General features: G+C 32.8%; 3 protein-coding genes across 3 annotated transcripts; 2 read left to right on the top strand and 1 right to left on the bottom strand.

The window, feature by feature from the left end:
- Positions 1-27,983: 27,983 nt before the first annotated feature.
- LOC123674997 (general transcription factor 3C polypeptide 1) lies at positions 27,984-59,809 on the bottom strand. Its single transcript, XM_045610214.1, has 12 exons — positions 59,043-59,809; positions 56,494-56,684; positions 55,041-55,177; positions 54,117-54,609; positions 52,833-53,004; positions 52,113-52,329; positions 38,571-42,947; positions 36,011-36,161; positions 34,828-35,063; positions 34,380-34,569; positions 28,986-29,073; positions 27,984-28,168 (listed from the first exon to the last, which is right to left on the bottom strand). The coding sequence occupies exons 1-12, from the start codon at positions 59,521-59,523 to the stop codon at positions 28,059-28,061; spliced, it is 6,843 nt and encodes a 2,280-aa protein (XP_045466170.1). The 5' UTR covers positions 59,524-59,809; the 3' UTR covers positions 27,984-28,058.
- A 4,947-nt stretch (positions 59,810-64,756) lies between these two features.
- Positions 64,757-65,751, top strand: LOC123685336. The gene is made up of 2 exons (XM_045624997.1): positions 64,757-65,216; positions 65,279-65,751. The coding sequence occupies exons 1-2, from the start codon at positions 65,079-65,081 to the stop codon at positions 65,456-65,458; spliced, it is 318 nt and encodes a 105-aa protein (XP_045480953.1). The 5' UTR covers positions 64,757-65,078; the 3' UTR covers positions 65,459-65,751.
- Positions 65,519-68,104, top strand: LOC123685331 (malonate--CoA ligase ACSF3, mitochondrial). Its single transcript, XM_045624990.1, has 4 exons — positions 65,519-65,660; positions 65,723-66,065; positions 66,373-66,657; positions 66,857-68,104. Exons 2-4 carry the CDS (start codon positions 65,735-65,737, stop codon positions 67,981-67,983), a joined length of 1,743 nt encoding a protein of 580 aa, XP_045480946.1. The 5' UTR covers positions 65,519-65,660; positions 65,723-65,734; the 3' UTR covers positions 67,984-68,104.
- The last annotated feature ends 1,548 nt before the right edge of the window (positions 68,105-69,652 follow it).

The following is a 69,652-nucleotide window of genomic DNA, read 5'->3' as shown; positions in this document are numbered from 1 at the left end:
AGGTACAAATCTACCAAAAATTTTCGGGTAGCTCCATCTAGCGGAATTGCAGTTTCAGCGCAAAGTAGTCTACAACCTTAAGGTTGAAAGGGAATTCACTTAAGAGCGGTTTATAATGACTTGAATTGAATTAGAGCATAAATAAAAGGGCTGTCTTTGATTTGTACATATATTTCAACATAAGATTCTTGAGATCTAAAGGAACACTTTTTTCCTTTATCATTTTTTCCGATTCGGCCTAGATGAAAAAGGTATAGCCATTTTAAATTTTAATAATGAGCTATGCCACCCCTAGATTGCAGCCTCCATAAATAATCAAATATATCATTTTTGGAATCACAAAATCGGAGGTTTAGAAAAAGTCTTATTTCACAAGATCGAAATAGCTTCATTAAAATATGAAAATAAGGTTCATATCGAAAACTAAAAAGCAAGATATGGAAACTAAATTTACTTGTAGAATACAACGCAAGCATAAAAAATAGGGGTATGATTAGGAAAAAGGAATTGGGATTTGTGACAACTGTCGACACAAACCATTTATATTTTCAGAAAATTATTCAATTTTATCCTTCACATTCTGGCCAACTACTAATGATCGAACTTTGTTAGACTTCCTTCAATCATGCAAATTTTAAAATTCTTATTGTTGAAAAAAAAGGGAATGGTAATAGTAATAATTTTCTTATTTACCTATAAGATTAGTATTGAAATGTTCAATTTCAAAATATCATAATAGTACTGGTTTTACTTTATTTTATAAGAAATATCCTGGGATATGATTGAAAATTCAATTTCCTATTCTCCTTCTGCCTAAAAAATTAATCGATTTTTTATCAAATTGAACTTATCTGCATCCGTATTTACTATGCAAAGATTTCTTCAATGAAAATGAAAAATATTTACCGGCTCATAAATTCCCACAGGAAGGTAGTGAGAGAATTGGTAGAAATAGATAATACCAGCCTCCCATAAATAATTATTTTTCTTTCTTTAGAGGTAATATACTACTTCAGATGAGTCCAAAGTGTTTATTTCCATCAGAGTTAAATAGATAATATATTTGTGTTTATATTTGAAGCTTTTTGAGATAATTATAAATATATTATATAAATATATGTTGTTGACGTGATATTATTGATAATAGACTGTTTGGTGGGGGAATATTTGGAGCATCTCCATTATCTTATTTATAATTGTTAAATAATGAAAAGAGGCCAAATAATACTCCAACATATAGTTTTATATATTTTCAATTTTAAGATTTTTATTTTTATCCAATTGTCAATTGTTAATGTAGTGAATTGATTAAATAGTCTTACTTTATTTGTTGTTTTTTAGTACATATACTCAATATATTCTTATGTTGGCAGAGAAAGCTTGCATTATATTTTTCAAAATGTTGGCCAGCAGCAGAACTAGAATTTTACATTACAATATATTTATTTTTCGAGACGAGAAACACAACAATAATAAGTTGTGTATATATTATTATTACTATAAATTGTCTAATGTGCAGGCTTGATTATTGAAATATTTCAATAATCCATAACATTGTTTTCAGAATTATGAAGAATGACATAAGCAATAGAGGAAAAATAATCATTTGCATAGATATAGGTTAATTCAGAGTTCATGACTGGTATATTTGTGATTTTTGTTAAACAAAAAAAAATTACATGATTCGAGTGCATGAGGTACGATCTTCCAAAATATCCTCATTTATCTAGGTTACAGAAGTAGGAGAACGTAGCGCCGCTGAACACAGGGGAAAATTATAAAGTTTGGTCAAGTTTTTTTTTATTATATTGAGCGAAATCCACCGGATTTCAAGAGCAAAGAAAAAGGAATAAAGAGTCCAAAGTCCTGAAATAGCTAATACTGTTTATGGTTTATTGGAATTTTCACGAAGATGATCTTTTTTTCTTCCTGAGATCGTAGTTCTTGCAAAAATTTAATTTAAGTTTTAGGAAAAGAAATTTCTTCAAAAAAAACAAACAAAATTTTACATTTATACAAAGTTCGTTTATTAAAATATAATATTTATTTTTTATATACATATATATATATATATATATATATATATATATAAATAACATTGTATAGTCAATTCATCATATTCTCCCGAAATACAATACATGGCATTACTCATGAAACAACAGAAAAATATTACAATGTTCAGCATCCTTAAATCTAATCTGTACAAATTAACAACTATATCAATGAATTTTTACACTTCACACCGTATCACTCCTTCGATAAAATAATAAATAAGGAACTCTATCTCCTTGACGTTTAAGAACATCTTCTTCCGTAACTCTGTTTATTTTAGAGTCATCAAACCTCAACCATGTATTATACCCCGAATGGAAAGTATCAGCTATATAATGCCAATTGCTGGCCTCCTTTCCTACATGGTATACTACAGATATTAATTTATATCGTCTCTCCGCTGAAGTATTCGTCCTTCCAGATAATATTTTAGAATCAATCTGCAGATTGATGGGAAATTCTATAGTCTTCATTATTTTAGTGCAGCCATTCATTCTGTATTCGAAGCATTTCAAATGTAATACTAAAACTACAGGCAACTTCTCTATCATCACTTGCTGCCATGCTTCAACCGTTTCTTTCGTTTTCGATGATGTCAGACCCTCTAGTTTGTTCTTGGTTGTAAGGCCTTCTAATGCTTCAGCTATGTTATTTGCTTTCTTAATATTTAATGGCAATGTTAGGAATGGTTCAATATTTTCTGAAGTTTCGTCTCCGGTTTTATGGATTCTTGAACAGAGAAGTCCTCCGAATATATCACTAATAGGTGTCTTGTCCATTTGTATTTCTCTTGTTACATTCCCTTCATTTTTAGGACCCATAACTTTCCAATCATCCACATCTACTTTCACTTCTTTTTTAGCTGCTTGAATATTTTCGTCATGGCTAATCAATTTCATTATTCCCATCATTTCATCATTGAGTCCTTTCAACAGAAGGCCCAAGAATTCTTCGGCGTCTTCTTGTCGGCCTTCAACAAGGAAAGAATCGCTACGTATTCCGTTTAGCATCGTATAAAACGATGAGGCCTCAAACGAATTGCCATTATCTATATTGACGAAAGTTTGCTTCTTGTTCCTCTTTTTTGAACGTGACTTGCGTCTTACATTGGGCAGATTATCGAAGTTATTCATAAATTTACACCTGGAATAGTTGAATAATTAAAATACATATATAAAATTGTTATTCAATCAAAGTTGCAAATTATATTAATTTATACTTACATATTTTCACTCATTGTTATTGATTTCAGTGCATTATTGTGAGTGAAGTTCTCTGATAGCCGTTTGAGGAGATAACAAAGTGGTGGGCAAGCAAGTAAGGCTTGTAATATTGAGTTTATATAACAAAAGTTACTTCTGTTTCGTAAACCCCTGGGTTTAAAACTGGTTTGGGTCTCATCAATTTTATAGTTCTTGGGAAATTCTGAAAATTAAAAAATATTACTAACCATGATAGAAACTTGAATTTTCACTGATATTTGTGGGTGACAACCAAAGCATTCCACTTTTCATCAAGTAAAATGGGTTCAACTAAGTAAAATAATTATCTACTGTAGATGTAAGCAAATTGTTAGTTGAAAGTAAGATAAATATAAAAAAAGATATGGTTTTGAACTCACCTCCTAACATATGAGTGGCTGAATCTATTTTTTTGACTACTTTTGTATGTTTTAAAGATGTTACATGTGAATCATTAAGTTTATTGTCTATTTTTCCATTCGATATTGTTTTAACATCTTTATCAAATAGACTAGCCCATGATTTTTTATATACATTCACTGTGGGCTCCTCAATTTTAGATTCATTTTTATTCGAGATGCTACTTTCAATTTTTTCAATTGTCCCATTTGAATCATTTTTAATTATCTGTGTATTATCTCTTGCAATAATTTCAATTGTTTTTACAGCTGAACTAGGGGGAGTTGAAGGTTTCGAATGTTTTCCTGTCATCTCATTTTGGATAATAGGTTTTGTAATTGATAATCCATTGTAATTGATCACAGATTTTCTACACTGATTTTCTGAAAAAGTTGATATTAGTTGATTCATTATTATATTACATATTCATATTGACCATAAATAATTCTATTAAGATCTCTATACTCACTTGAAGAAAATTTTTGTTTAACTCTCCATGGTAATTTGAATTCACTAGAATTGGTAAATAATATGGTATTTATTCTACGGGCCTCTTCTTCTTCTAACGCAGTTAACTCTAAGAATTGTAGGTTCTGAAAAAAATTACAATATAATAGTGGAAATCATTTTGGAAATTATAATATTTCTGTATATAGTATATCCAAAGTCACTTGAATTAGTCTATAAAAACGCTTTTGCTGTTACATCCAAAATTAAACTATCTTATTCTACGGTGTTATAATTTGATTATTCTTTATTCTCGACCTGTAATATGCTATCAAGGAACGATATCAACGATGATGAACTGATCGTTGCATAAAATTATAAGAGCACGAAAATGTTTGAGATGAATTCGGAAATGTTCTGTCTGAAGATAAGACAAACTAGGGTAGAACAGGTGCATGATCTGAGATCCTTGAATGACATCCAATTTTCTATGTCAAATTAGCAGCTACGTTGCCGAATTGAATTTTATTTCTTCGTTATTGTAAGGCGACATTTATATGCCTCAGTGGAAGCAGAAGGCTAAATGATAATGATGTACAGGGTGATTCACCGCGATGGCCTATTGTTTATGGAAAACTAATAATAATTTTGTGCTGAAAATTCAAACAATTTCCTTTTATACCGGAACTAGATTACTACTTACTTATTTCAAACGGCACTCCCAGTATATTATTGCATTATCAGATAGCTCAGTTGATGATAATTTCAGCAATATGGCAATACTTGAGTATAAGCTCAACGGTTCATAAGTAAATTTTACGTAGATATAAAAAGAGAGGGGTCTCAAGCAAATCCTATACTTAAAGAGTTTTCGAGGAAAAACTTGAACTAAAGAAAACTGCAATTTCTCATTGAATGGAGTAGTCTATGACTTCCAGAAAACATGAAAAGAAACTAAAAAGTCGAAATTTCATGAATTGTAATAAATTTTTCGTTAAGATGGTTGAAAATCCATAAAAAGAGAGGGGTCTCAAGCAAATCCTATACTTAAAGAGTTTTCGAGGAAAAACTTGAACTAAAGAAAACTGCAATTTCTCATTGAATGGAGTAGTCTATGACTTCCAGAAAACATGAAAAGAAACTAAAATGTCGAAATTTCATGAATTGTAATAAATTTTTCGTTAGATCCATAAACCAATAAATTTTTCAATTACGAATAATTAATGACATTTCATGAAATGTCAAATTCAGTTATCCAAATTTCGATTTTAGTTTTCTGGAAGTCATAGACTACTCCACTTAGAAGTTCTAGTATTTCCTCAGTTCAAGTTTTTCCTCGATAAATTTTAAATTTTTCGTATTCAGAATCAAAATAAATATTCAAAGATATAATAATATAATGTTTATATGTAACCTAATATTAAAACTGTTCATCCAATAAAATCAATTAAATCGGGACATTCCTGTTTTCAAGACGATTAGCTAAATACCGGAGTTTATTTGAGAGTATTGATAGCAATATTTTCATAAATTCCGAAAAAATTTCTGAAAACTTGGAAAACCCCTGTATAATTGAAATATTCAGGCTTCCTCCAAGTGACTTTGGATATACTATACCAGTATTTATTATAGGATATAAAAACAAAAGTAAAGTATTTTAAAAATTTAGAACACTATGAAACTAACTACATAAAATATAATTGATATTTGAAAATATTCGAATAAATGAAAATAACCCTAAGCTAGAATTAAAAGAATTACCTCCATATTCGAACAATTTTCTATTTAAACATGAAACTTTCTACTAGAAATATCACTTCAACAACTGTTTATCAAGTAACTCTTGGAAGAATGTTCGCTAAACTGAGGTTACTTACAATTTGTCAACCCGGCATGGTTGACGAACATAGAATATTTTTCTTCTTCTTAACTATGTACAGGTCAAGCCATACACCTAATATTAGGGGCCAGTTGCACCATTTACCTAAACATTGATTAAAATTTAAACATTGATTAATTTCTGATTTCCCTTGAGAAATCATAGAGTAATCAACGTTTAAATTTTTAATTAATGTTTAGGCAAATGGTGCAACTGGCCCTTAGTCTATTGGGTAAAATATAGAAGTGCGCGTGCGCCGCATATTTTTTTGTTCATTCAGTCAATTTTACGTAGATATGAAAATAGAGGGGTCTCAAGCAAATTATATACTTAAGGAGTTTTCGAGGAAAAACTTCAACTAAGGAAAACTGCAATTTCTCATTGAATGGAGTAGTCTATGACTTCCAGAAAACATGAAAAGAAACTAAAAAGTCGAAATTTCATGAATTGTAATAAATTTTTCGTTATGATGGTTGCAAATCCATAAACCAATAAAAAAAACTAACTACATAAAATATAATTGATATTTGAAAATATTCGATTAAATGAAAATAACCCTAAGCTAGTATTAAAAAAATTACCTCCATATTCAAACAATTTTCTATTTAAACATGAAACTTTCCACTAAAAATATCACTTCAACAACTGTTTATCAAGTAACTCTTGGAAGAATGTTCGCTAAACTGAGGTTACTTACAATTTGTCAACCCGGCATGGTTGACGAACATAGAATATTTTTCTTCTTCTTAACTATGTACAGGTCAAGCCATACACCTAATATTAGGGGCCAGTTGCACCATTTACCTAAACATTGATTAAAATTTAAACATTGATTAATTTCTGATTTCCCTTGAGAAATCATAGAGTAATCAACGTTTAAATTTTTAATTAATGTTTAGGCAAATGGTGCAACTGGCCCTTAGTCTATTGGGTAAAATATAGAAGTGCGCGTGCGCCGCATATTTTTTTGTTCATTCAGTCAATTTTACGTAGATATAAAAAGAGAGGGGTCTCAAGCAAATTATATACTTAAGGAGTTTTCGAGGAAAAACTTCAACTAAGGAAAACTGCAATTTCTCATTGAATGGAGTAGTCTATGACTTCCAGAAAACATGAAAAGAAACTAAAAAGTCGAAATTTCATGAATTGTAATAAATTTTTCGTTATGATGGTTGCAAATCCATAAACCAATAAAAAAAAACTAACTACATAAAATATAATTGATATTTGAAAATATTCGAATAAATGAAAATAACCCTAAGCTAGTATTAAAAAATTACCTCCATATTCAAACAATTTTCTATTTAAACATGAAACTTTCCACTAAAAATATCACTTCAACAACTGTTTATCAAGTAACTCTTGGAAGAATGTTCGCTAAACTGAGGTTACTTACAATTTGTCAACCCGGCATGGTTGACGAACATAGAATATTTTTCTTCTTCTTCACTATGTACAGGTCAAGCCATACACCTAATATAAGGGGCCAGTTGCACCATTTACCTAAACATTGATTAAAATTTAAACATTGATTAATTTCTGATTTCCCTTGAGAAATCATAGAGTAATCAACGTTTAAATTTTTAATTAATGTTTAGGCAAATGGTGCAACTGGCCCTTAGTCTATTGGGTAAAATATAGAAGTGCGCGTGCGCCGCATATTTTTTTGTTCATTCAGTCAATTTTACGTAGATATGAAAATAGAGGGGTCTCAAGCAAATTATATACTTAAGGAGTTTTCGAGGAAAAACTTCAACTAAGGAAAACTGCAATTTCTCATTGAATGGAGTAGTCTATGACTTCCAGAAAACATGAAAAGAAACTAAAAAGTCGAAATTTCATGAATTGTAATAAATTTTTCGTTATGATGGTTGCAAATCCATAAACCAATAAAAAAAAACTAACTACATAAAATATAATTGATATTTGAAAATATTCGATTAAATGAAAATAACCCTAAGCTAGTATTAAAAAAATTACCTCCATATTCAAACAATTTTCTATTTAAACATGAAACTTTCCACTAAAAATATCACTTCAACAACTGTTTATCAAGTAACTCTTGTAAGAATGTTCGCTAAACTGAGGTTACTTACAATTTGTCAACCCGGCATGGTTGACGAACATAGAATATTTTTCTTCTTCTTAACTATGTACAGGTCGAGCCATATGCCTAATATTAGGGGCCAGTTGCACCATTTGCCTAAACATTGATTAAAATTTAAACATTGATTAATTTCTGATTTCTCTTGAGAAATCATAGAGTAATCAACGTTTAAATTTTTAATTAATGTTTAGGCAAATGGTGCAACTGGCCCTTAGTCTATTAGGTAGAATATAGAAGTGCGCGTGCGCCGCATATTAAATTTCAATAATAATATATATAATAATAATAATAATATATATCAAGCAACTAGGACTTAGTGAGTATATATGTAATATAATGCAAAAAGCTGTTCTTTTAGGTACTGCAAGGACGGTGAGAAAATTCCTAGGAAGCGAAGGACAGGTCCAAGGATCGCGTGTAAGAGGACCAGAAGTTCGACGAGAACCAGGGGGACCACAAGGACCGGACACGACCGAGCTCAGCCCTTCTGATATTTTAAATATCTGGGATTGAGTGAATGTTCCTCTTAGCGAGGAGTGAGAAGCCGACGGCGAGGAAAAATCCTACGCGTATAGGCAAAAGTCGATAATAATTTTTAAACAGATAGTTTCTAAATTGTGCTCGAAATAAAAAATTCCAATCCCACAAAATTATCTGTATTTCGTTTCTTCATTTCCAGCTTAATTTCATTGTAATCTATGGTCCACAGTTCGCATTGAAAAAGTGTATAGCGGACAGGATAAATAAAAGGCGCTAGTGTAGCTAGAGGGTATATTTGTATTTTGTGGTTTCTGTAATCTGCATTCCGTGGTTTCATTTTAAGCGTGGTTATATTCATAGATAAATACAAATGTACCCCTTATATATGGTTATAATTGATTCTGATAGATGTGGCAAGCTGAAACAAAATATTAAATTCTGTTGATAATTATAACATAGGTAATGAGAAAACCATTTTCTGTTGATATTTCGACATTTCGATCTTTAGCGGAATATAACAATTATGTTAAATTATTATATTTACTTTAATATTATTTTTGTGTCTCCCGACCAAAGTACAAATTTCCGAAATTATTTTTTGTTCCCGATAATAGGGACATTCGATCTGCCAACCCAAGAAAGCGAACATACTTTTGTTGGATAGCACATATGCCTACTTATGCGTTTCGTTCCTGGCACACACACACCGGACTCATCAGTGTGACTTTGGTATAATTGTGTGTGCCGTGGTCACAGACGCTTTGGGAACTTATTATTATCGGGAGCCACCGGGACTCGAACCCGGCACCTTGTCGCATCTCGGTGAGTGAGTCTACCTCTTAACGTCTAGGCTACCGAATGCTGTGTTTATTGTTGCTATGTGGAGCTTTATGAGAAGCCGCCACACTTTCATCCTTTTTGAAGTTTTCTATGAAATTTACCTTAGAACATAGAATATACTCTAAGAAATTAACCTTCTAGCTATTCAGTGAATAGTTTTCTATTCAGTGAGTAGTTGATATTTATGAATATTCATTGATGATGATTAGATAGTTGAGTAATTAATTATTTGTGACGTTACGAATGAAAGTTTGAATGATCACTTTTCAGGAATAATTGAAAAAAGATATTGAAATTGGAGATCACATATGTTGAAATTGATAGATACAATTGAATTGTTATTATTCATTTCATAGTAGAAACTGGTATTCATCCAAAGAAACATGAATAGAATTGGGATTTTATAAATAAAAAAATATAAAAATTGAATATAAGATTCTAACATATGAATTTAGCAATAAAGAGTTCTAATAATAACAATATAAGATTCTACATTCGAAATTTAATGCCGTCTTTTTAATCGATTGCACAGTTTATTCATTTGAAACCTTGCTTTCATATTTCATATGCATTGTCATTTCTAGACATTACTCTATTTCATTGGTCAATTATTGTTTGATTCTGAATTGCGAAACGACGAATTATTCTATTCTTTTAAATCTGAGGTCTAAAAATGTAAACACATCAACTGTGACTAGCATCACCCCCTAACAAAACTAAATCAGAAAACAAAGATTTTTGAAAATTCCATATAATTGAACACGAAGTGTATTCTTGAAGGATTTAATGTTCTCAGAGTCCGCTTAGTCATTCTTTTTGTACCTGCAGAACCGTAATGGGTCTATGTAGATTGTATTGTTCTAACGAAGGTTTTACTACGTCCATTTAAGGATCTATTGTATTTTGTACGTTGTCATGTAATAAAAATAATTCCTGCATTTACCAAACGACAATTTGATTATAAAAATATGACAATTTTTCAGTAAAACCAGAGTACTCCCTACTTTCCAAGAATAATGAACGTTCATTCAAATATCCAACAGTTTCTTGTACTTCATTTCATTAAGGAAAATCATTCGAAACCGTTCATGAAAATATATCCAATTTTGTCATTGTCCACTATATTCGAGATATCGGATGTTGTGAAAAATCGCTGACTTCATTGTCAAATTTAACTTATTGCATTGTATTCATCGTACCATCATTCTTTAGTTTGTTATGGACTTGACTTGTTTGGTTCCCGAAATATTTATTTAATAATCTTTCATTGAACTCTTTCCTAGTATATTTTCAATTAATTTCTAGTTTGATAAGAGTAATTAATGATTTTTCAATCCTTTCAAATGGTTTGTCAATGAGAAATGCTTGACTGTGTAGAAATGGAGTACAAAGTTCTATTGAAGAGTCATAAAAAAGTCGGTTATAGCTTTTGAGGCCCTTTTTTGAGCTACGAATTTCTTTTTCAATGGCACCCATAGCTTCAGCAAGCGTTCGATAGCTAGAAGTAGTGAAAGCCAACTAATTCTAGAAAAAGAAAGTGCATTGCTGTAAGTTGTTTCTGCATACTCATAAAAAACTTTCATCGTTCGACGCTTACAGAAAATATTGAAAAATATTTGAAAATTTTAAGACCAATAGACTGCACAGATATTGACACCATATCGGCGGAAGTGAAAGCAGTATTCTGAAGTATCTCTTCTAATTAAAGAAAAACTCGCCTTACTTACTTACTTCAAAGTAAGTATTTGTGTTATCCGCGCTGACAGCGAAAATATTTTATATGGAAATATTGAGATCCCGTTAGGATTTAATACAAAATGCGATTGTACATGTCTGTGTCTCTTTTTATTTTCAATCTTTCAGTTTCTGAAAATTTATGTTTGAGCAACAGTCAGGGCCCCCGCAACCGCGCGTGCAACGCGTGCACCGCACGCGGGCGCCACTCTAAAAGGGCGCCAAAACCTCTTATAGACCGCATGAAGAACCGATGGACCAAAGGTTTTCGAAAAAGATTCTTTCAAATTTTATCAACAATTTTTTTTCCAAACTTCTTTCTTGCAATTTATACAAGTTTCCGAACGTCGCAATAGGTACGAATTAGCCTCTTGAATCCTCTTGAAATTCTACAATATATTTTTGAAAATAATCTAACTTCTTCTCTACCGAATCTTAGTATTGCCTCAAGAATCCTTCTCACTTTACTTGTGTCTGTTGCTTCTGGTGAGTGATCATTCACTAAATTAAAAATAATTAAAAACTATTTGAAAGCTACCATGTCATAAGAAAGATTTTCTGGATTGGCAATCTTAGATATAGAGCAAGAGATAAAATTGATTGATTGATTGATAATATAAAAGAATTTGAAGCAGCCAAATCTAGAAAAACCTCCATTCAATTTCTGGATTGATTCTAATTAAATGTTTATGCTTTTATGAATAATTTATAGAAGAATACAGCTTGAATTTTGAATTTCATTTGGAATGTATTATGTTACAACTAAGACCATAAAGTTCTTAAGGCAATGAAGGTTGCTGATAGATTTTCAACCATTCTACACTAAATTCTCAATAAAACTCAAAAAAAATTCCGATTATCCAGCAGTGCTTTTCTCCACCTCCCCCCTTTAAGGGGCGCCAAAATATGTTCCGCACGCGGGCGTTGATGTCCCTTGCAGGGGCCCTGGCAACAGTAACAGCTTCTCAGCTTTATGATACTGGAATACGTTCAGATTCCATAAAAAGAAATTTTTTCTCACCTACTCAATGTAAGAAAATCTGAATTTCATAACGGTCAAATTATTGACCGGGACAATTTAATAACTGACCGGGACATAAGGACACAATGGTTCAAACCGGGACATGTCCCGGCGTACCGGGACGTATGGCAGCCCTACCCTTGAAGCCTATACACTTAAGTTTTTCCAACCATAAGAAAAAATTTCCTCAAGCTAACTATGTACCGCATATGTTCTCAGAGTCCGCTTAGTCATTCTTTTTGTACCTGCAGAACTGTAATGGGTCTATGTAGATTGTATTGTTCTAACGAAGGTTTTACTACGTCCATTTAAGGATCTATTGTATTTTGTACGTTGTCATGTAATAAAAATAATTCCTGCATTTACCAAACGACAATTTGATTATAAAAATATGACAATTTTTCAGTAAAACCAGAGTACTCCCTACTTTCCAAGAATAATGAACGTTCATTCAAATATCCAACAGTTTCTTGTACTTCATTTCATTAAGGAAAATCATTCGAAACCGTTCATGAAAATATATCCAATTTTGTCATTGTCCACTATATTCGAGATATCGGATGTTGTGAAAAATCGCTGACTTCATTGTCAAATTTAACTTATTGCATTGTATTCATCGTACCATCATTCTTTAGTTTGTTATGGACTTGACTTGTTTGGTTCCCGAAATATTTATTTAATAATCTTTCATTGAACTCTTTCCTAGTATATTTTCAATTAATTTCTAGTTTGATAAGAGTAATTAATGATTTTTCAATCCTTTCAAATGGTTTGTCAATGAGAAATGCTTGACTGTGTAGAAATGGAGTACAAAGTTCTATTGAAGAGTCATAAAAAAGTCGGTTATAGCTTTTGAGGCCCTTTTTTGAGCTACGAATTTCTTTTTCAATGGCACCCATAGCTTCAGCAAGCGTTCGATAGCTAGAAGTAGTGAAAGCCAACTAATTCTAGAAAAAGAAAGTGCATTGCTGTAAGTTGTTTCTGTATACTCATAAAAAACTTTCATCGTTCGACGCTTACAGAAAATATTGAAAAATATTTGAAAATTTTAAGACCAATAGACTGCACAGATATTGATACCATATCGGCGGAAGTGAAAGCAGTATACTGAAGTATCTCTTCTAATTAAAGAAAAACTCGCCTTACTTACTTACTTCAAAGTAAGTATTTGTGTTATCCGCGCTGACAGCGAAAATATTTTATATGGAAATATTGAGATCCCGTTAGGATTTAATACAAAATGCGATTGTACATGTCTGTGTCTCTTTTTATTTTCAATCTTTCAGTTTCTGAAAATTTATGTTTGAGCAACAGTCAGGGCCCCCGCAACCGCGCGTGCAACGCGTGCACCGCACGCGGGCGCCACTCTAAAAGGGCGCCAAAACCTCTTATAGACCGCATGAAGAACCGATGGACCAAAGGTTTTCGAAAAAGATTCTTTCAAATTTTATCAACAATTTTTTTTCCAAACTTCTTTCTTGCAATTTATACAAGTTTCCGAACGTCGCAATAGGTACGAATTAGCCTCTTGAATCCTCTTGAAATTCTACAATATATTTTTGAAAATAATCTAACTTCTTCTCTACCGAATCTTAGTATTGCCTCAAGAATCCTTCTCACTTTACTTGTGTCTGTTGCTTCTGGTGAGTGATCATTCACTAAATTAAAAATAATTAAAAACTATTTGAAAGCTACCATGTCATAAGAAAGATTTTCTGGATTGGCAATCTTAGATATAGAGCAAGAGATAAAATTGATTGATTGATTGATAATATAAAAGAATTTGAAGCAGCCAAATCTAGAAAAACCTCCATTCAATTTCTGGATTGATTCTAATTAAATGTTTATGCTTTTATGAATAATTTATAGAAGAATACAGCTTGAATTTTGAATTTCATTTGGAATGTATTATGTTACAACTAAGACCATAAAGTTCTTAAGGCAATGAAGGTTGCTGATAGATTTTCAACCATTCTACACTAAATTCTCAATAAAACTCAAAAAAAATTCCGATTATCCAGCAGTGCTTTTCTCCACCTCCCCCCTTTAAGGGGCGCCAAAATATGTTCCGCACGAGGGCGTTGATGTCCCTTGCAGGGGCCCTGAGTCATTAGCAAGTCTGATGGGATCCCCTTGTTGTATGGCTGGATAGGTTTCATCCTTATTTTCTGTTGTTAGGTTCTTTATTATTTGCCATGTAGTTTTTGTTTTGTTGTCTGAGAAATTGATTTTGTCTGAGAGGTATTTTTGCTTGTATTCCTTTATATTGTTGTCATATTCCTTCTTAACTTTTTTATAGGTATTCATTAGTTCTGGTTTTGTTCTAGATGCTGTGTATAATATATCTAAATTCATTTTTATTGCTTGGATTTTCTTATCATTTTTATATGGAATTTTTTGTGATGAGCTTATTTTTATATTGATGTGTGGAAAATGTTTTTCAAATAGGTTGTTGTAAATTGTGGAAAAAACCTCCACTTACCATCCACCTCATTATCAGTAAATTGATATAATTCCGACCAGTCGATATTACTTAGTTCTATGCCAAATTTTTCAAGTGATTGTTGGTTCACATTACGCTTTGTTATAATTTTGTATTTAGTTGTTACATATATACAATATATACATATATGCTCGATAAAACTATGTTTATAAAAATAATGAATGACTAATAATAAATCTTGAAATATACACTGAATGACGCAAACAATAAAGTTTTAAACTTGATACTAAAATATGATTCAAAATAACACAGAATTGCTCCAGATTGTAAAAACAATAAATAAGTATATTATCAAAATTAACAAATCATAAATTGCATAAAACAACTCATAAAAACAATATTAATTCTGAAGACAAAATACTCAATCGCTATACAACATATTCTAAACTAAAATTTAATTCTGCGCAAAGTGCTGAAACTACGCTCTATAGTACAAGTAGTACATGGAAATGTAAGGGGAAGAATAAGGCATTGGCATTCTTTGATAGCAGGAGAAAATTTACATTGTCCGATAAGATCTTCAATTTTTATGTTTTCATCCATTTGTGATTTAGATTTAGGCCCGGTGCACACATCCGACTTTTGCAGTCACGACGCCGTTGTAGTGTCGTACTTGCGGCCTGTGGTACAAAGAATCAAATGGGAGCATGCACACTAACCGCCGTGCCGTTGCGACATCGTAACTGCCATCATACGGGCTGTGGTACAAAGAATCAAATGGGAGCATGCACACTAGCGTACGACACCGCAGCGATGTCGCAACTGCAAATGTCGGATGTGTGCACCGGGGCAAATACTCATTCCAAATGTTCAATTCACTTTCTAAATTCTCAATGTTATACATATTGCCGACCTTAGATGCGAAAGATTCAATATCTAGTAATTTTGAATTCTTTGGCAAAAAATTGAACAAAGAAAAAGGCATTATATGTTCTTTCGAGAATCTCGTTTCAAGGGCTGAAATCAAATAATCTAAATATGGGATGAATATAGATTTTTTGAAGTAATCTTCAGCTGAATCTGCTTCATGATTAGATCTGTACATTTGTCTACGCCAAATAAGTGGTTTTCCAATCTCTATATTGAGACTCCGAGCAATAGATGATGCTTTGGAAAAAAATTCTGTGAAGCATGCATCATCTGAGCGATGTTTTCCACATATTTCTATAATTAAATTTATGACGGTGAAAATCTACAAAATTAAAAGAAACACCTTGTAGTGTATGTTGGTTCCAAAATATTTGAATATTTACTTGCTACCGTCAAACAAATCACAAAAGTGAAAGAGTTTATTGCAGCCCATAACTGAGCAGCTGTTTTTGTTGTTGAAGAATTCATTGAAATTTCTCCAGACTTTATAGCAAAGAGAGTTTTGAATATAGTATTGAAGTTTTCAGCGAAAACTCGCAAAGGTTTATATTTAGCTGACCAACGAGTTTCACAAAACAAAGGAATATTTGAAATCAGATTTCTTCTTAAGGTACTCTCTCGAAAAAAGACTATGTCATTAACGGTGCCAATGCTATTACGAATTTCAGTCATTTTACTGATCTCATTTATTACTAAATTCAAACTATGGGAGGCACAACGGAAATAAATTTCTTTCTTGTACTTATATCTATTAATTTTTTGAACCTTGAGAATTTCACCAGCCATTATTGAGCATTCAACATAACCTTGTGCAACAAGTTTGTGCAAATTCAAACCAGCTGCGTTGAATAAATGGATCTCTAAATCTTTATCTTCAGCGTCTACTCTGAATTTCAAAAGATCACTAAAATTTCCAGAGTTCTTGTTGTTCTCTCATATAGGCATATCGTGAGTTCCGCAAAAAACTACTGTTTTTATAATATGTGAGTTCTTTTTCTATTTTCTGCAACACTTTTTTTCTTACCTTCATCTATTAAAGAAAATAGGAGAGTATATGTATATAAGATGGATTTTAAAAAAATTGACACGCATGGATTGCGTTCGATTCCACGATTTTTCTTCACCTAAGAAGTGCTCAACGCGCCTAAGAAAGTTTTAAATTCAAAAAATACCTCTGCTGATTATGGATATGTGTATAGTACCTATATTATGGATATATGTATAGTAATTCCATTGAAAACCGGAAAATTGTTGTGAATCCATTACTTTACTTTTTTTCCTTGCCCTTTGGATTGAGAAAGTAATATTGAGTGTGTTGTGCTGAAAAATGAGGCAATCAAAATCTCAGGAGGGGCCATGGCCCCCTCTGCCCCCCTCCTGCGGGCGCCCATGCAACAAATTAGTAAATTACTGTGTAATGTACAGGGTGGGCAAATAAGCGAGGTAAGCGGCTATATCTCAGGATCCACTCATCGTAGAGACTTGCGGTAAAAAATTTTAACACTAAAGTAAACAAAAGAAAACACTGGAAATTGTTTTGAAGTTCATACCTCCACCGCTAGGGGGCGTAATAGCTATCGTCGAGTAGAAAAATGCATTTTACTCGAAAAATTTCCATATTAAGTTGGAAAAAAAATATCATCACTGTAAACCTTGGAAAATTCTCTATCTGTTTGAATTGTCACTTTCGATTTTGCGACATCAAATAAGGGTGGGGGAAAGATAGAAATCTGACTGATTGAAATGTCTGTAACTTCAGTTTGGCTCAACATTTTTGAGCAAATTAGATCTTATTTGAGAGACAACATCTTGTTGATTAAGGAAAAAATATACTCATGATGAATTTGATTCAGCTGCTTCCGATAGGGAGCGCTAAGTCAGAAGAAGTTCATTGTTTTGTTCATTTTTCTCTGAAATTTCAAATGTAATGATAGGATTTTCTTAACAGAAACAAAAATTTCATTGAATTTGCATGAATAAACCTGAAGGTCGCAAAGCGATAATTTCAGGCGTTCTGAAGTTATGGCCGAAAGAAGATATTCTTCAACTGATGCACTGCGAAAAACCAAATTGAGTCTTCAAGTTCTAACAGAAACAGAAATCCCATCAAATTTGTATGAAAAAACCAGAAGGTCGCAAAGCGATAGCTTCGAGGTTCTGTAGTTATGGAATTCAGTAATGTTCGATAGCATAGTCTAGGGGGATGTTCAGATCTTGATTAATGTCATTTTAACGACACTATTTTGTGAAAACTTTCGCAAACATGAATTTCGAGAGTTATCTCAATTCTTCGAAACAGAATGCTAACTTTAATGAAGTACCTCCATACTATCAGTTATAGTATCACAAGAGCATAGACAATATTCGATTATATACCGATTTACGAGACGTAGTTCGCGAATCATCACGAGAGCGCAGCTCGAGTGGTTTTTCGCGAACTACGTCTAGTGAAGAGATTCGTATAATCGAAATATATTGCCTATGCTGAGTGGTATTCGTAACGAATATATAACGAACAATTTCAATAACAATAACTAAGATGCATAGAAAACCTGGTGTGTCTACTTATACCTGCAAAACTTTCAGACAAAACGGGAGATTTTTCAGATTTATACCTACTTGATTTCGAGAGATCGCGGTCTGTTTCAGATGGCGCATACATCGTTTACATTTGACATTTCTCTCAATTCTCGACTCTTGTGAACCAAGGGCGTAGATCTTTTTTTTCTTGGGAAGGGATAATCGAAAAAAAAATTTTGACGATAACTTTTATTCATATCTGTAATGTTAGAAAAAGAAGTTTCATAATGAAGTTTGAACCAAATTACTCGAAATAATTTTGTTGTTACTAATTCGGTAGTTCTTACCTTATACTGGGTGTTCTCAAAAAAGTGTTACGAAGGAAAATGAGAAATTACTTGGATAATTTTGAGAAAAAAAAGTTTCATGAATATAAGCCCACAAATGCTTTGCTTTCAATATACAGGTTGTTTCTAGTGTGTCCTACAGTTTATCAAATATTTATTAATCTCCGCTACAGATTAGGTAAATAAATACCAAAACTTAAAATTAATGTATTCATTAGAGCTTACTAGCTGGATCTTTATAATAATTTGGATTTTCCTGAGAATTACTAGAATTTTTTTCTCGAAATCAATAGCAGATACAACAAAACTATAACAAACCAAAAAGTGTAGTACTGGCCAGAGCTTTTTTTCTACATTTTTCTAAACAAACAGCCATTCACCAAAATATAGTTTTGGAGGAAGGAAGCAGGCATCTTTCCAGAAAATATATCACCCTGTAGATTTGCATTCAAAATTAGCATATCACATGGTGAAAACTTTAAACTGGAATCTCTATGGCCAATTCATATAATAGATTTCTTAAATGTTGATAGTTTCCAAGATATCACTTCGTCACGATAGCCGTACTTTTCGAATTTTGTGACGGTTATGGTCTCCAACGATAGTGTTTGACTCACTGATGACGAATCCGTCCTCAAATTCGATTCTGGTCAGCCCGTCAGGCCGTCCTATACATGACAAATATATGATATGCAGCCCTTTCTCACTATCTATATATTCAATTTTAATGAATCTATAAATCAAACTAGAGCTTTATGAAACGTTATTTCTTAGAATATATAAGGAAAGATATTTGTTGACAATTCAATTTTGAAGGCATAACTTATTCCATTTATGAAAAGGAACTGTGTAATTAGTATATTTTCTATATGATGAGTACCTATATATTCGAATGGATGATACAAAAAATATTAGTTTGAGCTATTCGAAAAACGTGTGAATAACAGTGCATTTATTGTGATATTTTTTATATTACTATTATTTTATACCTCAATTATGGCGAAGTGCCCTTATTCATCAAGATTGCATAACGCATAGGGCTTCCCCTTGAACACCAAAAAAAGTTCTTGAGATTTGTAAAATATTTTTTCTTCGATTGACAGCAAATATTAATTTTGCACACACATATCAATCAGTAAAGCATTACTTTTCCTGCCTAGACAGCAAAGTAAGTAGTTTCATGAATAGGCATCATCAGAAATGATTAATGGAAATAAAACATTCCAAAAAGTTGTCAAACTATATTTATTATGGACATATACATTTCCATAGCAACCAACCATACCAACAATTGCAATTTGTATCAAATTTTATTTTAATTTATCACTACAAAATAAATGAAAAGATCGATATTCAAGCTAATATCGGATGAAAATAGTTATTTTCAAATAAAAAATACTTTCAATAGTTATTTATTTTACTATAGGTAGCAAAGTAGTAGATAGATTGCCGCGGCTGATAGTTCATAGCCGAGTCATATTATAAAAAATACTAATACATGGCTGAGCGTATCGTGGCTGGGAATTCAGCTAAGGAAGTCAATCACTACTTTGTCGCCTAGTAAAACAAATTATTGTGTGAATTTTATTTGACAATAACCCTTTTCATCCGATTTCGATGAAACAAAGCTTGAATATTGAACTTAGATGAGCTGAATATATCTGTAAAAACCCAAAGTGACACCCGATAGACAGAACAAAATACAACTTTTCATTCCTATTCTGTTACTCTTTTCTTATTGCCCTCACTAATTTTTTTTACGACTTATAATACGTGTCAAATGTCAAATAATCATTCTGAATTTCAGGTGAATATAAAAAATTCTCATCTAGATAAAGAGACCGACAACAATAACCTAATAAATCACATATCTTATATTCCTATACACAGTGTTGTGGCCTCCAAAGGCGCATAAAATGAGAACTCAAAAGCTTTTCGAATTTTTCATCCTACAAATCTCAATATGCAAATTTTTCTGATTTTCTCTGTGAAATCTTATAACCAGAGATGATCATATATTTTTTCTCAATTCTAATAAATTGCTATTTCTATTATCCATACTCAAAATGAGTCCATGACAGTGGTTCCTTGTAATTTCTGTCTTCACAATATTTTCAGCGATTTTCTTATTTAGTATTATATACCTAGACAGTGGCGTACCCAGACATAAGCCTTGTAGGGGGGATAAAGGAAAAAAAGATTCAAATTTTCCTTCTTTTGAAGAAGTTTTACAAAGAATTCTGCTTACTCATAATAAGATTGTGATATATAAGGTTGTAACATATAATGGATATTCCTCCTGGGGGGTATAGATCCCCCTTATCCCCCCCTAGGATACGCCACTGTATCTAAACTGAACTGAATTTCTAAAGTTTACAGAAACACAAATTTACTCTTTGCAGGGCTTCATCGAGAGTTGAGATTTTATTAGGGGTAATAAATACCAAACAGGCGGTTCTTCAAATAGAATGGGTGTGTCAGGTACAAATCTACCAAAAATTTTCGGGTAGCTCCATCTAGCGGAATTGCAGTTTCAGCGCAAAGTAGTCTACAACCTTAAATACAAAATCAAAAAATATGCACACTTACAACAAATACATTTTGTATTATATTTTTTTAATAATATAAATTTATCCGGGCTCGTGATATAGACGAAGAGGGATCTACTATCTACAAGCGACAGAAACATGATATAATAATAATAATAATATACTTTATTTCCAACAATACTTTTCATAACAATAATCATACAAAAAATACATTATATAAAAACAGTTGCTGGAAATTGGTGAGAATATAATAATAATAATAATAATAATAATAGGTGAATCTCTTGCGATCCACCTATCAGGAGAGTTGAATCGACTCCTGCCCACCGCAGATTCCAGGAGCTCTCTGACCCGGGAAGCTGAAACCTGTCGAAGGGTCCCTGTCCAGGGTAACGGACGAAGCCGTGTGGAAAGCAGCTCAAGAATTCTCCCACCGTAGCTCTGCGGATCGTAAAAAGCGATCAAAGGCCGTCTCCCCCACGACACGGAGGAACCCATGAATGATGGTGAATTTAAGGAATAGGAATATAGAGCCGTATAAATATTCCTTCTTTGACGTGTACTATGATCATGCACATCTTGGTTTGTCCTATATTCATCAACATGATACTTCACAAACATTGTAACATGTATAAACAAGGGACAGTAAGAATTTTATTATGTTCAAAAGCATTCCTACACTCATCTCTGAAACCAAGCTGGCTTATTACCCTGAAAGTTTTTCTCTCTAGACTGAATAGACGCTTTACATTTGCATCATGACCCCAACACAATATATAATACCATACGACATCTTTGATTCAATAAAAGCATGATAGACATTCCTCAACATTGTATTCGAAACTACACCAGACAATGTTCTCAATGCATAAACACAAGATGATACATGCTGACAAATGCTATCCATGTGAGCATTCCAAAATAATTTGCTATCTATATGGACACCCAAGAACTTAACCGGCTCAGTTGAAGCAATTCCCTCCATATATCTCATTGAAAAATACATAAACTTTGTTTTAGTTACGTTTAAATTGAGCTGGTTGCTATGGAACCAATCCGAAACCACATAAAATGCTTCGTTCATGTTATTAACCAAAAGTTCCTTAGATTTTGCTTTTTTCAATACCGTTGTGTCATCGGAAAAAATTACGAAATCAGCGTCCTCATCACTGTTTACAAGATCGTTCATGTAAATAATAAAAAGAAGTGTCCCAAGGACCGATCCCTGGGGTACACCACATTTAACATCACACATATCAGACATACTACTACTACGATCTACACACTGTTTTTTATTGATGAGAAAGGAATTAATGAGATCTATTGCACTGCGATCAATATTATAGAACATTAATTTGTCAAGAAGCTTTTCCCTGGAAAGACAGTCGAAAGTTTTGCTCAGATTACAAAATAGTGCCTATGTATTCGCCCTCACTGTAACCCTCATTTACTACTTTCATGAGTTCAGCAATAGCAGTTGTTGTAGAGAGATCTTTTCTAAAATCGAATTGAGATCTATTAAAGAGGTGGTTATTCTCAAAAAATTTTGTTTGTTTTGCATTACTTTTTCCAAAACCTTCGAGAAAACAGATATAATTGAAACTGGTCTGTAATTATCTACTGAGTCATCTGGACCCTTCTTGTGCACAGGGACTACTCTGGCCAATTTGAGTATATTTGGGAATATGATATCTCTTATACAGAAATTTATTAATTAATTAAATATACCCGCCGGCACCATACTAGAGTATGACGCGATACCCATAGTGTCATCTCTCGGGTAGACAGAGTCACTACAACAAAACTTTTGCATTTTTTACCTTAGAATACGGATCTGCTAAAAAATAGAGATTTCCATTTAAAATTATAAAGATAACTCCTCCCCCCACAAGGGTGAAGTAAATGGAAGAGGTTGTAACATAAGAGGGCTTCCCTCTTAAAATCATTATTCTCTCATTCGAAACATTTTTCTTTGAGATGTTTCCTTTTCGAGATTTTTAACTAATTCAACTCAAGAAATTACCCCGGTATATGAAACAAAAAACGTACAAAATTTGGCATTCGTCAAAACCATAGAAAATTCAAGTACAATCCGATCGTTTCGATATTTTGCTTGTATGTAGATATAAAAATGAGGAAAGCACTGACGTTAAGTCAGGGGCTTTTATCGTTCGTCAATCATGCCACAATTGAACTCTTGAAGACCACAGAACATTATATACGGGATTAGTGTCCACATGGTTTCGATTGGCACATGAATGGACGAGCGCTCAATAGCTCCTGACTGCATGGCAGTGCTCTCTTAATTTGTCTATCTACACGCAAAATCTGAACTTCACCGGTTTGTGGTTTCAGAAAAATTAATTTGTTTTCGATGTTTTTCTTTGATATTCCACAGCAACACATCTTCAAATCTATTGCACAGGCCAACACACATTTTGGTGCCTGCGATTTTTTAACTGTTCCTGAGTAATTTTGGATGCAGAATGTAAAAAAGTTCTCAGATTTTGTCTATCAGATCTAGTTTTTGAGATTTTTAAAAAAATTGTGTATATAATTTACGTTATAACTGTTATAATATATAATATTACTATTGACAGTTAAAAAAAACAAAGACACATGGATTTAAGTATTTATTGCAAAAACTTAATTTACATAATTACATTAGTCACTAATCACATAAAAATTTTCTTTTATACGATTTTCTAGAATGGAGTTTACTAGGGCAGTCTCGCTGAAGGCTCCAGCAGTAGTCCGCCATCATGTGGCTATCCCATCGTCCTTGATAACGATCTTCCATAGTTTTAATATCCTGGTGGAATCTTTCCCCCTGTTCTTCACTACAATCACCTAAGTTTTCTGGAAAACGATCTAGGTGGCTGTGGAGGTAGTGAACTTTTATACTCATGTTACAGCCGAGGATATTAAAATTTGAAAGCATAGTTTCCACTAATTCTACGTAATTCTCTGCTTTATGATTGCCAAGAAAATTTTGTACTACTTGAACAAATGAACTCCAAGCGTTAGATTCAGTCTCGTTCATTGATGTGGTGAATTGTGGATCTTTAACAAGTTGCCTTATTTGAGGACCATCAAATATACCAGCTTTTAGTTTTTCCGTGCTAATGCCAGGAAATTTACGTGACAAATACCCAAAACAATTTCCATCTCGATTTAAGGCCTTCACAAATTGCTTCATTAGGCCTAGCTTGATATGCAAGGGCGGAAGTAAGATTTTTTCTCTTGAAACCAAAGGTTCGTTGATCACGTTTTGTATTCCTTGAATCATGACATCTCTTGAAGGCCAATTTTTGTTAACCCAGTGCTCATTTTTAGCTCTGCTGTCCCAACGGCACAAAAAACAAGGATATTTTGTATAACCACTCTGCTGTCGAAGGAGGAAGTTAACCATTTTTAAATCAACACAAAATGACCACTGATGTTCTTCGTATTTAATTTTTCTCAAAACTAATGCTATTGTTTCATATTCTTCCTTCATGGTAGTAGAATGACCAATAGGAATTGAGCCATATTTGTTACCGTTATGTAAAAGAACACATTTTAAACTACGTTTTGAACTGTCAATAAAAAGGCGCCAATCATCTGGAGTGTATTCAGGCAAACCCATTTTTTCTAAGAGCCCTTTTATATTGTTACAGAATACCAAGTCATTTTCCTGAGTGAAAAAAGGCAGCAGATCCTTATCCACAATTCCAGGTATCCATTTGGCTAATTAGATTCTGGGAAATTTCTATTTTGACGATTAAGTACATATTTATCTCTATATTTGTTGTCCTTTATCAGAAAAAAATATATCATTTAACCTGTAACGTGTATCTCAAAAACTAGAGCTGATAGAAAAAATCTGGTGGCATTTTTGGAATCAGCACATTGAAAACATCTAAAATCAGATGTTAGATTTCTGGCACCAAATTTTTTTTTTCATTTTGTTGGCCTGTGTTGTTATTCTGAAATGGGTTTGAGTTGGCAAGTCATTCACAGGATCTTGCCTATAGTAAATCAATATCTATAGTTTCTGATTATAATCACCATCTAACAAAGCTTACGAGCTTATGTCTCTGAATGAGGAGATGACGTATTTCCGGGCACCCGGGAATATAGGCAAATAGAACGCTTTATACACCCTTAGAGTTCATAGCCATTGGGAGGCGTGCTTAACTAATCGTGTAAATGCGTTTAGGATGAAACACTCTTGATGCGTTGAAGGGCCATTTCGATTCGGGATATCTCTCAGTTCGTTAAAAAAATGAGTACACAATAGATCATTACTGATCTATTTAAATACATCTTAAATATATATTTCTAATAAACCTCAATAAAGCACCCCTAATCTGTAATTTTTGGTTCCGGGTCTACCGAAAGTATTGAAATAATATTGTCATAACTCTGAAGATTAAATATACTAACAGACAAAGGAACTGCAACCCCCAGAAGGAGCTGTTTAAATTTTAAATTTTTTTGGTAAAATATGGATAGCAAGGAGTAAATGATTGAAATTTGGAGAGAAAAACGAAGGGTTTACAATTTTTTTTAATAAATTTGTTAATAATGTGTTTGTCTTACGCGATTATCTATACACTCCCCAATACGTCTTGTCATAGATGCAATAAGAAGGTCTATTTCTTCTTGTGGAATACTATCCCAAGTTACCTGTACTTCATGTCTCAGAGCCACCAAAGTCGGTAGGGGCTGGGGTAAATTTCCAAGCCTTCCACCCATGATGTCCCAAATATGCTCTATGGGCGAGAGATCGGGGGATCTGAGCGGCCATGTCAAAAGATTCACATGGGTTGCTTCAAAAAAGTTTAAACTATCTCTGGCATCATGAGGTCGGGCATTATCTTGCTGAAATATTGGATTCTCAAGCCGGTTAAGGTAAAGGAGAAAAGGGATCCACTATTTCTAGACTGTAACACAGCGCTGTCATCCTACTATCCGGTATGTACATGACGCTCAACATCAAACCGAGGTTCACGTCTTTCTCCCCGACGTCGTCTAACCCTTCTTCGGCCATCATGTGCACCCAAGGAGAATCAAGATTTATCAGAAAATACGACCTGATGCCATTCCTTATTTCAATTTTGACGTTCTCTGCACCACTTTAATCGTTGCCGGCGATGCTCAATCGTCAGAGTTAACACAAAATGGGTCGATAATGCTGCAGTCCAAAAGACCTTATCCGGCGGTCAACTGTTCAGACAGATACAGGATGATTTTGTTCGCCTAGCCACTCCATCAGCCAAATATCGAGTTGTCGCAAATCAGTCTCTAATGGCCATAAGTCTTAGACGTCAATCTTGAACTTCATTCGTGCCCCTTCGACGTCCGGCGCCTACTCTTCTTCAATTTTGGGCATTATCAAACCACGCTTGACAACATCTCATAAGAGTAGTTAAATTTCTGTTCGTACGGTTAGCGATTGCTCGAAATGATAACCCCGCCTCCCGTAGAACAATAATTCGACCTCTTTCAAATTCACTTAGCTGGCGATAAATTCCGCGTACACTTGTTCTAGGCATTTCAACAATAACTAAACATCGACTTTGGATCTTCTTGAACAACTGGTTCATTGTAAAACAAAAAACTTGCAAAAAATTTCTACAATACTAAACAAAAATTGTTTATATGAAAAAACCTTCACGATTTTTTCTCTCCAATCAATCATTAACTCCTTGCTATACTATCTATGTTTAACCAAAAAAAAAATTTAATTCAAATTAAACAGCTCCTTCTGAGTGTTGCAGTTTCTTTGAGTTAGTATAATTCCCGGCAGTGAATATGATTTTCGGGCCTCTTGGTTGTTCGTCGACTACATCTCCCGATTCGAATTCTACTGTGGATATTGCGTAATTAGTTTTCTCCAAAGCATTCGATCCTATACCTCACGAAAACCTTAAGCATCAGAGCAGAGTTGCTCCATTGGATCAAGGCATTTCTAAGGAATCGCAGGTTTTCAGTTAGGGTCAGTGGAGTCGAGTTATCTTGGACTGAATCTCTTATAAGTTTCGTTCTTCAAACTCGCAGGATGATTTACCTGATCAGGAGGGCATTTTTCCAGTGTTCTGTCGATGCAGCAAAAATAATCTACCACCTATGCGAGACCAATCATGGACTTCGCTAGTGTTATTTGAATAGCTTCCTCGGTACGTATGTGATAACCTCTAACTTAGCGAGTCCAAAGATAAACAACTTGTGTGTCTTTGGTTACAATTCCTCCCATCAAAAGAGTGCGTTTTCTCGTTCTCTAAACATTTATTGAATGTCGTGAACTTGGTGATTTTATCACACGGCTTTTTCGGTAGTGATTTTTATTTATTTATTTATGTTATTTCCACACAAATACCAATGATACATAGTAATTACAAAAGCAGAATAGAAACAATTCGTTACATAACCTAAGAAAAAAAATAAATCCCTCATGATTTCCAAGCAGTCGAAAAAAATATCTACATCATTATTCATTAGAAATTGATTATATACAATCATCATTTTGTTTACAGGAGAACAACCACCTGGTTTAACAAAAAAGAACTCTTTATTTTTCATCCTCAAATTCAATTTGGGAACTTTGAAATTGATAAAATCAATAAAATTACAGTTTTGATTGGTAATGATTTTGAACAGAAATACTACTGCAGTATACCTTCTCCTTTTCTCTAATGTGCACATATCGAAATCTTGTAAGATGTTTATATATGATTTCATGAAGGGATATACATGATATTTCCTTAGATGTAAGTATCTGAGGAACCTTTTTTGAACTCTCTCAATTTTATCAATATTAGTGATTGTCATCCAATCACTGAGGCATACTCAAGATGAGATCTCCGCCACCTGTACACCGTCATTACCTGCAGCTCATGAGATCATCAACTATCATAATAATGATCGGACACAGTATTGGTAATTGACCGGGAAGCCAGAAATCTTCTTGAAAAATTTGTTATAATGTAAATAAGTGAATAAACAAAAATAAATAAAAACAGTTTATTTACAAAAATTGTATTATTACAAAATTGAATTATATACAATTATTCTTTGTCGAAACTTATGCGAACTCAACAACTTCTTTGTCCAAATAATAACCCAAACTGATTGCAGCAAGAGGTTCGACGTCAATGAACATTTTCTCGAAACTATCCAAAATTGTTGCCGGTCCTGAAAATAAATCAATTTAATATCAATTTTCAATCAACCTCTCAGCGTGTTTCAGTACGAGAATGGAAAAAATTAATAAGACTTTATTAAGATTAAAAAAGTCATAAAAATTTCTTATAATTTTATGAATAGATGAAATAGGAATGTTATGGGTCAAGCCTAGACGCAAGCAATTTTTCATTTCAATTTACTTTCACTTATGTATGATTCTAAATGATAATTTTTATATGTTAATTAAGAAAAAACGCAACCATTAATGACCTCATATTCAAATTATGAACAAACTAAGAGATGTATTACTGAAAAACATTCAACAGGTATCTATCTACAATAAAGCATTCCGAACAAGCTTCAGAGGAAAGTTTATACAAGTGACGTGTATCAAAAACGACTAAGTTCATTTTATTCTCTTCCACAACAACAAAAATGACTCGGTTCAACAAATTTGACAATTGTTTTCAAAGAATATTAAATTTGCTAGAGAATTGCCATGGCAAGAAATATTGAGAGTACTCAGTATAATACAAAATAAAAAAAAATTGGATAATTTTCGAAATTGGTTGTAACGATAGAAGAATTATTGATGAGATTTTTTTGTCGAAAAACCTCGAACAAATGCTATATTTCGTTATAGCAAGTGCAACATACATATGATGCAGAAAATTCAGTGCATTTTACTTGAAAATTGTAAAATAAAATTACTTAATTAAATGAAAAGAGAAAAAAGGATGAATATCCCCTGAAATTTTACACCATTGGTAGTATATCATATTAACACCTGCATTCAATCAATATCAGAAAATGATTATGTACTCACTATTTTCAAACAATTCTGTATCACTCCAAAGATCTTCTGGTTTTTCGTCAACAACAAGAATCTTCAAACAATTCAATTCTTGTAAAATCTGGAAAAAAATGAATAATTGTAGGATAAAAAAATCTAATTAATGTACATGTTTAGATAGACATGGTCGATATAAGGTGATGTTTAGTTTGAGGGAATGAGTTCTGGTTGTCACTACTGACAATTGTTCTTTAAAAATTCTTCGCTTTGATTTATCTACTAAGTCGGAGATTAGAGAGCAGTAATTTTTTAAATGAAAATTTTAAGACTAATCCAAAAAAATCGAGCTAAACAAAGACTTGGTCAGGAGATTTTGGGCGGTACTTATTATTATTAATCTATTGCCAAATAATAAGTATACCTATAGAGACGTGATTTATTGTGGAATTCATCATGAACATTGGAGCGATTGATTATTTTTTATATACAAATTAATCTAGTCCGATCTATTGTTTCGAAAATATTAGGCATTTTATTACCATAGAATTCGTTGTTTTTAAATTATAAGGAATATTTCAAATGGCCATATTTACAGAAGTTTTAGTCAAATCTACTTCGAAATTTTCAAATTTACCCTTCGGGAGTTAACAGTTAGCCGTACCTTAACGTTTTAAACAATTGCCGGCACAAAATTCGAAAATTACAGATATCGTGACGAAATGATAGAACGATATGTTCGGGGAATGACCGCTCAAAAGCTGAAAGCTAATAATCGTGGATATTTTTTTCAAATTCAGAGTCAAGTCTTAGGCCACATTATGAAGATTTGAAAGTAACGGATGTTTTTTTTCGAGGTATATAACTTTAAGTTGGCATTACTGTTCAAGATGGCGACCGATTTAACAGCTGTCAAGTGATTTATTCTTAGTTTGGTTTGGCAATTCATCATGAATAGACTCACGCCTGAGTAACACTTGCAAATAATGCAATTTTATTTCGAAAATAATGGTTCTATGCGGAATACGTATCGCGCACTACGTCCATTTTATTTTGTTTAGCGATGAAGCGCACTTCTGGTTGAATGAAACAAAACTGCCGCATTTGGAGTGAAGCTTATCCTCAAGTGTACGTCGAAACACCGTTACATCCAGAAAAACTGACTGTTCGGTGCGCTTTATGGGCTGGTGGAATCATTGGTCCGTACTTCTTCAAAAACGATGATGGCCAGAACGTTACAGTCAATGGTGATCGGTATAGAGCCATGATTACTAACTTTTTCATTCCTGAATTGAACAACCATGATGTCCAGGAGCTGTGGCTCCAACAAGACGGCGCAACATATCTCACAGCTAGTGCCACAATCGATTTATTGAAAGACACGTTTGGTGACCGACTAATTTCACGTTTTGGACCTGTGAATTGGCCTCCAAGATCTTGTGATTTAACACCGCTAGACTACTTTCTGTGGGGCTATGTAAAGTCATTGGTCTATGGGGATAAGCCACAAACCCTTGACCATTTGGAAGAATTCGCCGTGTTATTGATATACGGCCACAAATGTTGGAAAAAGTCATCGGAAATTGGACGTCCATATTGGACTACATCCGAGCCAGAATGCCAGAAATGCCAGAAATCATATTAAAAATGTAATGCCACAAGATTATCTTGCGAATAAATAAAATTCATGTCAATCGAATAATCCATCGTTGTTTTATTGCAATTTAAATTTTTATAGCTCTAAAAAAAAACACCCTTTATATATAATTATCGGAACTAATAAAATAAAATTCGAACCAGCCCAAGAAACAAATCGATAATTTTTAATTTTTTTTTTATCTTCTATACTATGCTTCAATAATAATAATTAATTCATACATACACCGCATTACTACATAAGTTCCAGGCCTGGCGCACAAATGGCACCGCCAGTGCCATACCGCTTTTTGTCCTGGTTAGTACCAAGCTTCAAAATATAAGTGTCAAGAGTTTGGAACATCGGGTTAAAACTGGAGCAAGATATTTGTTTTTGTTTGAAATATGGATAAAAACCCATCAGAAAACACTGTTTTTTATGGGGAACATAATATGCAAGCAAAGAAATGGCTTGATTCAGACTCTGTTCCATTGACAACAACCGTTATAAGGTGATATGAAGACTTTGAACTAGATCGAAGAACCACCGATGCTGAACGCTCTGGTCGTCTGAATTCGGCAGTTTTTTCAAGGTGGATTTAAACCAAACAAACAAAGAGCAAGAGCTAGAACAGGAACATTCTTTGTTGATCTTTTAGTGTGAACTTGTTTTCAGCGTTTACAACAAAATATCTGCGAGCAAAAACGAGAACCAATAACTAGTATTCTTGCACAACATAAATACATGTTTGAATCATGTCTATATGGTTCGCCATACTTCGTTTTGTCCGACTCAGATAGCAATATTATAATTGCAAGTGCTGCTTTTATTATTTGGCTTGGTGGATGACAAATTAAACGAAGCGAAGGAGACTGGATAATGTAGGTTAAACGATGACAGATTTGAAAGAACAAGAAGAAAGTTGACAATTTTAAATTTTTTGTAGAATCCTGCATGACAGGCCAGCAGTCAGGGCCGTCGCTAACGGGGAAGCAGGATAGGCGGTCGCCTAGGGCGCCAAAACAATCAAAGGTGCCCTATTTCGCATTATACTCATAAATATCCAGATGTCGCGTAATCCCCTCATAGTGCTGTTTACGAGTTAGTGACGCTAAAACAAAACACATGCACTCATCAGATTTTTCGACATTCACTTTGCTGAAAGTTGGCAAATTTTATTGCCATTTGGGGCGGCTTCTGGATTATTTTTTTTTCAATTTTCCAATCATAATGTTGATTCCTCAGAATTGAATGCAAAATATACGAGAAACGATTTCATTTCACCATTTCCAACTCATCTTCCTAATGAAATATAAGATTTTTTTTATTTCATACCACATTTCATTATATCATAACATATATTTCATTTTTATTTTTAAATCAACTAGTGTTGGGCGTGGGGCATTCGAATTTGAAATAATGGTTTATCCGCATCATACGATTGTTTTACTCGGTAATTTCAAAAAAATGTTCAAGTTTTTATAAAGTCGAAATTGAACAAAAGAACCTGAAACCGCAAGGCCCGCTCTAGAGGGGCGGCAAATAATGGTGGGCGGCAATATCTACATTTTCCCAAAAATTTTTAATCAAATTCATATTTGCATCGAAAATGGCTGCAAAATCTATTCGAATTAAAAATAATGGTTCATCCGCATCATCCGGTTGTTTTATTTAATTATGTTCGAGCTTTTTATGGAGTTGAAAATAGGCAGAGGATTCTAAAACCTGAATTCAATTCATATATTTCATAATTTATTCATTAGAATTCAGTTGAACACGTTTATTGTTTATTACATTCCACGTTTCCTAAACCTTTTGAATGACTCCATAAAAAATAATTACACTTAAAATACATTTTTTCCAAAAATACTTTTTTTAAAAAAAAAGTGTGGAGTTTCTACACTACATCTCTGAATACGAATTCACCAATAACTCCCCCACCCCGTTCTTTTGCTTAGTACAAATCCCAAAATCTACAAGGGTGCCAACTTGTATTTTTGCCGGGGCGGCAGAAACGCTAGAGCGGGCCCTGGACCCAGATATTCCAATATTAATTTTCAGCATTCTGCAGAGTTCTGTTGAGGAGGCAAATTGGGTGTCTGCCTAGGGCGGCAGTTTGGCTAGCAATGGCTCTGCTAGCAGTGACTTCATGATTTTTGCCAATTGGAGATTCCTATCTGGAGTTGTATTTTTATATTGTTCAAAAGTCGCAGACATTGAGAATTTTGGTAGTTAATAGACATTTTCTCGAGACCAATTCATAATTAAATCGATAAGAATATACAGGGTGGCCATTTGAAAACGAAACAGACGAGATTACAGACGAAATAAAGTTTTTCGATAGAAATGCTCGGACAGGTCGATTTCTGTTTCGAGGGGGACAACTTAAGATGTAGGTTACGGACGCATAGCGCTTCAACCCTTGCTGCTACAACCCCCACCCCCAATTTTTGAATAGGGAAGATGGGGTGAGTGATACCTCAATTTAAAGGTATTTTTATACTGATTTCAGCACAGTAATTGTTTTTTCATTTTATGCATTAGTTCTCGAAATATTCATGCGTTAGTTAGTTAGGAAGGAAGCCACAGTCATGGTTGTTTTGAAGCTCAAAATGTCGATTTTTCACAAAACACTACAAGTGCCATGAAAACACTACTTCATTTTCAAATACTTAGTTGAGAATATTTCGAGAACAAATGCATAAAATGAAAAAACAATTACTGTGCTGAAATCAGTATAAAAATAACTTTCAAATGAGGTATCACTCACCCCATCTTCCCTACTCAAAATTTGGGGGTGGGGGTTGTAGCAGCAAGGGTTGAAGCGCTATGCGTCCGTAAACTACATCTTAAGTTGTCCCCCTCGAAACAGAAATCGACCTGTCCGAGCATTTCTATCGAAAAACTTTATTTCGTCTGTAATCTCGTCTGTTTCGTTTTCAAATGGCCACCCTGTATATCAAATCGCTAGGATTTGGAAAATGGAAGCGAAAGCGTCTGAACACGAAAGAACGCTCTAAGCAACTGATCAAGCTACTAGTGCCGTTTACATCAAGCGATCGGACAGTCTTAAAATATATTTTTTTTTTCTTCTACCTATATAGTATGCTTCAATAATAATAATTAATTCATACATACACTGCATTACTCAATAAGTTCCAGGCCTGGCGCACAAATGGCACCGCCAGTGCCATACCACTTTTTGTCCTGGCTAGTACCAAGCTTCAAAATATAAGTGTCAAGAGTTTGGAACATCGGGTTAAAACTGGAGGAAGATATTTGTTGAAATTACTCTACGCTCTAAGCAACTACTATCAAGCTACTAGTGCCGTTTACATCAAGCGATCGGGCAGTCTTAAAATATTCCATAGAATCTTTTAGAACGCTGATAGAATGACGAAAGAATGCTTCGCGTTTGTTTGAACTTGAAGAATTTGATAGAGTTGGGCTAGAATGAGCATTCACTCGTCTGATGTAATCTCTATTGTTATCATTTGTCCATTTTTGCTCAAAATTGGTGCCGGGCGCTTGGACAAGACGTAGATTAATTACTATACAAATAGAGCTACAGCTGAATGGAAAGCTGTCAGTGAAAGCCGTCCAAAGCGACCAAAATCCCAAACATCAACTGGCAAGCCTATGGCACCGTATTTTGGGACGTGCATGGTATATTGTTAATTGTATACTTGGCAAAGATAAAACCATCAACAGTGAATATTAAATAACGTAACTATATCAGCTTATCATGGTAATGAAGGCGACATAAATCAGATAGTAAAGTCAATAAAACATACCTTTAATAATAGATATAATTCCACAGGTTTGACAAGGTAAAATTTCTCAAACACATTCAGTAAGGAACATCTTGGAGATTCCAAACAGTAGGACAACATAATAGTTAACCATTTGTCAAGGAGAGGGTAATTCAATGTTCCATCAAGATGCAACCAAGGCATCATGATCACTTTTACAGGCTTTGTAGAACTGAAACAAATAATAACATTTTGTGTTGTTTTTAAAACTAGTATACATCAGAATTGTTCTTGACTCTATATTTTTTTATTTTATTATTCCTAAATATAGTAATATATCCTGGTGAAGTAAGAAGTTAAGTGTTATTGTGAAGAATGAAAATATGATAAAGAATTTGGTTTTTCAATAAATAAATTTATAATACTACATCTTGAGTTTTGATATGGCAATTTATAACTTGAAATATTTTATGAAAAGAAGGGTACTTACTGTATTCTAGACTCTATTTTCTCTTGAATGATTTGAAGTTCATTATTATCAGAAGCATGAAGAAGATGGTTTTCATGATGAGATAAATGGAATGTATCGACTAACCACGGGTCACTGTGTTCCATATGAACAAATGTTTTTTCAGTTATTCCCACTTCCAATAGAATGAAAGTATCACACAGAATTTCAACTATGACATGAAGATCCAAGGTCCTTTTTCTTGAACTAAAGGCATTCTGTAAAGAAAAATGAAATTCAATTTCACAAAGAAAGGCAAGGCCCACATAAACGAAAAATTTTCTCATGATTCACACTGGGTTAGCAAATATTCAAATACGCACTCATATCAAGAAAATGAATGATTACATTAATATTTAATAGGGTTATTATGATTTTTACATTTAGACAAGTATAAATCAGAATAAACTTTAACTTAAAATTAAATATTGTAAGTCAATCAAGGATAATTTCTCAGTACGATTTCGTATTTTTAAGCGATTTGAAATAAGGTTTAATGTGAAAAACTGCACAATGCAAAAATTAACTTTTCATGCCGCTTGCTCGAACAGACCTATCATCAAATTAACAGTTGTTTTATTTGATCAACCGAATGATTTTTAAACGAATTGAATTGAAATGAATTAAATTGCTGGTCTCTTCTGAGTCACTAATACCCAATTATTATTTCTAACAGCAGTGTCTAGTTGTAGATACAACTCTAATGATAGTCATTATAGAAAAATTTACGAATTATGATTAATAGTTATTTATAATACAAGTGCAGAAGGCATTGATATTCTTCCACGAGTTCAAAATTCAAAAACGAGCCACGAAGTGGCGAGTTTTGGAATGAACGAGTGGTAGAATGAGCCTTCTGTACGAGTATTATACATTATTTTCTCTAATTCATTGCATTTTCATTGAAATTAATGAAATATTTCCATAAATATATTTTAGTGATTTTTGCATTGACAAATGTTGGTTGGCAGAACTAATTTCTTTAAGGCAAATTGATGAATTGACAGATAAAGCCGTGGCGGAAAGTTCGGAGTACCAACATAGAATAATAAAATATAACCATGAAAACTGTGCGTTTCTGATATATTCTCGCACGATTTTGTTCTACAAGATGTGGAAGAATGAACGGAATAACCACAGAATTAGAGAAAAAATATTTATTTACCTCAATTTGCACTCCAGTGGCACCCATGACTTTTTGATTGAAAACGTATGCAATAATTCCTCCAGCTAGCAAATGATCCTCTCCAGTTCCTCCTTTTTCCTTTATTTTCGCTAACATTTTTATAGTATCGCTTTCTTTGACATGGCAGTATCTGTAAACACGTAGTATTAAGGATATGAAATAGCCATCATGCTAGAAATCGCTCAATTTTTTAAGAAACTCAATAATATTCTCATCAAAACAGAAGTAATTTACATCTTATTCAGTTTTTGTTCAGCTTTATGTAACAAACTAATATAAACATATTTTCCTCACAAGAGTCAGAATCTTGATATATCGAAAATAATTAAAATTGAAAATAAATTCATCCCATGGAGTAATTATTTGAGAAAAAATTACGATATCGGAACAACAAGACTATTGGGTGCAAGTGTTTTCCCCTTATTACACTATACCTTTTTCTAGTATATATACAGGGTGTCCCATAAGTGGCACGTCACAGTGACACCGGAGGTAGGTCAGCTAAAGAGGGACCTAACCAGCCTAACATGACCCCAGTAAAAGTTGCATGGTTTTCGAGTTATTACCAAATTACGTTTTTTAGTGAATTTTCACCTTTTTTAACATTGTCAGGGTCAGAATTCTGCTGGAAAGTTCTCGAAGCTTATTTTTTTTGTTGTAATGGAATCTTAAATAGTTATTTAAGATGACATGAGTATGATTCTGTCAAAAAGTTATGTGGATTTCCGTAAATTAATGGATAAATCTTGATTTCAATTGCTAGCAAAACGAGAACTTCGACTTTGGACACCTGCTGTGAAAAAAAAATCCTTGAAACAAAACGAGCAAGTAACATCAAAAAATTGGGCATTTTAGACAGATTTAGAAATGGTACAATACACGAATCTTATGCCCATAAAACTAGGTATTTTCATCATTTTACCGATGCCCTACTTAATTAAGTTGAAACTAGGAACCCCGCTATCAGGTAATTTTGCCGCTTGCTATGACATTACATTTGATACCGGGCTTTGTTTTTATTTGTTAAAGTCACAATAGGGAAAAAGATGGATTAGGGGAAGCGAAAAAGGAATATTATTGAAAAAAAAGGTAAATTAATTAAAAACAGACTTAACTTTCGATTATTTATTTAATTCTTAAATCTAACTTACAGTAAATGTTCAAACTGTTTCCCTCGGACTCTAATGCATAAATGACACCGTTTTATAAAATTACGATTCAATTTTCTTAAACTAATTTCCGATATGGTCCGGGCTGCGTCGAATACGCGTTCACGCAATTCTTCCTCGCTTCTTATTGGTTTTGCATACACTTTGTCCTTTAAACATCCCCAATAAAAAAAATCCGGTGTCATTTATGCATTAGAGTCCGAGGGAAACAGTTTGAACATTTACTGTAAGTTAGATTTAAGAATTAAATAAATAATCGAAAGTTAAGTCTGTTTTTAATTAATTTACCTTTTTTTTTCAATAATATTCCTTTTTCGCTTCCCCTAATCCATCTTTTTCCCTATTGTGACTTTAACAAATAATAACAAAGCCCGATATCAAATGTAATGTCATAGCAAGCGGCAAAATTACCTGATAGCGGGGTTCCTAGTTTCAACTTAATTAAGTAGGGCATCGGTAAAATGATGAAAATACCTAGTTTTATGGGCATAAGATTCGTGTATTGTACCATTTCTAAATCTGTCTAAAATGCCCAATTTTTTGATGTTACTTGCTCGTTTTGTTTCAAGGATTTTTTTTTCACAGCAGGTGTCCAAAGTCGAAGTTCTCGTTTTGCTAGCAATTGAAATCAAGATTTATCCATTAATTTACGGAAATCCACATAACTTTTTGACAGAATCATACTCATGTCATCTTAAATAACTATTTAAGATTCCATTACAACAAAAAAAATAAGCTTCGAGAGCTTTCCAGCAGAATTCTGACCCTGACAATGTTAAAAAAGGTGAAAATTCACTAAAAAACGTAATTTGGTAATAACTCGAAAACCATGCAACTTTTACTGGGGTCATGTTAGGCTGGTTAGGTCCCTCTTTAGCTGACCTACCTCCGGTGTCACTGTGACGTGCCACTTATGGGACACCCTGTATATGACATAACTTTATTCATTACTCTCTACAATTTTGGTCAATGATATTTGAGGGATTCTGCCTAAACAAAGTACAAAAAAAAACAACTACAAGAAAAAAACAGTAGATTTAGACTGCATACAGGAGACAACTGGTTGTTGTTTTTACTGATTTTTGTTTATTTTTTGTCTCTGATCCATTATTGTTGATGAGAATAAAGGAAACGTGAACAAAAATTGAGATTTCAATTTATAATATTATTTCATCATTAGTATTATTATTTGTAAATACATAAATAATCTAAAATCTCAAAGGGTATACCTAAACAAGAGAAGACCACTTTGAGAAATTTAGATAACTTTTATCAATTACATGGAAAACTCCTCTTTCTTTTATTCTTTAAAGTAAATTATTCTAAGATTAGCGCTTAGATAAATGCATAAATAATTTTTGAAAACTCACCTGTGAATAATCATTTCAAGATCAGGTTTCTCTTCTTGAAGGAATAGATACTTCGATAATTGTTTGAATTCAGCTAAATTTTCAAAATCAAAGTTCTCCAAAGTTGGATATTCTGTAATGAAATTCTGTCTTAATTCTTCTAATAATTTTTCACCTTCTGCATCTGGACATTTCTCCTGCGATAAAAGATGAACTATATCACTTATATGCGGAATGTTCCTTCTAAGATTTGAACTAGATTCCATCATTCCTTGTGAAATTTCTTCAACTTTTGGAATATCATCCACATTCGTTATCATTTTGAACGGATTTTCCATTGTGGCTTTCTTGTATTTGTAAAAACTTTGATTTTTTTTTTCGTCTAAAGATGGTTTGGTTTCCTCATTAACAGCCAAAACCGAGGTTTTCATCTTTGATTTCTCCAACCAAATACGAATTAGTTCTTCACATTTTTCATCTTTTGCAAGAAGCTTATTTTCAAAACAATGAATAAAATCCATCAAATAATGGTTTTTAAGGAACTCTCTCACAATGTGACCCATTTTGAAAACTTTTGATTCTAATTCTCTGGTGAATGAAGAAATTACTTTAGGTCTACAATACTTGGTAATGTAACTTTGCAATAATTTATAACCTCCTTGTTCACTCGTGAACAGGTTCAAACTGATTGTAGTTAGAGCTTCTAAAAAGATCTGTAAGTATTCATTTATCTGATCCTCATCATTACATTCTAGGAATAATGGAATATTTTTACTGATTTTTTCATTACAAAAGCATGGAAGGGTTGAGAGAAGTCGCTTAGTGTTTGATTTGACAAGCACAAAACGCTTTGAATCTGTTGAGGGTTGCAAAACGATTTTTGACATTTTATTAGTAACTCTTCTTGTTTTCTTCAAGGGATTATTGATGTCTTGCAATTTTTCTTTCAAATATCGTTGATACAGTTCTGCTAAACTAGTTCTGAGAGCGTTTTGATTTTTCACATATGGACTCAATACATGAGCAGAACCTGGTACATTAAACGTTAAATGTATTCCAGGCCAAACCGATGCGATTTCATTTCTAGCCAACAAACGACTATATGTAAATATATTTTTTGTTGTATCTACTTGCGCAAACCGAGGGGTTCCTTTGGTAATTTCTACAAAATGTTGATATATCGTGTGCAGAGTTAAACAACTAAAAGTGGACTTCTGCATATGTGTATAGGTGACAGATAATTGGAAGGGAATAGCTCTTACGTTACTTCCAGTGACCCGTGACTTCTTGATGACAGAAATTGTTTGATACCCTTTTGAAGCACCAATAGCTGATCTTATGGATATGTCAGAATACTTCTTACAAATCTGATAGAACTGATAAGAGATATTTTGTCCCAATTTTGAGCAATTCAATGCACTCATGAGTACAGATTTTATGGCTTCCTTTTCAATATCCACTTGATTGGAAGGAGTATTGAATACTGATTTTTTATTGTTTATCGTCACAAAAAGAGATTTGAAGATGTCAAGGTTATTTGGACTGAAGTAATCGTTATTTCTTGATTGACCCTGAAGAATCTTTTCAACAAGATTGAAGTTACGGTAAATGTACCATACTGCATGTAAAAAAACAACACTTTTATCCATATTGGTGAAGGAACTGTATGTAGATGCAAGACATGATTTATTGAGATTGAAAATAATTGGAGCAAAATGCGTTGACAAATCTTTCAAACTTATCAACTCATAGGCTCTATCTCGTAATCGTTTCATAGATATATCATAACGTTCCAATTTTATTAGTCTTCTTGAACAAGCAGTACTTGTTTTGTCCTGACTTTCTGGACATAAAATATGCAATATATCCCTTATCAAGAATCGAGAAACTTTGAGAATATTTTTATTTTTAGTGAGGAAATAATTGGCTGCTTTACAAATGTATAATATTTTATCTTCATTCTGATTGAATTTTGCTCTGAAAGTTCTGCCAATTTTTTTCACAATTAATTTATCTTTCGCATCTAGTTCGTCCTTCTTGATCTTGTTAGTAAGTTTTTTTATCATAATATTACGATGTATTACTTTATTCTTTTTTCTATGTTTATAGTTAGATCCACTTTGAACATATGTTGGACGATTGTGGTCAGTGGTCATAAATACTTTTCTACTTTGATTAATAAGTTCTTTATATTTTATTGCTACTGGTTTAATACAGGCAATATTAGCATTTCTAATACCTTCATTTTCTTTTTCATTGGTTACACCTTTTTCTTGAGTTACACCCTTACTTTTCGGAAGTTTGCTAGACCAGAGCCAATTTCTCTTTATATGAGACCACATGCTTGAATCCAAGCCGGCAGCACCGCGTTTGTCACCAGGAATTTGCCCATTGTCATTAGCTAAAGCTTCTTCTGGGGTTTTGGATTTTAAAGAATCTAACAGCATACTTTTGAAAGATGGTTGTTCTATTGTCACAGATTTACCTTCCATAACTCTCCTTTGACCCAGTGGAGTATTCATACTTATTGTCCAAAGTTGACACCAGTAATTTTCCACATCTGAACTTGATAAGAAATTAAACGATAATTCTTCATACTTTTTTGTGGTGATCTTATGATAACTTGGTCCACTTGAACTTGTATCTAGTAATTTAGCTTTTCTGTTCAAATACAAAAATATTTGATCTTTCACCATTGGGCTTTGAGGACCCAATTGAACTAAGCCAATAAAACATAATCGGTAAACCAGTTCCACAGTATTGAATAAGTATTTTCTTTTAAACATGAGAACATAGCGAAATTCCAAAGGAATGTCTCTAATCAAATAATGTTGCCGTATAGGATGTTCGAGGTAAGCAAACAACTTAGGACATTCTAGAGATATATGGAATATTTTCACCCATAAAGAAAGGGGAATTGATAAAATAACATCACAGAGTAACGTCCAACCATTTGTGAAATTTTTATGAACCGGCAATGGTGGAATAAACATTTTCCAATCTATAGTATTTTGATAAATAGGAGGTATTTCTTTCAGTTCCTTGGAATCATAATACTGGTGTATTTCTTTTATATCATTACGTGACATCTGATGTAAAGGTCGATAATCATATAAAAGATAATAGAGTAGTTCATGAAATAACTGCATCCTGACAAATTTTGGCTGATAACCCAAAATTCTTCCAAATAATCTGTTCTGCTTGTAAGTTACTGTTGGTTTGGTACAAGATATTTCTTTCAATGTTTGCATACTTGAAGCTGCTTCTTCACTGTCAAAAGGCGCAGAGACTGAGACTGTTGTTTTAGGCGTCGATTTTTCTGAATTAGAGCTAGTGAGATGTCTTCTATCCATACCCAAAAAAAATTTAACTGCCAGTTGTTCTTGATTCGACCTTAATAATGGATGTGTATTCTCTATGGTTGGATGTGTTACAAACCACTGAGTTTTGTATTTATCGGGTGACATCATCAGATATTTGAAAATTTTAATATAACCTTCATTCACTAATTTCACTAAAATACGATGTAAGGTATTTTTATCCATTTTACCATGCGACCCTTTATTTGAAGATTCCATTTCCTTTTCTGTTATTGTCCTTTGTACTTTGTAAATATCGGGTATAATAAGATTCTCATTTATCTCTTCCAAAATCATATTTGTCCGAGACAATGATAATGAAGTTATATTTTTATCAAAGGTAACATATGAGGAGTAGTTAGTAATATAACTATCTGGTTGCGTAGATTGAGTAATGGTTACCTCCACACCTTCTGGAGTTTTATCATGGCTCAGTATAACTGGATTGGGTCCTAGTAAGAAATCTCTAGAAGTGTAGTAATTTGCTGAAAAGTCCTGTTTTACTCTTGATACTGCTTCAAAATCGATAGCAAAATCTTGCATAAGATTCTTTTCATTCAAATTTTCTCCAAGTATTTTCTTCAGATCAGGTTTAACTTCCATTGCCATTGATTCTAAGAGAATTAGTTTAACAGTTACATCGAAATTGCGATAGCTTGTTATGATATTTGTTACGTTAGTGAAGTGCCATACTTTTTGCTTTTGTTCATGTACAATATTACAAAATTTTGGAATAAGCCGTATATCAGGCAATTTTATTATCCCTTTTTGTGGGAAGATCCAAGCTTTCCAATCTGTTATGGGGTCACTAGCTATTATTTCTATACTTGCCACATTTTGCCGTAATGCTGGACAATTGAAAGGATATTTCTGATGAGAAAACCTTACTGTTTCTTTATTTATTATAATTGGGAGAGTACTCTTGATTTTATTCTTCTTTTTATCTCGATATAGTTTTTTGAAAACATTCTCAGCAAACTGAGTTGTCTTTTTCAATGGTGTTGGTACTTTCCTTGAATGTAAACATCTAGCAAAATAACTGAAAAATAGAACGTCAAGTAAGATTCAGAATAATGTTTCATTCTTGATGAAAGTTCAAAAAAATGCGACTCGAGAAGAGACTCAAAACTTTCTAATATCATCATTTAATTAGTATATTAGAAATGTATGATATATGAAATGTAATTTATTAGAATTATAGAAAACCAAAATAATAAACAGATACTGAAAATTTGTAGATATTGAAAATTGTGTAGCTATTTCAGACACTAGGTAAATATTATTCCGTGTTTGTTTAGATATAACCTTCAATCAAAATAAAAATGAAGGATTCTAGTCGTATCAAATTATAAAATAAAGAAAATGACAAGAGGTCGGTATTTGAATTAGAAATTATATACGCTAGAGCGGTGTGACTTTGCCAACGGAGGTGACTTTGCCGAACTGCCTAATATTTTATGTTTCACTTTGTTGTCGTAAAGTTGGCAACATATTACAAAAATTACGAATCGGAACCTTTAACCACACTATATACCCACATGTTGCAACTGTCGCAGTCGTCTGGCGTACTTTGAATGGTGTGCTATGGTATGTTATGTGAGCGGGTAATTTTTTAACGTGGTTATATATGCGAAATACTAGAAGTTGTGCAGAAAATATGGCGAACGGTACATCGAAATTATATTCAGCAGCTTACTTTATATTCATTAAACGTCACGTTAAAAAAAAAACTGAAAACATTTGGTTGAGAGGATTTCGACATTTCAGGAAATTTTCCTATTGTGGCCCTTTGGTGAGAGACTTTACCACATACCAAATGTGTTTCACCTGTTTTATTTTGAGGCACAATTATGGGTCGCCGATACAAAAAGAAATTGGATGCAAGGAAATATAGTAATTATTTATTTTATTTATTTATTTATTTATTTATTTATTTATTTATTTATTTATTTATTTATTTAACATAAACAGGAATCCTAACAGGAATAACCCAATTACAAGGATTCACCACAAAAAAGAAGATATTTACAATTGAGAATGAACATAAACTATAAGATAAAACATATCAACAATATCAAAAAAAAATATAAACAATTCAGTAATTTCTACATAGATACAAATATAATTCTTCCCTAAAAGCAACTTGAGAAATATTGAAAATGTCAATAAAAAAAATGTGCCAGTTATAAAACCGCATGATTCTCAAAAAAATGGAGTTATAAAACAAAGACGTGCGCGCTCTTGGGACATAAAACAGTTCTCTTCGACGTCCGGTGAAAGCACGAGTGTTCAAATAAACCTCATTAATGAGAGGGAAATCAAAGAGGCCATTCATTATCCGATATAAAAAAATTTGATCGAATACAACCCTTCTCTGCTCCAGAGTAGTCAATCTATAAAGCCTCAACCTTGCATCATAAGGACACTCAACTTGTCTATTCCCGAACCTGTAGTATAAGACTCTAGTGAACTTTCTTTGTACCCTTTCGATCCGATTAATATATTTGTGATGAAAGGGATTCCAAATTGGTGTTGCATATTCAACTATACTGCGAACAAGCGAAAAGTAAAGAACCTTTAGCGTTTCCTCACTTCTAAATGAACGCGAAATTCTCAGAATGAAACCGAGCATTCTGAAAGCTCTGGAAACAATATCATCTATGTGGCGTTCAAATGATAATTTCGAATCCAGATATATTCCCAAGTCCTTGACTACTTTCACTTTCTCCAGAATCTTATTGCTCAGAGATAGAGAAGTGCTTACGATGTTGACGTTTTTAGTGAATGTTATGTGTTTGCACTTGTTAACATTCAAGGACAGATAGTGTAGGGAACAAAATTCATCAAATCTGTTCAAATCATCCTGAAACTTCCGGGCATCATCCGAATCCTTCACTGCAAAGTACATCTTAATGTCATCCGCGTAAAGATCGAAATTTATGTTATGAATACATTTGCAGATATCGTTGATATATAAAATAAAAAGAAGTGGTCCCAAATGAGAACCCTGAGGCACTCCCGATTCGACCCTGTAAAGGGATGAAAATGCGTCATTTATAATTACAAACTGAGATCTTTCCCACAGGTATGACCCAATCCATCTCAACAGATTCGATCTCACGCCATAATCCGAGAGGACTTTTAAAAGTGTCACATGATGAACTTTGTCAAAAGCTTTGGATAAATCGGTGTAAACAGCGTCCACCTGGGTACCCTGGTCCATATTTTGAGACAAATAACTAATGTATGGCGATAGATTAGTGAGAACAGATCTTCCCCCAAAAAAACCATGCTGTCTTATGCTGATTGTCGATTGAAGCGAACAAAATAAAAAGTTGGTTACAATAGATTCAAACAATTTCCCGAAGTGACTCAGAACAGAGATGGGCCGATAGTTGGATACCAAATTCGTCTTTCCACTCTTGTGAATAGGAGTTATTTTAGCAAGTTTCCACTCTCTGGGGAAAACTCCAGTACGTAGTGATTGATTGAAAATAATATGGAGTGGAGAACTAAGTGAAACAGCACAAGACCTAATGAATATCGGAGGGATCAAGTCCGGACCTGGACCTTTATTTGTTTTCAGAGTATTTATTTTATTTATAATTTCGTCCGAACTGATGCTATCAAGGTGAACATATGTGGAATCCCTCATATTCTCAACATCGGTTTTTCTGATAACGGGCTTAAGAGGATCCTCGAATACATCCGCGAAGAATCTACCGAATGCATCCGCAATACTCTGATTATCATTGTGTTCGACATTTTCATGAGTCACCGATCTGGGTACATTGACCCCTTTACGATTTTCCGAAACATATGACCAGAAGTTTCTAGGATTATCGACAATATTGTTTTCAACACGTGAAATATAAACTGTATAGTCTCTCCGAATCAATTCTTTACATATTTTACGTAAACAAGAGAATTTGTCGTAATCTACAGCAGTTTTGAACTTTTTAAATTTACGATGAGCTTTTGCCTTTTCTTTGACGTATTTAATAGTTTCGGTCGAGAACCATGGTGGAAATTTCGTATTATTTACAATTCTAGATGGAATGAATTTTTCAATTAAAGTATTAATATTATTATAAAAAGTTTCAACATTTTCACTACTTAACAATGTGTCCCAATCGATCAACGACATCTCCTCATTGATTGTGCAGTAGTCCGCGTTGAAAAATTTGTACATGGATCTTGATCTTCTGGAATATACCATCTCACCTGCGAACTCCACCAGAACATCCAGGGCGGGATGATGAACATCTTCAGTGACAAATGGAGGCAACGAACGCTTGGTGACGACATTGAGGCTGGATGACAAAATCAAATCCAATATTCTACCATTGACATTGCTCTGGGAGTTCAACTGTTCCAGTGAATTGTAAGATGTAAAGTCCTTGAAAGAGGTATAGAGATCCCCCTGTACCGGATCACAAACCATATATCCACCCATTCCGGAAGTCCAAGAAAAACGCGGAAGATTGAAGTCACCTATCAACAGAAATTGGTCTCCACAATTGTCGTCCATCAAGGCTGTAACAGCATCGAAATACGCCAAGTAATCATGGGAGGACGTTCCTGGCGGAATGTAACATACACCAACAAACAGGATCACCGATCCGCTCAACTTTATTTTGATCCATAAATCCTCAATTGGTGTTGAATGAAGACAGTTTGAGACCGGAACATAACGCAGATGCTTTGCCACACCAATGAAAACACCACCTCCCTCTCTTTTGTTGCTGACTGTTTCGGATCTATCTCTTCGGCAGACATTGTAATTATCACAAATGAACTCGGAACTATTTATTGAGGGCTTCAACCATGACTCTATGACACAAATTAGTTCAGCAGAGCAATTCCACGAAGACTTCAGAAATTCAGTTGTCTTAGTCCTTAGACCTCGACAATTTTGATAGTATATATTGAGAGAGAACATCACAAAGACACCAAAAACAGATGAAGGAAAGATCCAATTAATGAGGAGGAAGCCTGGCTAAGTCCTTCTCTGTAGTGATGCGAACGATTCCCGAAGTTTCATCCCTCCTCAACAAGACTCTTCCATCCTGAATCCAACAGTATCTGTAACCATTCTCCTTGGAAAACTTTCTGGTAGCATTGAAAATTCTCCTGGTGTCCTGAGAAAGACTCTCATTTACATAAATAGTACTTTCAATTCCATCAAAACCTATGTCGCTGGTTTTTATACCATCCTTGTTACCCTTGTAGGCTCGCAAAAAACTATCCCGGTATGACTTGCTCCTGAAATCTATCACAATAGGTCTGCTCATGTTATCTTTCTTCGGCATGAAATGAACCCTATGACAACCCTCAATGAAACTTCTTACATCAGAAACGTTAAGTCTCCGCGCAATGCTTTCAACAATGTTTAGTACATTTTCAGATTTCTTTTCTGGAACTCCAACAACATCCACACTCCTTGATTTTAATTGTTGTTGTAACAGATTGACGCTCTGATGTAGTTTCTCGTTTTCGCTCTCCAAAGTCTTAAGGCGCGCATCCATTCCCTCCAACCTACGGCTCATGCTCTCAAAGGCAACCAATTTAGACTCAAAATCGTCTATTTTATTTCCATAAAAGTTGAGAGACGTCATGAATTCAGACTGTTTATTAGCGACAGAAGCCAAATCCGTTACGATTTTATCGAGTTTTCTTCCTATATCACCTTTGCCAGAATTGGTGGATTCTAAAGAGCATCCCCCGCAAACCCATTTAATTGATCCAGCCTTACCTAGAGTTTTCAGAGAATCGGTCGTTACTCCGAGGAAGTTAGGTGAATTTCGCTAGTACACGAAAAACATTTCACAGCTGGTTTATTTCTGCTGGCCGGTGTACCACATGATACACAGTTGACAGGTATGTTTTTTAATTCACGAATAACGTCTCTTTAAATATTAGTCAATTGAGAACAATCACTCAAACGTACTCACTGAAAGTTGAGAAAATCACAATTTCAGATAGCACAGGCAACAAGGACCTCAACGATATAATTTCCGAAAATTAACAACCGGAAAAACTGTCCAAAATCACCAAAAACTCACGGAGCGCGTATAAACGTAGTAACTCATATGTTCACAATCTCAGAATATCCAATTATACTTATTCCAATTATACGAAAGAAACACTTATCGGAGCAATAGATGCAGTTCAAAATGAAAATATTTCAATACAGACAGCTTCCGAAATGTACAACATTCTCTGAAGAAATCTTTGGAATAAAATTAACAAAAGATATATGGTCGAACCCGGAGGCATTAGTGCACTAACATTTACCGCCAGCAGTTCATTAAATTGCCAAAAAACGTATTTTTAAGGCATTGGCAAACTCGCAACGATTTGCGGTTCACTTTGCCAAATTTTAAAAAATAAAAAAAAAAGAAGTGGACACCTTTTCATCTGATTCTAACCAAAGCAGTCGACAACTAAAATGTTAAAATTAAACATACTTTGCACAGGACTCATTTCACAAAAAAACGAAAAAGTTACACCAAGAATAATATGAAACGTGGTGCAGAGTCACACCGCTCTACGGTAATCAAAAATTATAAAATAAAAAAATAATAATAAATAATACGGCCATCTTGAGCATTTGTAACTTTGTTAAGGTTATTTGAGTGTTTGTGAGTAATTTAATTATTATATTACTGAACGGCTTGCAAAATTTATTCATGATTTTGCAAATTATAAATTCTTACTTCTCTAAAGCATATTTCCAAAAATTCTATATTTCTATTAAATTGAGGTGTAGCGATTGACGGAGCTAGTGTAAAATCGGGACTTTATGTAATTCTAAGATGTTTCCCATGATTCTTGCTTTGTGTGCAGGGACATTATAATTATCTAATTTAAAAATATCTGTATGGGTTCCAGACCATTCCTTTCAATATGATAGTACAAGCGTTCTTTGAACTAATCTAAGTCATCTAACTAACCTAAACTTATATGTCACCGTTTTATCGTTTTCTGAAGTTTGAGATTAGTTCCCCCTCTTTCATTTTGTCAACTTATCTTTCTCATTCCAACTAACCCAGCTCGCAAGGTAGATGAGTTAGATTAGATGAGTTGAAGTATTTCAAATTTATGCTGTCTACTAACCTCAATTTTATTCAACTAAAACTAGAGATATGGAGTAGAGAGAATGGATTTCTTGGAATATGTTTATATTCCATTTTTTTTCTAGTAATGTTAGTATAGATAATTTGTTGTAATAATTTTTTGAAGAGGACATAGATTCTTATTAACATTATTATTTACATTGAAAGTCAAATATATAAAAACATGTTCAATCAAATACCCTATTAAAAATTTCATCTCTTCTAGTTAAATTTCTAATTCATTATCAGGCCATGGTTTAGGTTCTTAAAAATCTCTTGGTACATCTTCATCACTTAAAACTAAATCATCATCATCACTACTACTACTTGAACTGGAACAGAATCTCAATGGTGAATCCATGAACATTTTCAATATATTTTCCCGTCTATTCATTTTATGACATAACGTTCAAAATTAGATGCTTATTAGGAAATAAGTAATTTTATTTGAAAATATAACCCCCAAACACTCAAACGAATATTTTGAATCTATCAAGAAGAAGAAAAAAGACAAGTAATCGAAATGTGTTCTTTCGACGAAATTCAAAATAATCACAACTAATCTAGAAATTAAGATTAGTTCGAAAGAACGCTACTAATATAATGATATAATTGTTGACTATTAAAAAACAATCTGGCAGAAAATCACTTCTACAATTCTGCGACTGAGTGAAGTTCTATCCCAGCTTTTCTAGACCAAAAGCTGAATTTCAAATACCACAGTAACTCGGTTAAGAAGAGGGTATACTGTCCAGAGCTGAAGTTTTTCGCTGCCTTACTTACAAAAATAAGGGTATCAACAAACAAACTATCGCGAAAATCTATAAGAGTATATGCAGATCACTTTTCGATTATGGACACAATCTCTATTTGGGCTGTATAAGACCAACCATCAGAAAACTACAAACAGCAGAAACAACACCAATGAGGAAAATATCCAAAATTCGCCATCCCAATAATCCATTTCACAACCCTCCAAACAATATAACCTATTTAAAATTGAGCGCATAGAAGATATATTGAGCAAACTATCCACGAAATTCACCCAAAGGCCGCACAACTGCGAAATACTGGAACCACACTTGAGCCAACGAAGCCAGTCCTGCCCACTCAGTATATGGGAGTTGCTGATGTCCACCTTATCTGTTCAATCAATCATTAATTGATTCACGTCTAGTTGCTAACCTTTTTTTATGCCTCAATGTAACTCGAATTATCAAATTAGTAACCTACAGACATTTTTTAAATAGAATAATTATATTTTTATCAATTCTCCTGGCTACAGGACTAATACTGTCGATGGTCTATTGGCCTTTAGTCAATAAATAGCGTTTCTTGTTGTTTTGTATGGTATGGGCGCTTAGCCAGAACCATAGAAAATTGAAGCAGAATAAAAATTCCGAATATTTCCGTAACAACAGATCAAAATAGGTGGAAATTTAGTTAGTTTATATAAAATAAACAAACTTGGCATTAAACTATTTAACTATAGCTTGAGTATGCACGTTGCCATCAATTATTTCATACAATCTGAGGGATGTTTAACGATGTGGAAAACTTTCAAGAATGGGGAATTCCACAGGTGGGTTTGTTTGTTCAGAAGGTTTATTGCTAATTTACAAATTTCAATGGACCTAAGATGTCTGGTTTTTGGTACTTTTGTTCCAGGTGCAGAAGTCTTAAATTTTCTAATTCTGAGAAAATATAATATGTATCGAAGAACTATCCATGTTTGAAGGACGACTGGTATTCAGCCGACCTTTTTGTGGATTTTTTTGCTCGATCTATGTGTATGTTATTGCATTATTCACTACTTAGATGGAAAACTCTTATTGCTCATTAATTTTTATCCTTAGCATTGAAGAATGAATTTTATTTTTTCTACAAGCGTGCGGTTTCAACCCTTTTTCACACACGCTTTTCAAGTCACAAGGAGTACTCAAGTATTAAAGAATAAAACAAATTCTGCCATGTCTCCATGCACCGAACGCACAATTACCTCAAGAAGACAAAACTATGGTAACGATATGCAGAATTACGTCTGTCTCTCCGAAAAAGGGAGGCCATATAACCTAGCTGGTGCTTCAAATTGACTCAAGCGCTTCTAAATCTCAAATATATGATTCTGCGACAATTGACTTCATGAAATGTTTTCAGTAATGATTCGTAAACAGATTTTATGTACAACAGCTAAGCAATAACTTGTAATTTTTTTTCAATATTCCACTTCATTTCACATTAATTTTTTTATCAAAACAAGATGAAATAATTCTTCCAATATGAGAATTAATTATGAATGATATATAAAACACTACTTAACTATATGAAATTGAAACTGTTAATTTCGGAATACTTATACCATCCTTAAATTTTGAGCATGTGTGTAGTTTCATCATATTAAAAATACATACTTCAGTGTTTTTCATCAAATAAGAATTATATTTTGATGGGATATTGGTCAAGAGAAGATTTGTATATATGAAAATATATCCAATACACCGAACGCAATATAGGTATCGGTAAAAATTTCTGACTAAAAAATTATCAAAAGATAAAATATGCAAAAATGTGATTTTCCAAACATATTTAACGTAATATCATTATATATAGATAATATAGTAGGACAATGGTAGTTTCGCGAAAAGCAGATGACACTACCGATTTTGATGCTATATGGTCAAAATAATGAAGGCTGATAAGGGGAATAGTTACATAACTGCTACCGAAATTTGTACTTTGTTAATAAGAGGTCGCAATATCGAATCTTTCTTCTTTCATAATCAGCAAGATGAATAATGCTATTACTGATGGTTTTGGTAAATTTCTACCATTTGAATATAACAAAGTTCAGTTCAAAAAGAATAATTAACCAAAACAAAAAAGTACTGCACACTACATTCGAGAAACTTGCTCTAGAATAGCCCTAAATCTAATTTTCAAACCATAGATCTATAGAATTATCAGCTAAAGAAGTCCGCATTCAATTCAGAATCTTCTAATAGTTATTTATAATAACGATGAATAATGAGTAGTTTTTGTTTTAATTCAAGTGTTCCATTCAAAGTGTGTAAAATTAAGGTACTTACTATATGTGCCGTTGTTTTCCATGTTCTGTTCTGTGGCTATCTATCATATTTTTAGCTTGTAATTTTCGAACAGCAATTCTGATAGTGTAGTAATCCAAATTTATCTTTTTAACAAGTTCCTGCAGTGTGATTCCGTATTTGCCTGTCTTGAATATGAACCAAAAAACCTCATTCAAAAAGTCTGCATTAATTTCTTTACTTCCTATTCCTCCATCATCTGTAATAAAGTACAAATATTTAATATCACATGCTCTTTTTTGTATTTCTTAGGCCTTTGTAGACCCCACAAGCGGATGCCAAATGCATGTAGAGAAAGGAGAATGCGTGATTATGTGAATAAAAAATATGTACAAGTGGTTAAAATTCGTTATCTAGTTAGGGATATCGAAAACTATTGAAGCTAGAAGAAAACAGGAGTTTAGTAGAGGGTTTCTCTACTAAACATTTTTGAAGAATTCCAAAATTTTGTCAACCCCTCCAGTCGCTTCTACTACATTTTTGTTCACATTTCAAATATTTATAGACCTATCCAAAATTTGGAAAATCAGTGTCCAATCACACTCAACTGGAGAAGTATGATGAAACAATTGTCATAGAAATGAAAATAACAGAAGTGAAACATTGTTTTTATTCATAATTTCAAAATGATTATGAAGTAAAGAACGCAAAAATCAAATACCTATAAAAGATAAAATGATACAACAAATAGTTCACACTCACCCAATTGTTCATCTTTTATATTATCATCATTGTCAGCAGTGTTCCATGTTGCAGCAACATTTACTGTTGGGTCAATTAGTTGAAATATTCGCAATACTTTCTCTTTATTTTTGTTTTTATATTTCCATTCACCCACAGTTGCATTAGGATAAAGATACCTATAAGGACGAAACTAAAAAGGAAGTTTAGAAAATTGACACAAAATTCTTGAATCTGCTTTGATTCAATATTAGGGTAACAAAAAAAATAATATGAAATAATAGTAAAAGATAGATTTGTTCTAAGTAGCATAACATTATTAGATTCATAATTAAGAGTTATAAGTAAATTTAGTTCATCATACTCATCTATAATATATAAATAAATGGAAAATAAATAAACTATAGAAATCCTAAAAATTCCAATAAAATATAGTCAATAGTAAATGAAATAATGCTCCTAACAAAAATTTATATGAACCTAAATTCTGATAGGATCACATTATTGAAAAAAAATAAGTTATGAACCGTTATGGTCGGATATTACTTATATTTAAATTACAATTTTTTCTATGAAAATTTCAAGTCTAATCTTTTAAAAACACGCAAATAGCAAAATATTTTATATCAGTTATTCAGAGTTGCCAAATAAGTGCGAACGTTTATAAGGGGTAAATCCTTGTCGAAAATTACAGATGGGTCTTCCATGTAAACAATATCTCTTAGGCTTTTCCTTGAAGATCACACGCTTCGAAAATAAAAACAAAATAACTTTTATTTTTTTCTTGAAATCAATGAAAATTTGAAGAATAGCATTTTGTGATCATGTTCAATCCATAAAAAAAAGACAGCAACGTATTAGATTTTTTCGATCCATTAAAGAAGTTCTTTTCATGCAAAGTGTTGTATTTTATGTTTTTATTAGGGAACTACTGAATAAATCATTATTTTCAACACATATTTTTAAATTAAGAAATTTTGTTTTGTTACAAAGTTCTGGTAAAGAATACAATAGGAGTTGTTACACCCCTTCAAAAAAAAATATCATACAACAAAATTAAAAAAATATTCAAAGGTAGCCTTTTCATGCCTCAAAATACTATTCCTTCAACTCTTCTGCAAAAAAAAATTTAATCAGTTTTGGAAGCATATTACTTTTCAAAATAAGGCCTAAGAGCTTTTATTTTAATTGATGGTCCCTTTAATTTTTGACAAAGATTCATTCCTTAAAAACTTTGGCACTGATTTAGTAACATCTTGAATATAGATTATTTCATATGTACTGTCTGAAAATAAATTTACTTACAATATCAGTTTTGATATATTTATTGAATTCAGTAGTTTTCATTATTTTATAGGCTCCTGTTGAACGTGGGAAATATTTTCTGAATTCACCAAACTCCAATGAAAATCCAGGTTTCTGTCTGAGGAGTTCTACAATTTCTTCTATTAGAAGAAGAGTTTTGCTTTTTTGTAACCTATAGAATCTAGGAAGGTGTAGGAGTTTTCCTGTTTTATTTTGTCCAGAAGATGCATTCCTAAGTATGAAATACTGATTCCTCAGAAGTTTTTTCCCTTCTAAACTCTTTCTGACATGAAACAAAGATCTTGAATCTTTAATTATAGAGAGGACAGACACTTTTCCCTGAGTGAATTCACCAAAACCTCTTGCACGTCCAATTCTTTCTAGAAGACAATATTCAGTGTCTCCCAATTCCGTTTTTGGATCTGAAATTTCACTTATAATAGCATGTTCCCTCATTTTTTGACTTGCCACTATCACCAATCTATTGCCATAACTGAAATAGAAATTAATCTCAATCAATCTGTTCATAACAAGGGGGTACAAGTACATAAGAATTCACTTTTTATGGTACCATCTGGTAGATTTTCAGAAGTACTCACATATACAGAGCTCTCTTAAAAACATGGAAAAAGATGGATTTACGATGGATATTTACAATGCGTTTCAAGAAACGATCAGTCATCGACCAATACAAAATATAACATATCATGGTGATAATTTAGAATTCAATAAAGTCGCTGTTTGAATGTTTCCTCCCCTCTTCTGACGTAGCATCGAGTAGGCTCCATATTTTTGACAAGTGATTTTTTAAAGAATATGCAGTTTGTAGGTATACACTTTTAAGACCACTTGTCGAGAATAAGTTCCCTGACTCAAGTGCCCCATTGTCAGCTGGCCTAAAATAAATTTCATCAATGTACTCACATATTTAAGGCTTCTTTCAATCCAAGTTTCCTGATAACAGCAGAATTTTCCATTCTAGTCTCATATGATGCACATGATCCTCTAACAACATCTTTGTGAACTATGGAAAAAGGATAAATTTCTCCAGAATCTACCATCTATAAAATTAAAGTTCAATATCATATCAAAACATTAGTTGGTACCAAATAATTGAATGTATTCTACACTACACTAACAAATCAGCCAAGCAATCATTGAATAATATGGCGATTTCAGTTGAAATCTGTATTCTATATTCAAATTCTAATTCTATATTCAAATAAAAAAATAACTGTTTTTAAGGCAATTGACCTAAGTCCTTCAGCCCAATATATTCAAATTATTTTTAAAATTTAAATTTCACAAGCGAAGTACAAGATAATACCAACCAATATCTGTTTCAAGTTACAACATGATGACTTATTTTTTTTTATTTAATACTCAAACTATTTACAGATTGATCTTCAAACTATCAGGAAAGTAATTCCGAGCCCCCAATGAAATTTCAATTGATAATATTATGGGAAATGTAGGTTGCTTGGCAGGACAGATAGTTCCATAACAAAACTCTTAAAACCATTGTATTATTGAAAACACTGAAATGAATTCAAATTTGCTTTGAAATCCCATACATTAATCTTAGAAAAACGACTATTTTCTATCAACAATATGTCTATTTGAATCTGTTGGCCGCACCAGATGCACATATACATAATTTTTTTTTTAGTCATTATGTATTATAATGAAACTGCACATCAAACATTTAGTGTTTTGCAGTGCAAAATGCAGTTGAAAAAAAAATTTTTGAATTTATTAAAAAAAGTGTTTTGCAGTGCAAAATGCAGTTGAAAAAAAAAAAATTTGAAGTTATTTGAAAAAAGGATTATTATAGAAACAATAGCGGCACACTGGGATTGAGGCTGAGAGAGTGGCATAGAATGGGTTGACTAAGAGATAAGTTATATTTGTGATATGAAAATCGCACTAAACAATAGCCCAAATAGCTTGCTTCACAAAAAAATGGGCAATAATTAATAATCAGATAGTTTCACAACTTTGGGTAGAAATTCAATGTCCCACAACACTTCTATCCTCTAACCAGTCAAGTCATATCTAACTAGCAAAGTTCAACTATCAATTACAAGAGGAATTTATTCTTGAAAATAATGATATATATCTGAGCCACTTATAAAAACTACACAAAACTTGAATAAGAAAATAACTACATAAACATTTACATATATATGCATATATTTCAATCCATCGTTTTTCTTCATCATGGATGAATTGTTATTTATGCTCATTATGGTATCTCAAAATTGCTGACTATAATTTTCACTAGCTGAAAGACATAAGTCCTTAGCCATTATATAAACTCAACAAAAAAAGTCTTTCTGTAGAAGTAAATAAATAAATGAATAAGAATTATACTTACAGGTTCTAAAACGATGCCTGTATCAGGGCATACATAATTGTTTTTGTCATAAATAACCAATTTTCCTCGAGGATGTTCCAATATATAGAATTCAAGTTCATCAATATACTTGAGCAAATTCCACAAAATTTCTTCTTTTCCCTCTAACAATGTAGGATGTGATGAGCTGGCTTTCATTCTTGACCATAATGCTAGAAATGTCACAATTTATTTATTCAGTCCTATAGATATTCATAATAAGCTAAAAATTCCAAGACAAATGTTTTCAGTGGTAAAAACACTTTAATGTTTCATTAAGTGTTCTATCCCGACTAGGTAAGACTTTACAGTAGCTTATACAAGTAAGACAAAACGGTTATGTCCTGCATAGGCTTTTTAAATATAAAAAAATAAATTATAATTTTTTGAAACTAATCTTAAATGTTTGGTTAATCTTTAGATTAGCGCCCCCTCCCCAATTTTGATAATATTTCATATGAATTCTTGAAATTGGACAAAGTTCGAAAAATGTTATTTATTCAGGAGTGAGTCAACTCGTAAAAGTCGGGAATGGATATAAAGAATAAAAATCTTCTTTAACGTTTAGTATTGTGATAATAATCCGCTAATAAATTAAATAATTTATCAGTGGAACAACAATAAGAAGCAGAAAAAAATTATGCTCAAAGAGAAAATATGAATTCCTCAAAACATTTTTTGTGACCATTTTCTATTCTGAAAACATGCTGACAACTGTAATTTGAGATGGTAATTTCTCATTGGTTGTGTTCCATATTGTTATAAAATTTTGGAATTATAAAAATGATCAATTTGACAAATAGAGAATATGTCAATATTATGATCTTGAATTTTTTATTAGTAAGAAAAATAGACGAGGCTCAGTTTAACAAAGATAGTGTGTTTAATACTTAGATTTCTGACGGTCACTTAGCACATTCGGTTCATCTTGACTTCTTACAAAATATTTAACCCGGCATGCTACAAGGCATTATTACATTATCTTTTCGGTTTAGAAGTGAGGAATTCCTCACTTCTAAACCGGTATCAAGGTAATTACCTTGATAATACTTATCCAAATAGATAGATCTGTCGGGGAAGACCTGTTTCATGGTCTTCTCAATCTCCAGATCTCAACCAGCTTGATTATTTCTTGGGGAAAATTGAGGGATATGGCTAATGCTGAACACATCCAGTCAAGAGATTAGTTGAATTAAATAATTGACTGTTTTGATATATTGAGAGATAAGTAAATGATTTTCAATTTGCACAACTCTGTGAATAACTTTTTCCGAATTCCAATATTATAAGGAATTCATTCAATTTCTTTAGTATTTTTATGACTTATAACTGAAATTCGATTCATTTGTTGTTTCATCATTAAATGAATTAAATGAAGCTCCTGACCTTCTTAATGATTTTTCAGGAAAAATTCAACGTTTAATATTCCATCACGAGATATCTCAGTCCTGTTTATGTGAATAAATCAAATTTTTCAAACTTTGCTCAATTTCAAAAATTCATAAAATAAGAATATTAGATGTGACGACTTCGAGTGATACCGCGTATTGAAGTTGAATTTATGTACTTTCCGAAAATATGAACAATGATTTCAAATTAAAAATACATGAACACTTCAAGTAAAGATCCACAACAACTGCTATTGTCAATCTTGTAGAGCAACTATACAACCACTTAGATGAAAAAGAAATTAGTCAAATCGCATGCTGCGATCTATCAAAAGCATTTGACTGTGTAGAGAGTAGACCATCAACTATTACTAAGGAAGCTAGAGTGCTATGGCATAAGGGGAAATATGCTCAAACTATTAAAATCATACCTAGATGACAGAAAACAAATAACCTTATGGAATGGGGAGACATCAGGGATGGAGTTGATTCGTTGTGGAGTACCTCAGGGCTCGGTGCTGGGTCCACTGTTGTTTCTAATCTACATCAATGATCTTCCACAGAACATTACATGCACTGATATTTGCTTATTTGCTGATGACACAAGTATTTTGAACCATGGTAAGAATATGAATGAAGTTGAAGAAAGAACAAAAAGCTCACTAGTACAAGCAATATCTTGGTTCAGTAGCAATAAATTACAGATGAACAAAGAAAAAACCCAAAAATTTCTTGTTAATGGTAATAACCATGAGTAATCAACCCGGAAAAGAGATAATATGCAAATATCACATCACCGACTTGAGTCCAGCCGGCAGGGTATAAACTACGACTGTGTGAGGCTCTACAACATGTTGCCGCTGGAAGTCAAAGTAATGAAAAGAAAATTTTTCAAGAAGAAAGTTATGGGACTGTTATAAGACAGGACAATATATTATGTTAAGGAAATTTTTTGACAACTTGTACATTTTTTGGAATATTTTTGGGAATAAATTTACTATTACTATTACTACTATGCCAATAAACTGTTAGACATATAAACACTCTACTTTGCACTACAGTAATTTCAATTCAATAATAACCCAATATAATTGTTGACAATATTCAAAAACAAACTATCTTAAACCTATCTTATAGAATTACCTTCAACAGTTATACCATCCAAGCCTTCCAAACTTATTTCATCACAAAGGTCATGTAACCAATCAACATAATATGTGTGTTCATTGCTGCTTTTCACATCATCAATATGGAATAGATCCTTCAATTCCTCATCAGATTTCAAACGTGTGGTTCTATATTCGAATTGTATATTATCTATATTGTACATTTGCAAATTCTCCTCAACATTACTTTCATAATCTCCCATACTCTTAAATTTCTTGATATTTGGTCTTTCTTCATTTTCTTCATCTTTTTCATCGTGTTTTCTTTTATTATTTGTGGTAATTGTATTGTTAGATCCGAAGTTATTGGATAGTGTACGTAGATAGCTCTCAATGATATCAGGTTTCTTACGTATTGCGCTTATTCCATCAGACTTCTTACTGGTTTTAATATTTTTTCGTGCAACCACCTTTTTTTGTGAAACTTGTTTGAGTTTTGGTTGAATAGATTTTCCCATTTTGAATAGATCGTAAATTCTTGAATCTCAAATAGAAAAAACAAACAGACCACACAGCAACAACTTGGTCACTTAAGAATCTTAATGTAATGATATACCAGTCACACAGAACTAAAGCAGCATTTGCATTCTTTTGCACAGACACGAAATTCACCTTCAATTAACAAAGCATGAGAATTATTCAAGGAAGAAAAATATTTAAACATTCTCCTCGTATTCAATGACAGCTGATATAACCTCAGATTATCAGTCACCACAGAATAGAATAATAGATCAATCAAAAATGGTCAAATTTTAGATAATCGACAGTCGTGGCCTGAGTCTGGAGTATTCTATGTTCTAAGGTTGGATTGAAATATTTTTAGAATTTATTTTAGGTTATGTTGCTATAATTTCAATTTAAAACAAAAAATATCATTCAAAAGTTTTATTTATCAAAGGCAATTGACATATTTGCTTAGAATAGTAATTATCTATAAAAATCAATACATAATATTCATTATAATGAGAGATTTACGCTATACCTTACTGAAAAAAAATACCTACCTATTTATACCTACTTTATAAAATTCTATGTGATGAACTATTGAAATTTCTACACAAACATGAAAGATAAAAAATCTTCAGTTGGATTAATCTATCTACCTACGTTATAGTGCTCATTTCGTAATTCACACATTTCCTAATTATCACAGGTCTTCTTTGGTACTTCATTTTCAGCTCATTTGGAGGTTGTAGGTGGAGATATGGAAAAAAAAATTATAAATTGTGATCAATTAGTAATTCAATTTAATTTGATATGATAGTTCTGGATCACGTAGATGGTTATTGTTAAAATCATTAATATTTTCTTTACAAGAAATATTTAGGGAAGATCTGGAATCATAGGGATGATATCATGATAAAATCATGGATTATCTGACCTTACCTTGCCTGAAATTTAGAAAAAAGGACTTGAAATTAGTGACAATAAAAATCATTTTATCTACCGACTGCTAACAAACCATACAGGCACAATTAATTGTTGGTTATAAAATCTTAAAATCTAATACATATTGGAAAATAGGGATGGGAATACCAGTTACTTACTAGACGCGTTACATTCGCGACCGCTCCAAAATACCGCGATTTTGTAACTGTGGTTACAGGTAACAAAACCGTAGGCGATTGCGGCTGAGTTGAATACCAGCAACGAAGGAACCGAGAATGTTGGGATACCTAGACTATTTGTTGACTGTCCTGATGAATGACGATTCATTGATTTTCTACGTAATTCTAAAAAAACGTACGCTAACATAACAAAATCATAAAACCATAAAATTTCTTTGGTGGCTGACAATAAAAACAAAGATGATGGTGTAAATTCAAGGTTTATAGATTTAGTGCAATCTAAAGACCTTGGTGTGAACTCCAGTGGAAATATACCATCATCGAGTATTCAATTCAAGAAATTATATCTATATGTATCTGGAATTTCATTGGCGAATTGACTGAATATTTCAGATTTATATACTCATTTCACATATAAGGTAAAAGAACCAGTGATCGTCAGTGATCTAGTATTCGTCCCAATTACACAATTTTCCGTTTTATTAAATATCTAGAGACATCTAGCTTTTAAGTGATTAATTAGGCTCAAAATTCAAAATGTGAGTATTTTGTGTTGTCTACTTCAGTTACAATAATGTTGGTAACACTGTTGTTTTGACAGGGTTGAAAAGTAGAGTTCGAGAAAGTACCGGTTTACCTTTACAGTGTTTGCTAAGCAATTCTGTTAAGGTAGGTGGTAACATTATTATTGCTACTATAGATTTCCAATACCGTAAAATGAAGTTTTTATTGATTATTTCGGGAATAAAGTAACAAATAACGTTATTGCTAATGAAATTCGGGAGTAAACTACCGAAAAACATCGTAATTCTAGTGTGACGAATACAGGTACATCACAGATAGAGTATGTCTCAGTAACCGTCGAAGTTGACGAATACTGGGACATTTAACGTTAAGATCAAAGTTGCATAACACAACTTTGTTCAAACACAATAATTTAGCTTTTATTCGTATAATTATGCTGAAATTCCAAAGTTTACGAGGATCAGTAATCGTCATAGTGTTTTATGAAAGACGTGTCGAAATGAAAAGCTCAAAATCTTGACGATTATAGGGACTTATACCTGACGAACTCTGATTTTTTTCAGATATACGCAAGAAAAATGGAATCAAAGCGGTTCAGATATTCGGAAAATGATATGTATAAAGCTCTTTTGGCTGTTGAAAATGGAATGTCTATCTATTCAGCCGCGAAGGCTTTCAAAGTACCAAGAATGACATTCAATTCAAATTCAGAGGAAAAACACCCATTATCAGAAAAATGGGACCTCTTTCCATTTTATCTAGCGAAGAGGAAATGTTATTGGAAAAGTGGATCCTCCATCTAGCATCTGTTCGTTTTCCAGTAAATAAAGAACAACTTCTAGATAGCGTTCAAATATTATCAAAACAATTAGGAAATCAAGACAAATTTCCAAATGGCAGACCAGGTCGCCGCTGGTATGAGGCATTCTTAAAACGGCATCCACTGATAGCCGAACGAAATGCGCAAAATTTAACTGCAAGGAGAGCCGCTGTTACGGAAGAAAATTTGAGAAAGTGGTTTTCCGAAGTTAAAACTTACCTAACTGAGAATAATTTGCTAGCAGTTTTTAACGATCCTCATAGAATCTACAACTGCGACGAAACTGCATTCTTTTTAAGTCCAAAAGTGTTAGCAAAAAAGGACCAACACTATACAACGAGCCTTCAGTCCAAAAGTGTTAGCAAAAAAGGACCAACACTATACAACGAGCCTTCAGTCCAAAAGTGTTAGCAAAAAAGGACCAACACTATACAACGAGCCTTCAGTAAAAGAATTAAGGAAACTACCAACATGCGAGTCGCCACCATCAGAAGCCGTTAAAAAAAACTTTATATTGGCCTTCCACATCCTTCATCTACCACAAGTTAAAATCCTCAAAGAAAAAGAAATAAAGAAAAGGTGCCTGCCGTGGTAACTTCCATGGAATGGCAACAGTATTTTTCCAAGAAAGAACAGGAAAAAGAAGACAAAATTTAAAAAATTGAAGAAAAAAAAAGAAAAAGAGAAGAAACTGCAAACAAAAAAAAAGAGAAGAAAATAGCAGGAAAAAAGAAGCTGTGTAAGGACACGAAGAGACGTGAAGAGAAAAAGAAATGTTTCCTCAAGATGGTATTGCAAAATATGTGAAGAGGAATTTGAAAAAGATATGATACAATGTTTATCGTGCAAATGTTGGATTCATGAAGTATGCGCTGGAGTTTCTAAGAGTGCTAAGAAGTTGAATTGTTCACTTTGCAAATAAAGAAAAATAGAATAACACGTTTTTGCGATGATTGTCTGTTTTTCATATAGTTTATTGACTCAATTTCCTTATCCTTTCTGACTGACGGTCATTTCGACATTGCTGTGACGAATACTAGGATAGGTCTAAGTTGGATATGACGATTACCGGGTCAAATCCTATAATTTTATTATTTTAATTATATCTTTAGTTTAACATAATTTTATTGGATAAAGTTTGTATCTTTCATAAAATGAAGATTCTGATGAAAATATATCAAAATTTTGAAATCTTTTGTGATCGTGATGTAGATTTACTAAAAATTTAAATCTGTGAATTGGCTTAAACTGACGATAACTGGTGCTTTTACCTTAATCTGTTTTTTTGATTGCCTTTATTTTACAGAGAACTTTTAAGTATCTAGGTATTGTTCCATGGTGAAACTAATATTTTCAATCAAGTTCTCATTACTTTGATACTTGCACAAAGAAATATTCCATCAGTAGGCACTAAAAACACAATGGCAGAAACAATTTTTACGAAGTTACAGGTTAACTTCGAATTGTTCTTTCACGATTTTCTTGAAAACGAATGCTAAACAAGTAACATAATGCAAAAATATTTAATATTCAATCTTTTTTTCATATTATCATACTTTAATTAAGCAATTTAAAAGTAACTCTTTCTGCGTATAATAGTAAGAAATTTCTCCTCATTGAACATGAATGTGAAAATTATAAAAGCACTGATAGCAGGAGCTTTTGAGCGATCGTGAGGTGGAGAATGGCTTATTTTCCTATTCCATTCAATGATCTTTAAATCTAGTTTTAAATACCTATCTCCTGCAATATGAAATACATAGGGCATTGGACAGAAAGGACATTTTTTATTGAAAGGTGGTGCAACCTAGAGAAAAGCGCAGCGAATAAGAAATATTATAAATGAATTAAGTTTTGTAAAAGGCACTGGCGTACTGTTTTTTTTTCACAAATATGAAAGTCAATGTCAGTGCGCACGTCACTGTAGTTGCTGAAGACAAGGTATTCAACGTGAAACCTTAATGAGGTATCCATTTTTACTAAACCTTGTTCAAATATCCCAAACCGTTTCGAAAATATCAGGCAATTTGTTATTTATTTGGAATATATAGGTTTATCTTGAAAACGAAGTATTTTCGGATGAATCCTAGAGGACCTTTCCGAACTCCAATAACTCTGAAAACAATATCCTGAAATTGTAATCACTTATGTCCAAAACCAAGTTAATTTCAATTAGTTTATTTTTTAAGTTCAATTTCATTAAAAGTTTCAGTTTATTGAGGTACCTTTGAATACTTTGTTCACTTTTATTTTTCAAATGATGAGTTTAATTTGATGACTCAAACCGATACATAGAAATTGACAATAAATCTTTTGCATAAGACACTGTTTCTCGAATGAGGTTATCTAAATATATCCATAAATAATCAACTGCTATATATAAAATGTGTGTCGTAATCTGTTCATATTCATTCTGGACTTCTTACCCAATTCAGTTACATTTTTACAGGTAAAAATGTAATTGAAAAATGAAGTAACGAAGAAGACAACAGTTATCAGTAGAAACAATAACCAACATCGAGATCCCGGCAGGTATCGATATCCTAATACCACAGTATAGGAACTACTATAGTTCCAATACTGTGCTAAGCTAATACCTTGAAGCGTTTCTTGTTGCGCCTCAAGACAAGACGTTCATTCCAACTTCGAAGACCGGTGCCGGTACGCCGTAACTATCGTTACTTTGGAATCGGTTATAAAGTAACCGATTCCAAAGTAACGATAGTTACGCGCCTTCCACGAACGCTTTACGTTCGTGGAAGGCGCGACAAAGTTACTCTAAAATACCGTTCCAAAATCGCGGTATCGTAATAGAGTCCCATGCCCCATCCCTAAATTCTCTACAATAATCAATAGTAGACTTTGTCTCTGTTTAATAAGTTGAATTAAATCCTGATATTTTGTTTTTTTTATTGATCCCTACAAATTATGATGCATATTATCATATATCAGTAATTGGTTTTTATTGTAAACTGCTAGCAATTCTGCAGTTTCATTTCCTTGTGTGAACTACGTGATACTATCAAAGTTGGTCGATTAGTCCACAATTCTTTATATCCTCCATTCTTCACTAATTAAATTAAAAGCTGATATTTCTATCATGGCATCGGCAAGTAGTGCTAGTGCCAAAACTCTTTTTGATGATTCTAAATTGAGGTTAGCAGATAGGGTTCAAATGAATTTGAATAATATATGTTCACTTGCTAGACAGATAACAAGAGGATCGAAGAGTAACGAAGTGAGTCAATTATTTTATATAAAATAATGCAATTAATTCAAGTTCACATTATGATTTTTCAGATATTGATGCACTCAGCTAGGAACTTCGCAGTACACGAACAACAAATGGAAAACAGTGAAAAAAATCTAAAAAAAATGCAAATACTAGCGGTTCACTTAGGCTACCAACAAGATTCTATTGAAAATTCCGCTCGACAAATTGAAGAGGTCAAGGAACAAATATGTGCTATGCACAGATGAAATGTGTTATAAAATGGAAAAACATTTAAATTGTGTTATTTTGAAGTTAAAATGTCTGTCCTTGGTTCTTTAAATTTTATTTTGTTGGTAATAAAATAATTGGAAAACGCAAAAAGTCAAGTGAATTAATCAAATATTTGTATATGAACTTTAAATCTGGTATTTTATATCTACTTTGGTCCTTTTTAAATAGGGTGAAAAGGTAAATATAAATTTTTTCATTTCAAACTTGGTTAGTATTAATTTATTAATTTATTTTTTCAGAGAGATAAAAAAATGTTATTTAATTGTTTGAAAAAAGATTTAACTATTCCACTAAGGACACTCCGCAGATACCTGCAGTCTAAACCTTGTCCTACAATTCCTATTAATTTGAAAGATGATAGACCATGTTTCAAAAATGTTGTAAATTTTCCTGATAAAATGGCTTTTTGTGATTCAGTTGGCAGTTATACATATGGAAATATTTTTTTAAGTGCTAAGCAATTGTCCCATGAAATTTCAGAGAAAATGATGGGCAAAACTAATGAACGAATATTATTCCTCTGTTCAAATAATGTGAACTATATTATTACCTTATGGGCTATCTGGATGTCTGGACAAATAGGTAATAATCCAAGTGTTGAACGATTGCTTGAACAATATTTCAGTGTTAATAAACTATGTATTTTCATAAATATCTAAACATTATCTGGTCGGTATACTTTTTCAGTATTATACATTTTCAATTATAATATTTTTTTCATACCCAAACACTGAAAAATATTATTGGAATTGAGATTATATATATTGTTGTTTTATCAATATTAAATTTTTTCCCCCATATCTTAGAACAGAAATCAAGGATTTGGGTTTCTCCTAACTTAAACATACATAAAATTGGTAGATACTGTAATAATATTCTGTAATTTCAGCTGTGCCATTGAGCCCTCTACATCCTCATAACTTGCTGCTTTATTATACAAGTGATGCAAAACCGAAAATGGTAATAACATCTCCTAAATATAAAGATATAATAGATAGAATAGCAAAAAATACTGACACACAAATGTTAGTGTTAGGGGATAAAATGAAGTTGAATTGTGCTCAAAATTTTCCGGAGAAAGATTGTGATTTGGAAGGTGGCTTATCGGATTCCTTTTACAAAAAGAGTGATGCATTAATACTGTATACAAGTGGTACTACAGGATATCCCAAAGGTAATTTTAAACATTTTATAAGAAAAGCTGAAGAAGTTGTTTCTAGCTGTTTTAAGTTAACAAGTTTCAAATTTAGATGATGATTTATTTAAATTCAATATTTTTATGACCATGGTTAGAGATTGTGTGTCATTGATTACTCTAAAAAATATTAAATAATAGCTTCATGAACTTAATTGTAATAAGTGCTTTTTTTTAGGTGTAGTATTGAGCCATAAAAATTTGTGCAGTCAAGTAAATATGCTTGTAGATGCTTGGAAATTATCATCCAATGATTTATTACTTCATACATTGCCATTAAATCATGTTCATGGAATTGTAAATGCTATGTTATGTCCATTAACAGTAGGTGCAAAAATTATTATGTTACCAAAATTTGATGCTAACAGTGTTTGGTCACACCTACTTGGAATTAATCCAAAATTTAGTGACCGCAAGATTAATGTCCTAATGGCCGTGCCCACAATGTATACCAAGCTAATAGAAGAATATGATAGAGTTTTCAGTGAGGACAGTAAAATGAAGGACTATATTAGAAATACTTTGAATGGTCGTATGAGACTGATGGTTAGTGGATCAGCACCATTACCCAAGCGAATATTTGAGAAGTGGTTAGAGATAACAGGACATGAACTATTAGAACGGTATGGGATGACAGAAATAGGAATGTGCCTTTCAAATCCTTATGACTCCAAGAGACAACCTGGATATGTAGGAAAACCTTTACCTGGAGTTTGTGTAAAGATTATTAATAAAGATATCAACAATAATTCCCATCTTCTTGTAAAATGTTGTAATATCGATGATAAAATAACTGTTCAACTTCATATGGATTCAATGGAAAAAAGAAACCTATCAGGTCATCTCTTGGTAAAAAGTAATGGAGTTTTCAAAAAATATTTTCAAAGGCCTGAGGCTACTACAAAAGAATTCACAGACGATGGATATTTCATCACAGGTGATATAGGAGAATATGACATTGAAAAGGGTCTGTTTAAAATATTAGGAAGGGCCAATGTTGATATTATAAAATCGGGTGGATACAAAATAAGTGCGTTGGACATTGAAACCCAATTATTGAATAATGAAGAGATCAAAGAATGTTCGGTAGTAGGAATTCCTGATGAAAAATGGGGAGAAAGGATTGCTGCTATTATAGTTTTGAGTGGAAATAAAACAATTACACTGGAAGATTTGAAATCGTGGGCTTCTGATAAGTTACCAAAGTATAGCATTCCTTCTATTTTGAAAATTGTGGACACTATTCCAAGAAACACAATGGGCAAGGTTAATAAGAAAGAATTGATTAAAACTTTATTCAACTGATTTTAATTGTAATATTTAAGTCTGATTATTTTTAAGTTACATATTTGAACCAATATGATAATATAATGTTTTAATATTCATTTATGTTTTGAAATTACACAAATAAATTACATTTTTTGTTTTTCAGATATTTTTCCTAGTTTCATAAGTGAAAGAAATCTATATTATATAAATAATCAACAAACCCTTTTTTTAACCATTTGGTGAAATCTATACATATAATAAAACTGTTGTGTCAGTTTATTTCTTAAATTAATTAATGAAAACATTAGCATGGATAATAAGACATAAACATCGCACAATTGTATAAAAATCTTGACTTTTGAATATATCTGATTGTTATAGTATGGATGTTTCATTGGTGAAGGGAAAAGAGTGAATACAGGACAGCAAGGTGGTTCTAGATATACCCCATTTATTGGGTCTAACTGCCTTGGTGGAGATATAGGCTTATTCATGAGTTGTGCACATTTCTTTCAGTGATCATATCAAATGAATCACACATTACATTTCTTTATATTTGGCACACATCTTTCCCATTCAAACCTTAAATTAATCACTCAAGGAGCACAAAAAATCCAGGTCTGGATTAACGAAAAATTATGAAACGATTGTATTTAACACCACTTCCGCGCGGAACCTTTTTGAATGTAATTTTTTACTCTAGAAGCTCTTCTATATGTTGTCTCCAACTATTTTTATGTGTATGCAATAAATTCGCACAACAGTGGCAATAAAGTTGTCGGTATTCCTTTGAAATCTAGTGTACATGTCACCGTCGATATTGTGTGGAGGAAGGAATGCGAAGTGCAAGACACTTTTTTGGCATTTCTTAGTTCTAAATATTTATATAGAGAAAATTATATCACTCGAATTAGAAGTCTAAAGTTCAAAAGAAATTGTTCATTCACACAGTTCAGTTAAAATAAATATGATTATCATTATCATATTTATTTCAACTGAACTGTGTGAATGAACAATTTCTTTTGAACTTTAGACTTCTACTTCGAGTGATATAATTTTCTCTCTGAACTATAAAAGGTAAACTTTATTGCTTCAGTTTCATGCTTTTGAAATTCCATTCTTCCATATTTTTTTTAAATTTCAGGCTTTTCTGATATTCACAAATAATTGTTCATTTTTCAATCAGGTAATTGTTTTCATAGTCTTTTCCAGGGCCACCGCCAGACATTTTAGCGCCCCGGCAAAGTGAAATTTCACCTTTACCTAATTTATCTATAAATTTTCTTCAAAGAAGCCTATTTTATTGTTCGTATTTTTTGAACGACGTTTTGCCGATTTTATCAAAAAACGTCCTGCATTGTTTAAAAGTACGATGCTCTATTTATAAGTTGATAGTAAAAAGGCGACGTAGTTCCTAAAGGTACAACAAGACTTTTTCTTAATAATTGACTTTGCGCCCCTACAATTTGGCGCCCCGGCAGATGTCCGGTATGTCGCTCCTGGTGGCGGCCCTCGTCTTTTCACCATTCATTCATTCCTATATTTCAATATTCTGACTATTTTATAATGTCTAGATTGTGGTGCTGAAGATACCGGGTTCGAATCCTGACTAGGTCATGCATGTTGTGCATGTCTGGTGGTGGTTAATAACTTTGTTAGTCTTATAGATAATGAAATTTTCGCTGTGTGGATGGCCAAATTAGTC

The sequence above is a fragment of the Harmonia axyridis genome, chromosome 1 (genome assembly GCF_914767665.1).
Source record: "Harmonia axyridis chromosome 1, icHarAxyr1.1, whole genome shotgun sequence".
NCBI lineage: Eukaryota > Metazoa > Arthropoda > Insecta > Coleoptera > Coccinellidae > Harmonia > Harmonia axyridis.
This window is presented reverse-complemented; position numbering and strand designations above follow the sequence as displayed.

What these genes read in the sequence shown, in the direction of transcription:
- LOC123674997 (XM_045610214.1), bottom strand. Translation starts at nt 59,523, where the DNA reads ATGGGAAAATCTATTCAACCAAAACTCAAACAAGTTTCACAAAAAAAG. An exon ending in CAGGCATCGTTTTAGAACCT is followed by an intron (nt 55,178 to 56,493) that starts GTAAGTATAATT and finishes TTAATTTTATAG; the next exon opens with ATGGTAGATTCTGGAGAAAT. An exon ending in AATTATATCTATTATTAAAG is followed by an intron (nt 29,074 to 34,379) that starts GTATGTTTTATT and finishes ATTTTTTTCCAG; the next exon opens with ATTTTACAAGAATTGAATTG.
- LOC123685336 (XM_045624997.1), top strand. Translation starts at nt 65,079, where the DNA reads ATGGCATCGGCAAGTAGTGCTAGTGCCAAAACTCTTTTTGATGATTCT. An exon ending in GAGGATCGAAGAGTAACGAA is followed by an intron (nt 65,217 to 65,278) that starts GTGAGTCAATTA and finishes ATGATTTTTCAG; the next exon opens with ATATTGATGCACTCAGCTAG.
- LOC123685331 (XM_045624990.1), top strand. Translation starts at nt 65,735, where the DNA reads ATGTTATTTAATTGTTTGAAAAAAGATTTAACTATTCCACTAAGGACA. An exon ending in CTGGATGTCTGGACAAATAG is followed by an intron (nt 66,066 to 66,372) that starts GTAATAATCCAA and finishes CTGTAATTTCAG; the next exon opens with CTGTGCCATTGAGCCCTCTA. An exon ending in TACTACAGGATATCCCAAAG is followed by an intron (nt 66,658 to 66,856) that starts GTAATTTTAAAC and finishes GCTTTTTTTTAG; the next exon opens with GTGTAGTATTGAGCCATAAA.